The following is a 72,089-nucleotide window of genomic DNA, read 5'->3' as shown; positions in this document are numbered from 1 at the left end:
TCACTTTTTAGACCCTCACTAGTCAATGTGTACGTGCAATGCACGTTAATTTGGAAGTATATTAAGTGCATGCGGATATTAAGTAGGATATTATTTGTGTGTTATTATGTGATTAGTATTATTTTTGGCATGAAATTAACTGCACGCTAAACGTGTTGAGTGCTCGACATTGAAGCAGTCTAGGTCGTTGGATTAACATGATTTGATGGCCGAGATTAATTGGATCTGCCTCTTTGGGTCTTTTTATATTGATATAGATAAGTGTCACACGTGTAACACGAACACATGACAAATCCGAACTCTTTTTATGGCAAGCATGGCAACATTTTTTCGGATGGCAAGTTTCAGTTTTTTTGGGATTTATTTTTTCTTTTCGGATGACAAGTTTAGTTGTAAAAAACATCATAGTCGGAGGGCTTCGTGTTACACATGTGGCACTTATCATTTAGGTAGTTTTTAGTTTTCATCTGAGTCTAGGTTTGATATCTCTTTGCCTAGGTCTCTATAGTTCTTCTGAACTGAACCGCACTCGTGGGGACGGCATTTTGTGTTATTAATTTTCGTGATTAATATAGTTCTTGAATTCTGAAAAAACATGCTTGTAATAGGATTTCTGGTTGTAATATGGTAAAATATAATCTCCCAGAAGCAGCATATACTTTCTCAAGCATAGCGTTATTGAGCAACCAATTACTTACGGCGTAGAGTAGATACAAACACAATACCCCTCTTAAACCCTAACAAGCCCAACCTTAAACCACAGGAAATTACGACGAACCCGTGAGACACACATGATATTACACAAACAAGAAAGAAAAACATCTTGCACACCGATGGAGACAACACGCTCACTAGGCTACAAAATAATTAAATCACCAGCATGCAGGTCCGACACCAACGGACAGGCAACAGTGGCGCAGGCCGCATGCAGGCTGGTCCGGCCTCGGTTCCCAGCTACCGGCAGAGGGATAATCAATCGGCCTCAAGCCGCGGTGCACTGCTCGCGGGCGAAGCCGACGCGTCCGTTGGGCACGTCGAACAGGACGCGGTGGTTCTGCTGCTGCATGCTCGCGATGACGTTGAGCACCGTGTTCACGCCGTCGGGGGCCGCCGCCATCGCCAGGCAGCTGGTGGTGCCGTACGTGCTGTGGATCACCAGGTTGTCCGCGGGCAGCGTCACCTGCATGCCGGTGAACATGAACGTGACCGGCGGCCACTTCACCGTCGTGTTGTAGCACGTGTCGAACCCGCCGAGGGAGGAGAGCGGGGCGCCGCGGATGCGGTGGCGGACCTCGTCGCGCACCGCCACGTACGCCGGCGCCACCAGCCGGGTGAACATCGTCCCGGAGTCGAGCACCGTGCCTGCGCCCGTCGCCGGGTCGAACGCCAGCGCGGAGGGCGGGATCGGCACCACCTTCTTGCCGACGCGGATGCCGGTCATGCCCACGTAGTAGAGCGAGGAGCGGTGCGGGTTGACGAGCAGCGGCGTCGTCTTGATGCGCAGCGGCTGGCCCTTGCGGCCGAGCCTGAGCGTGCCGGAGAAGTTGAGGGACTTGAAGCTCGGGAGGCAGTAGGAGAAGGTGCCCTCGTACATGTCCTTGGTCTGCGACAGGAATGACAGCGGCCCGCGGCCGAGCCCGAGGAGGCCCTGCGGCGGCGCCGCCGTGCCGGTGGCCTTCTGGAGACATCCGAAGGTGTAGCTCTTCACGACGTCGTTGGCTACGGCGAGGGAGTCCTGGGACAGCGCGGCCTCCAGCGAGGAGTCGGCGTAGGTGAGGCTGAACCCGCAGGACTTGCTGTTGAGCGAGCAGGACGGGTTCGGCGCCCGCGAGCACGCCGGCGAGCCGCACGGCACGGCGCGGTACGACTTAGACGCGGCTGGGTTGAATGGGGTGGTCGTCGGGCAGCCCGCGCAGCCGGAGCAGGGGATCCACGCGGCGTCGTTGCTGGTGTCGACGGCGAGGAGGAGCTGCTGCGGCGGGGTGCCGAGGCGCGCACGCACCACATACGTCGGCGTCTGCAGCAGCTGCCGCCCGGACGCGATCGGCGCGTACGCGCGCCCGGCCACGGCGAGGGAGTCGAGGTACAGCAGCCGCGACGCGTCCCGCGAGGACTGGTCCGCGAGGAACCCCGCCCACGACGGCGCTGCGGCCGCGTTTCCCAGCGGTGAGCATGGTCCGAACGCGTGCGACACCTGCAGCGTCGCCCCCGCGTCCGGCGGCGTCGCTGGGCACGACGACTCCGCAGCTAGAAGAGTCACCAACACCGACAAAACAACCCCGCGGAGGAACCCACCCGCCATTTTCACCGTACCGATCGAGCTAGCTAGCCTTGAAGCGTGGCGGTGAGGTGCTGAACGCGCAGCGTCGACACGGTGGATATATAGCGCGAGCGGGCAGCGGGGCACGTGAGCCGTGACGCGCGGGAAGCTACACTACATACACGGCCAGCGCCCGTGCCGTGGCCAATGGCGCGCCCGTGAGGATTCGCACTGGACGCATTCGCGGGTGGCCATGCTCTCACTCGCGACCGGACCCAGCACGATACCACTACTCACTGCACTGCAGCGTGCGCCTGCGGCAGCTCGTGATCTCAGTCTGCGGCCCCGGCCAATGGACGCGGCCCACGCACGCCAGGTGCGTTGAATTCCGTGCGCGCCCACTGCCGACGAGCCCTGTGTCTTGGCCTGCTCGTCGCAGGGGAGGCTTGTCTCTGCATGGCGGTGCCCACGGGGGCGACGTACGGCCCCATGGACATGGACCGGGAGCCTCGAATATCCGATGGAGACGATGGCGCTGGCCAGTGGGTGTCGGTGCGCGTCGCCATGAGCCCATGAGCTCTTGGACCCGGTGTACGTGCCGCTTGCTTACGAAGGAGACGGTTTGCACCTTGGAGGCTGCGCACGCACACCGGCACACGTGATGCCCTCTTCCGTACGCAGGAGATGCCGATCGAATAAGAATGGGATTGCGCGGGTAAGAGCAACTCCAATGGGCGACTCAAACGAACGACGCATTTGTATTTTCTTTGTCCGTTTGAGTCGGCCGCACGTCCGGCGTCCGCTCAGTTTTGTATTTGAATCGGCAATGCGCCCAATGCGCCGACTCATTTCATGTCCGTATTCAATTTTTAAATAAAAAAAGCCCGCTGTCGATCATGCCAGCGGCCATGTCTCATACAGGCATCATGCCAGCGCCGGCATACAATGCCGGCTTCAGAAAATACCACAGTTCATGCTGGCGCACTCGCCAGCCGGCCGGCACACATGCCAGCACACAAAAAATAGTGGGACTTGAGTTCGACCACGCCATCGCGGCTCCCGTGGTCATGCCGGCACACCTACCGGCATACAAAAAGATGGCCCTCGACGCCATCGATCACTCGTCATCGAACTTGAGCATGTCGGCCTACATCTTCTCGAACCACGGCCTCTTCCTTGGTGACAAGGCGTTGAGATTCACCTTCATGATCTCCACCCCGGTCATCATGCTTGCAAGAGCCACTTCTTTCGTCTTTGTCTTGGCGTTGGCGGCCTCGATCTCTAGCATCTTGGCTTGCTTCTCGGCGTCAAGATCAAGCCTCCTCCTTTGGATCTCCATGAAAGCATCCATTTGCTCCGCCTTGAAACGCCGGCGCTCCGCCTCCCTTGAGTCCTTCTTATTCATCATGCCGTCCACGCTTGCGATCAAGGTGTTGGTGGTCGCATCTCGCTTGTCCTCCTTCTTGGAGTTGGTCTTCCCCCGCGGCCGTGCCGACTCGCCCTCCCCAACATCCTCCACGGCGCCCTTCCCCCACGTGCCTTAAGCGCGGCATATTGTGTCTTGAACTTCTCTTCGTCCTTGATGACCCGATAGCAATGGGAGAGGTTGAAGCACTTGCCATTGTGTTGAACCTTGAATGCCTCCAAAGCTTGAAATGCCTACAAAATGTTTCCATGCAAGCATATGGGCAAGTGATAGCAAATAAAGACGTAAAAGAATGATCTTGATGGCACAAAAGAGGGCGGCTTGCTTGCTATCATACCATGTCTTGCACGTCGATGCCGCTCACGGGACGGGCCTTGACGCTCTCAAGGGTGGCACAAAACTTGTTGCACTCTTGTTGGATCACCCTCCACCGCTTGGAAATGGAGACCCACCCGCGCGTGCTCACAAATTGGTAAGGTGGAAACTTCTTGCGCTCATGAAACTCGCGGTGCACACGAGTCCAAAAGGTCGAATGCTTTTGCTCGGCGCCCGTCTTTGGGTCTTGTCCAATGTCTCGCAACACTCGCAAAGAAGCTTGTCCTCGGCAGCTGTGTACGCCTTCGTGCGCTTGCTCTTGCGCTTCGGCTTAGGACAGGCGGTTTGGTTGGCGAGCTCGTCCTCGAACAAAGGCTCCACTTCGATGTCGCACTCGTCCTCTTCCTCTAGCCCATAGTCCTCCGGGAACTCGTGGTCGAAGGGGAAGCCGTCCAGGTCGATGCCGACCTGATCATGCATGAAGGCCGCCTGCTCGGGATCATAGCCAGCGGCCGGCGTGAACGCCCCGCGGCCGTCCTGGCTTTGTGTCTCGTCGGGATCGTAGCCAGCACACCATCCTCGAAGATGAGGTTTTGCATGTAGTCCTCGTCGACGGTGGACAGCATTTCCTCGAACAGGTTACGGGCGTCCGGGAGCCCGCCGGCCGGCGTCTGTCGCGCGCGTTTCCTCGTGCCGCCGGACGACGAGCCACCGACCACCGGGGTGGCGTTGAGGTCGATGGGCGCGGGCGTGGAAGGCGCGACCACGCTCACGTCGGGTGAGCACTCCCCGGAGAGGCGGGAGGCCCGCAGGTAGACGTGGAAGCCGGGGACCGGGTTGCAAGCCGACGCGCCTGGTGAGTCGGGCAGCACCATCCGAGGAAACGCCGACGAGCCGGTGCTGGCCGGGGCGATGGCGGCTTGGAGAACACTGTGCTGGCTAGGGTTTACCCCTAGCATGTAGAGCGCCACCCTCGTTGCCGCGGCGACGCGGGCGTTGGTGAATTCCTGCTGCGCGGCGGCGACGGCGGCGGCCTGCGCGGCGGCCTCATCCCTCGCGTCCGCGGCGTACCTCCGGCCCTTCCTCTTGGCCGACTCCCTTCCCCGCTGTTCGGGCGTCAGCGCCTTCTTCGGCTTGGTAGCCGCGGCGGTCTTGCGCGGGGCACGAGGCTTGCCTTTTTCGGAGGGGGCGACGGCGCCGGACGAGGCGAGGGAGGCGAGGCCGGCAGCGGCGTCGAGGTCGAGGTCGATGGCGTCCTCCATGGCTGGTTGGGGGGCGGGGGCGCGCGCGGGCGGGAGCGTTTTTAGGAAAAATGGGTGGGAATGTCGGTGGCTGCCACCGACCGGCAGGCCCGGGGAGAGGAGTAGGCGCGCGCGCGTCCGTCCGCGCCGATGCAAATCCGACTCAAAATTGGGCCTAGAATGGGTCGCCCGCGGACAACAAACGAACGCGCGTCCGTTTGGGTCGGCACGTTGGGCCGTCACTTTTGTCCGCGCTAACCCAAACGGACGCGGGCGGACGAAACCTCGGTTGGCGACAGGACTGGTGGATTCTCTTGCTGTCAGTCTGTCACGACTCACGAGAGTTCACCAAGGAACCCGCGAGTTCACCGGCGTCACCGACGAGGCACTTGACGGTTAACGCCAGCGCGTGCACGGCAAGAGCATGTGACGAGAGCGGATGTCTGAGCTGTGACTCGCGAGCTCCATCGTGTTGTTGGGCTCGGGGCTCGGGCGCGCCATGTCTGCTTCTGGTTGTTGCGGGCATCGCCAGACATGCTCTCGGCGCCCGTCGTGTCCCTAGCGTGTAAATGTATGCACGCCATGGTCCTTACTGTGCGCACCACCACGAGATCGAATCGATGGATCGATCGATCGGGTGACCACCAGTGAATGGAGAGAGCTGGCAAAGGCACGAATGGCTGCGCGCCCCACGCCATGACGTTACTTTACTGGAATTCCTGACACAAGGTAGCCTCCTAGGCGCTAAATTCCTACAATAATTCCCTTGCATCGGAAGGTAGCGTTTCTTATCAGGACCGTGTTCGAGCGGAGGCTGGTCGGCAGAGGCTGGTTGGTCTAGCTTATTACGGTCGACTAGTCGAGTACAGTGCATTCTAACCAGCGGGTTCACGCAATGCTACATTTGGAGGAAGAAGTTGGTTACGTTTACCCGTGGTCCACTCTTGCTCACGGGCCCGTGCTCTTTTCTACAACGACCGGAGAACAGATGATGAAATGAGAGAAAAAAATGATACTCCCTCCTATCTAAATTAATTGACGCAACCTCTGTACAACATTGTATAGAGGTTGCATCAATTAATTTGGATCGAATGAAATAGTAGTTATTTTTTAATTAATACATACCCCCTTCATCCTTAATAAAGTGCACTTCCTACTTTATTAAAGGGTCAAACTATGTCAAAATTTGACCGAATTTGTGTAAAAATATATCAATGTTTGTGAAACCAAATAAGTATGTGATGCAATATATTTTATCATGAATCTAATGCTACTAACTTGATGACATAAATATTGATGCATTATTGTATAAATACGGTCAAACATAAGAAAGTTTGACTTTGCAACAAAGTTGAAAGTACTCTTTCAATGACGGAAGAAGTAGCTTGGTATGGAAAGCTTTGGGGGCTAGAGCATATTGTCCTCTATCAATTGCAAAAAATTCTTCCGATCTAATAACAATGTAATAGCAGTACACGGATGCACATAAGAAAAAAAGAAGAAGAAAAGATTACAACCAGGTCTGTGACTTTGTCCTGAAGAGCTCGATCCCGCTTGTGCTCCCTTTGTGCTCGACATACATGACATCGCGGTCGGCAACTGCTTGACCGGTGGTTTTGGAGGTTTCGATGGCGTTGCAAATCATGTGGCAACGATGTTGGTGGCTAGAGGAGCCAGGTCGCAACATGTCCTTTGTTGTCAACCATTCAACATGTCCTGAGTATGAAGTCAGAGTGCAACGTTGCAGCGTGACATGGCGGCAATGATATCATATGATGGGGGTAGGCCAAGCTACACTGGTGCAAGACACACTTCTTTCTTCGATGAGTCTCGTTACCAACGTTGGAGCTGTCAGGTCCTCAACACGTTTGGTCCGTTGTTTAGCATACACCCACGGGGTTCTCATGCTTCGTTCGGTTTTTCTGGACTCCAAAATGGTCTTCAGGAATGAAGTCGGAGTCACTTGCTCGGGAGAAGTGATGACGATGACACTTTGTAGGCATCTTCAGCGGTGTTCTTCCTTTAAGCAGTGTGTGTGGGTTTTGTGGGTAGCTAGGCCGGCCAGGTGCCCTGTCTTGCGGGTGTGCTGTGACGGTTTTCATTCGGTTTTCGAAAATCAACCAGACAACTCTTTTATTTATTTTGTAATGCATTGAGATCCTAAGGGAACGACTAAAAAATAGGTCCACGGTCCACTTAGCGACGACTACATTTACTGTAGCAAGCCAAAGGGAGTGAATTGCAAGAAACCACCACATTTGGGGCTTCTCTTGCAAAAAACTACCTGGTCCCTAATCTTTTGCAAAAGCCACCGCACATTCAGTAATAGTTTTGCAGAGTGCACTGAACCTGTCATTTGGCGCGGTTGAGGGCGTTTCCGACAGGTGGGGCCCAATTTGGGTGACGTGGCCTAACGGACGCGCGGACGGCGCCGTTTGGTCCAGACAGACGCGGTCGGGTCGCGCCGGACAGACCGACCGCCCGCACCTGACCAGACCAGACCTCTCCGTCCAGCTCCAAATCCATGGCGACGACGAAACCTGGCGGCGTGGACGGCGGCGGCGGAGTTGCTGCCGGTGGGGATGCTCCGGGCGGCGGTGCCGGAGATCCACCGGAGTACTGCGGGAGCTCCCATCCCTCGAGCGCGCTGCCTCTTCCCCAACCGCCCTTGCCGCCGAAGTCGTTGGAATACGCGGCGGCTACTGCATTCGCCCAGGCGGTGAAGGCCAATCCGACGGGCAGCCACCATTTTGCCTCGTCCTTCGGCGGTGTGGAGTAAGTCATCCTCCTCCTTCTTTGTCATTTCCCCGATTGGTATTCTAGGGTTATGGTTCTAGGGTTAGGGTTCTATGGTTAGTGTTCTTGGGTACGTGTAGTACGGTTAAGGTTCTAGGGTTAGGGTTCTAGCATTAGGGTTAGTGTTATATGACATCCTCTCTGTCAACTGATTGTTGGTGTCACAGAAATTAATTTTAACATGAGTACTTAGACACAAATCCTCTGTGTCTGTTGTTTGATCAAATACTCTCTTTCACCAACTTTAGTATTGTAAATTGAATCAGAAATTTCTGTTGCCACGAATTTTAACTTTGTTAACTGAATTTTGTGAACACTGTTAACTGAATTTATTGAACACTGTACACTGTTAACTAAATTTTTTTAACACTGTTAACTGGATTTTAACACTGTTAACTGAATTTCTGTTGCCACCAATGAGACCTCTTAACAATAATTTTAACATTGTTAAATGAATTACTTAACAGCAAAATTAAATGCATTTTATCTGAATTTGTAGCTTGGATGATGAAGAATGGGAAGTGAGGTTCCATTTCCTAGACAGAGATAACTTGGAAAGAACAATCTGTTTATCAGACATAACCTTCTGGAATCTCATTGCCCTAATAGAGGTAGAAGGCTATAGTTCAAGGGATTTTATGTATTATGTTAGAGATCCAGGAGCTGGGGTGTCAGGAATGGAAGAATTAACTGATGATGACAAGGTGGAAGAAATGTTGGATCACATAGCTAGTAAAGGAAAGAATGTTGTTAACATTACAGTTATGAGAAGTGATGCACCTAGACCAGTTGATTTGAACATTGGTCATGCTTATGAAGAGCAGGTTCCTTTGTCAGAAATAGGTGTACCAGTTGTCTATGAGGTAGACAATTCAGGAGTTCTTTTCCCCAGTCCAGTGAAACCCCAACCACAGCCAGTCCAAGTAATGAACACACAGGAGAGCTCTTGTTTGTTGAAGCAAAAGGGCCCAAGTGAACCTGAGTTTGCTTTGGACAATGGTAATGAGAGGCATGAGTATTTCATGGAGACAGACCAAGAGCAAGAGCACATTGAGCAGATGATGGAGCAGAAAAGAAATGAAGAAATTCAGAGGTACAGGAGTAATAAGATACAAAGAGAGAAGTACAAGGCAGCAAAAAGAAAACTCCCACAGCTGCTTGCTGAGGAGTTCACTGATAGTGAAAGTGAGGATGAAGATCTAGAAGATGAGGACATATTGGCTAGGTTGGAGGCAATGAAGAGGCATAGGGATGATCCACTATATCACTTTGAAGGAGACACTGATGTAGAAGAGCTATATGGACCAGATGAGGAGGAGGAGGAGAATGAAGGAAGAGATGAAGAGGAAGGACAGGAGGAGCCACTAGATGAGGGCTTGAGAGGAGGAAGCAGTGTAGGAGGAAGCAGTGCAGGAGGTAGCAGCAGCACAGGAGGAAGTAAGAGGAGGGGGAAGGGGCCAACAACAAGATCCCATGCAAGTTTGGATCAAATCATAGAGCAAGACTGGGCACCTTCATCTGATGAGGAGAGCAACCCAGGTGACTTAAGTCAGGAAGAGAATGATTGGGCTCAGCTTCCAGCATTTAAGCTACCAAATGGTAGGAAGAGCAGGGCCAAAAAGAATAAAGTTAGGGTTTGGTATGATGAGAAGAGGGAAAACCCACAAGAACAATTTGTCAAGAAACTTTGTTTCCTAGATGTGCAGCAGTTCAGAAGGGCACTGCTTACATTTCACATCTCACAAAACAGGAACTACTCATTTCATAGGAACTGCTCAGATAGAGTTATTGTAGTTTGCAGTACAGATGACTGTCCTTTTTTCATTGCTGCTTCCAAAATTGCACATGAGAAGACATTTTGCATAAAGAAAATGAACTTGTACCACAATTGTCCTGCTGTTGGAGAGAGCACCAAAGTGACTGCTAGGTGGTTGGCACATGAGTGTGAGCAACAGTTAAGGTCTGACATAAACACACCAGTCCAGGCAATATTGGACAATTTGAAGAAAAAACATGGAATTGAAGTGTCCATTCACATGGCCTACAGGGCAAGGAAAGCAGCTAAGGAAGTTGTCCAAGGAGATCAGAGGGCACAATACACTAGGATAAGGGATTACCTCCAAGCTGTGCTGGATACCAATCCTGGAAGTAGATGCATTGTTACAACAAAGCATTTAAAGACTCATCCTAGCATAAACCCTAGATTTCATGGCTTGTTCATGTGCCTCAATGCTTGCAAAGAGGGCTTCCTAAATGGTTGCAGACCCTTCATAGGTACTTGCATAATTATTTTCCCAACATTTTTCCCATTGCATTTGGTTATGTTTGGTACTAATGTGTTATGTTTGGTTTTAGGTGTTGATGGTTGCTTTGTTAAGTTGACAACAGGGCAACAAATATTGGCTGCAACTGGAAGAGATGGTAATAACAACATCTTTCCCATTGCATTTGCAATTGTTGACAAGGAAGACACTGCCAGCTGGTCCTGGTTTCTAACCCAGCTCAAGTATGCTCTTGGTGGTGAGTCAGGGAAGTATGGCAACTACACTATCATATCTGATAGACAAAAGGTACCTCACACATCATCATTCTTATATTTACTGAAGTTTTACCATGCTTAGTACTGTCAAATTGTTTGTTGTTATACTATATTTTGAACACTAGTTATTTAAACAGGGCCTTCTTAAAGCCATAAACAATGTCTTCCCAAATTGCCCTCAAAGATTCTGCCTTAGACATATTTATCAGAACTTTCAAACAGCTGGCTTTAGAGGTGAAGAGTTAAAGAAGTATATGGATCAGGCTAGTTATTCATATACTGAGCATGGTTTTGATCAAGCAATGGAAGGCATGAAAAGAGAGTGTGAGGCAGCTTGGAAATGGCTTAGAAAGATACCCAAGCATACATGGGCTAGACATGCCATGGACAAAAATTGTAAAACTGATTTGGTTGTTAACAATATTAGTGAAGTTTTCAACAAAATGATACTTGATGTGAGAGGGAAACCAATTAAAACCATGGTTGATGGCATCAGAACTAAATTGCTAGTTAAGTTCAATGCAAACAGGACCAAGACTGAGACAGCCAAGTGGCAGATATGCCCAACATATGCTGAAAAGCTAGAAGAAGCAAAACACCATGCTAGATACTGTCAGTCCATCAAAGCAGGACCTGATCTATACCAGGTTAGCAGTGGAGAAAGCACATATGCAGTAAATCTACAAGTGCACACATGTGGGTGTAGCAAATGGGACATGACTGGTGTTCCTTGCAAGCATGGTGTTTCTGCAATTAACAAGGCAAAACTTCATCCAGAAGATTTTGTTAGTGATTTCTTCAAGAAACCAATGTACCAAGCAGCCTACAATCCAATTGTGTATCCTGTGCCTGGGCCTGATCTATGGCCAAATACTGGGACCCCTGACATAGAACCACCAGTTTTCAGAGACAAGCCAGGAAAGAAGCAGACTAAGAGGAGAAGGAATCAGTTTGAGAAGCCAGCTCCCAAGGATACTTCAAGGATGGCAACAATAACCTGCAGCAATTGCAACTTGACAGGTCATAGGTACACTAGCTGCCACAAAAATCTGAAGCCAGCCCTAGCAATGAGAAGGAACCAACACCAGGTTAAATCTTGTGTATATATGTTGTCACTGCAGGTTAAATCTTGTGTATATTTAATACTATGTTCTAATCTGTCTATATGTTGTCACTGCAGGAAAACAGGAGAGTTGATGCACCAGCAGCAAGGGCAAGAGCTCCTGCTGCAACCAGTGCAACACCAAGGACAGCTCCATCAGCTCCAGCTGCAACTAGGGCTGCACCTAGAGCAGCTCCTTCTGCTCCTGCTCCAACAAGGCCAACTTCATCTTCTGCTGCTGCTTATAGGCCTAGTTCATCTTCTGCTACTGCTGCTAGGTCAAGGGCAAAGAGAACATTCATACCACCAAGAGTGTCAGGTACTGGAAGAGTGAGAAAGCCATCATACAAGATGTCTGAATGGTTTAATTGTTCTCAAGGCAGCAAGAAGTGATGTCATGTTCAAACATGTTTAATTCGGCCTGTTTTGGCTAGTTTGTGATGAAGAATATTAAGAATTTTATGTTGAAACCAGTTAGTTCAAGTCCAAGTGGTGGACTATGTAATGTACCTAATGGTTGTGATGCACTATGGTACTCTGGTTATGATGATATGATGATGAACTTATTAGTTATGATGTTTTCAAGAAGTTTTCATTCTGTTGTTGTGATGATGATCATAGTTTCATAGTTGATATGATGATGATCTTAGTTTTCATGGTGTTGATATGATGATGATCTTAGTTTTCATTTTGGGTGCCTCGGCGTCGACAAAACCCAAAATGGGTCCACTTGGGCATTTTGGGTGCCTCGGCGTCGACATATTAATTTTATAAAACCAAAAAAAATTGCACAAAAATTGTTTGGCCTGGGGCTCGAACCCAGGACCAGTGGGTAGTAACCATGCGTTCAATACCAGTGGGATAGTGCTAGTGATCTTGTTTGAGTAGCATCCGCTATTTTAGTTATATTTAGTTAGGCACGCACTGTGTTGAGATTGCGTTGCGGCCCGCAGCGTGGTGAACGTGCGTTCAGTATAACTAGTCATTTCGGTTTCTCACCGTTTAATACCTGTCCACCCACCGCTCTCTCCGCCCACTCGCCGCCTGCACCGCCCACTCCACTTCCCCCTCTCTCCTGTCGAAACCACCGCTGACAGCCACCCCCACCGCCGTCGCCATGGACTGGCAGCTGGCCATTGAAGAGCTCGCCGGCAACAACCAGGAGCTGCGCGCGCAGTACAGGGAGATCGCGCGTTGGTTCCCCAGTCTGGCGATGCTGAGGAACCATGCCCGCGGCCTCGTGAAGGTGATGACACCTACCGAAAGGCAGCGTGCCTTCCCTGCCGGCCGCACCGTCCCGCCGGGGACCATTGTCCTATGGGCGATGCGCGAGGTGCAGCGCTCCCCCGACCCCAGGCAGCGCGCCGGTTGGTGGATGTACCGCTCATCCACCACGCCGCCGGCCACCGCGGATGACATCACCGACGCCGTCCTCGCTCTCCCAGCCCCCATCAACAACGCCTACTAGGAGAGGCGCAATCCATGGGTCCTCTGGCCAGACGAGGACTCTGACGCCGAGTCCTCTAACTACTACAACGCTGACGAAACTGAAGACTACTCCTCTGACGACGAGGTGGACGAGGTCGTCGTACTCTCCTCCGACTCCTCCGATGACGAGCCTGATGTGCAGCTCCTGGCGCCCGTCCTCGACGCCGTGGAGGGGCAGAAGAACAACCCAATTGATGTGGATAAGCTGCCGGAGGTCGCCGACAACCCAGAGCTTGTTGTCGTGAAGCAAGAAGAGGAGGGCGGCGGTGAAGATGTGCTGGAGCCAGTGCCGGCCAAGAAGAAGAGGGCGACGGTGAACAAAAATGACGTGCGGCGCTCCCAACGCCTGAAGATGCTGAAGGAGGAGTGACATGCTGTCTTCAGTTTCGTCAGTAGAAGAAAAAGTTCAGTTTCGTCAGTATGTTAGTTTGCCAGTTCTATCTATGTCAGTTTATCTATGTCAGACTATCTATGCAGCTACTATCTATGTTAGTATGCCAGTTCTATCTATGTTAGTATGCCAGTTCTATCTATGTCAGTTCTATCTATGTCAGACTATCTATGCAGTATGAACTTGCTATCTATGTTCACTATCTACTTGCTATAATCCAAGCTGTTAATTCATCACAAACTGAACTTAATACAAGCTGATAATTCATCACAAACAGAGTACTCTCACAAACAACATACAATCCAAGGTTCATTGCTACAGAAATAATAGAGTTCACCACAATAAAGCTTAACACATTACAAGCTTTCCTCCATAGCTACTACAAAAGACATCATTGACACACATGGTCAGACAGCAACACAACTTAGTCCTCATCACAAATAGCCTTAATCTGGTGAAGCTTCCTCTTGTTGCTATCACCTGCTGTCTTGAGCTCAACAATGCAGGAAGCAAGAGTACTCTTCTCCATGGTCAACTTCTCCTTCACTTTCATCAGCTCAGCAATGCAACAATCCAGCTTATCCTTCTCTTTCTTCAGGTCATCCTTCTCTTTCTTCAGGTCAGCATAGCAAATCTCCAAAGTCCTCTTATCAGAGGTCAACTTTTCCTTCTCTTTAAGATGGTTGAACTTCAAATTCCTAATGACAGTGGCTTGAGCTACATGAATTTGCTTTAACTGGTCAACAACAGCCTTTAATTTTTTGATCTCAGCATCCTTTGTCATGCTGCTTTCCACACTAACTGAAATGTTCTCAGCATCATTCTTCTGGTTTACCTCAGGCTGGCTATCCTTATAATCCAAGAGGTTGTTCACATCTTCAACAAGCTTCTCATATGTCTCCTGCAACTCTTTTTTCTGCTGTGTGAGATTGTGTACAGTGCTTGAATGCTCCAGGCATGCCATCTTGTTTTCATGCTGGCTATGCTCATACATAAGCCACAGCTTATGAATAGCATTCTGCAGATGCTCTGGCCAATGCTCATCTACCCACTGCACTAATCCACAATTTCCAACACCCTACAAAAGAAAAAATCAGTTCAAAATTACAGACATTACTTACAGATTCAGTTAAAATAGCTGATTCAGTTTATGTACCAGAATCAGATTCATTTAATGATGAATAATTATGAAAACTACAACTAAGAACAGTACCTATGAACCCTAGAACTAAATTCAGTAACTATGAACCCTAGAACATGAGCAGTAACTATGAACCCTAGAACATGAACAGTAACTATGAACCCTAGAAAATGAACAGTAACTACAAACCCTAGAACAAGAATTGGAATGCTGCAAACACAACTTAAAACTTACTTCAGTGGCACAGGCAATGAACCTCCTACCAGTGCTTATCCCCTCAAATGCAACATACTTCCTCCCTGGATTCCCATGCTCACAAATCACATTCAAGTCGTCAGCAAGACCCTCGAACGACGGCTCATCAATTGTAGCTGGGATCTGAGAAATCCAACAAAAACTTGTTCAAATCAAGCAAATGTTCAACCCTAGAAACCCTAGAATAGAAATGAGCAATAGAAGGTTCTGACCTTGAGAGGGGAGTCGTCGGAGGAGATGTACTGCGCGCCGGAGCCGTCAGTGCTCTCACTGTCGCTCTAGGACACCATGGCGGACGGCGGCGACCGGATAGGAGAGGAGCAAATGGGAGGGGAGCGAGCGAGCGTGGGAGCAGAGAGAGCGAGCGTGAGAGCAGAAAGAGCGAGCGAGATGTGGTCGGGCGCGGGCGGTCTGTCCGGCGCGACCCGACCGCGTCTGTCTTAACCAAACGGCGTCGTCCGCACGTCCGTTAGGCCACGTCAGAGATTTTGGGCCCCACCTGTCGGAAACGCCCTCAACCGCGCCAAATGATAGGTTCAGTGCACTCTGCAAAACTATTACTGAATGTGCGGTGGCTTTTGCAAAATATTAGGGACCAGGTAGTTTTCTGCAAGAGAAGCCCCAAATGTGGTGGTTTCTTGCAATTCACTCGAGCCAAAGGTGTGTCGTGGTCATCACCCCTCCCTCGCCGGAGCCTAACAAAGCTTGTTGTATTTTACAGTCAAGAAGTCATCATGCTAAGACCCCAAAGGGTCAGCGCATCAAAGCAGCAACCGTCGTCAACGAATAAAACATTAGATTGGAAGGACCGTACCTACAAACACACCAACAATCATGATCATCGACCAAATCCAGATGATTTTGTCGAAGACTAACACCAACCGGATCCAAAAAGATTTGTCAGAGAATGATGACTCTATTGTTTATGCATTTTTAGATGTCATTTCTTGCATGTTCTCTTCATATAGCAGTTCTCGTTGAACCAAATATATGTTCATTATGCATGATTTCTGGTTTGCACCCTTTCCGTTGTGAGCATTGCATAATTAGTGTTTGTTATTTTTCTTTGTTTTGTTGTGTCTATAGGTGTTTTGGAGCAACCTAGGATCAAGCGCGATGAAAAGGCCAAAGATGAGTTCAATATGGAGGACTTCCGGGCACAAGACTTGGAATTTGGGATGACAAAAATGTCATTTTCCAAAAATACTCCAAATCAATATCTAATACCACCGGGGTGTTGAAGGAAATATGCCCTAGAGGCAATAATAAAGTTGTTATTTATATTTCCTTATATCATGATAAATGTTTATTATTCATGCTAGAATTGTATTAACCGGAAACTTAGTACATGTGTGAATACATAGACAAACAGAGTGTCCCTAGTATGCCTCTACTTGACTAGCTCGTTAATCAAAGATGGTTAAGTTTCCTAGGCATAGACATGTGTTGTCATTTGATGAACGGGATCACATCACTAGAGAATGATGTGATGGACAAGACCTATCCGTTAGCTTAGCATAATGATTGTTTAGTTTTATTGCTTTTGCTTTCTTCATGACTTATACATGTTCCTCAGACTATGAGATTATGCAACTCCCGAATACCGTAGGAACACCTTGTGTGCTATCAAGCATCACAACGTAACTGGGTGATTATAAAGATTCTCTACAGGTGTCTCCGATGGTGTTTGTTGAGTTGGCATAGATCGAGATTAGGATTTGTCACTCCATGTATCGGACAGGTATCTCTGGGCCCTCTCGGTAATGCACATCACTATGATCCTTGCAAGCAATGTGACTAATGAGTTAGTTACGGGATGATCCATTACGGAACGAGTAAAGAGACTTGCCGGTGACGAGATTGAACTATGTATGATGATATCGACGATCGAATCTCGAGCAAGTAACATACCGATGACAAAGGGAACAACGTATGTTGTTATGCGGTTTGACCGATAAAGATCTTCGTAGAATATGTAGGAGCCAATATGAGCATCCAGGTTCCGCTATTGGTTATTGACCGGAGATGTGTCTCAGTCATGTATACATAGTTCTCGAACCCGTAGGGTCCGCACGCATAACGTTCGATGACGATTTGTATTATGAGTTATGTGATTTGATGACCGAAGTTTGTTCGGAGTCCCAGATAAGATCACGGACATGACGAGGAGTCTCGAAATGGTCGAGACATAAAGATTGATATATTGGACGATGTTATTCGGACACCGGATGAGTTCCGAGAGGTACCGGGTAAATATCGGAGTGCCGGAGGGTTGTCCGAACCCCCCGGGGGAACTAATGGGCCATGATGGGCCTTAGTAGGGAGAGAGAAGGGCCACAAGGGGCTGGCCGCGCCCCCCTAAAGGAAATATGCCCTAGAGGCAATAATAAAGTTATTATTTATTTCCTTATTTCATGATAAATGTTTATTATTCATGCTAGAATTGTATTAACCGGAAACTTAGTACATGTGTGAATACATAGACAAAACAAAGTGTCCCTAGTATGCCTCTACTTGACTAGCTCGTTTAACAAAGATGGTTATGTTTCCTAACCATAGACATGTGTTGTCATTTGATGAACAGGATCACATCATTAGGAGAATGATGTGATGGACAAGACCCATTCTTTAGCTTAGCATTATGATCGTTACAGTTTCATTGCTACTGCTTTCTTCATGACTTATACATGTTCCTCAGACTATGAGATTATGCAACTCCCGAATACCGGAGGAACACCTTGTGTGCTATCAAACGTCACAACATAACTGGATGATTATAAATATGCTCTACAGGTGTCTCCGTTGGTGTTTGTTGAGTTGGCATAGATCGAGATTAGGATTTGTCACTCCGTGTATCGGAGAGGTATCTCTGGGCCCTCTCGGTAATGCACATCACTATAAGCCTTGCAAGAATTGTGACTAATGAGTTAGTTGCGGGATGATGCATTATGGAATGAGTAAAGAGACTTGTCGGTAATGAGATTGAACTAGGTATGAGGATACCGACGATCGAATCTCGGGCAAGTAACATACCGATGACAAAGGGAACAACGTATGTTGTTATGCGGTTTGACCGATAAAGATCTTCGTAGAATATGTAGGAGCCAATATGAGCATCCAGGTTCCACTATTGGTTATTGACCGGAGATGTGTCTCGGTCATGTCTACATAGTTCTCGAACCCATAGGGTCCGCACGCTTAACGTTCGATGACGATTTGTATTATGAGTTATGTGATTTGATGACCGAAGTTTGTTCGGAGTCCTGGATGAGATCGAGGACATGACGAGGAGTCTCGAAATGGTCGAGAGGTAAATATCGATATATTGGAAGGCTATATTTGGACATCTGAAGGGTTCTGAGTGATTCGGGTATTTTTCGGAGTATCGGAGGGTTACGGGAATTCGCCGGGAGAAGTATTGGGCCTTATTGGGTCATACGGTAATAGAGGAGGCAGGCCAAAGGGAAGGAGGCGCCCCCCATGGGTCCGAATTGGACTAGGGGAAAGTGGGCGGCGCCCCCCCTTGCCCTTTCCTACTCCCTCTCTCTTTCCCTCTTTCTTCTCTCCTACTCCGGAAAGGAAAAGGGGAATCCTACTAGGACTTGGGAGTTCTAGTAGGACTCCCCACACTTGGCGCACCCCCTCTAGGGCCGGCCTCCTCCTCCTCCCTCCTTTATATACCTGGGAAGGGGAGACCCCAAAGGAGAACAAACAATCTCTTAGCCGTGTGCGGTGCCCCCTCCACAGTTACACACCTCGGTCATATCGCCGTAGTGCTTAGGCGAAGTCCTGCGCCGGTAACTTCATCATCACCATCGCCACGCCGTCATGCTGATGGAACTCTCCCTCGGCCTCAACTGGATCAAGAGTACGAGGGACGTCATCGAGCCGAACGTGTGCAGATCGCGGAGGTGCCGTACTTTCGGTACTAGGATCGGTCGGATCGTGAAGACGTACGACTACATCAACTGCGTTGTCATAACACTTCCGCTTACGGTCTACGAGGGTACGTGGATTACACTTTCCCCTCTCGTTGCTATGCATCACCATGATCTTGTGTGTGCGTAGGAATTTTTTTGAAATTACTACGTTCCTCAACAGTGGCATCCGAGCCAGGTCTATGCGTAGATGTTATATGCACGAGTAGAACACATGTGAGTTGTGGGCGATAATAGTCATACTGCTTACCAGCATGTCATAATTTGATTCGGCAGTATTGTTGGATGAAGCGGCCCGGACCGACATTGCGCGTACACTTACGCGAGACTGGTTCTACCGACGTGCTTCGCACACAGGTGGCTGGCGGGTATCAGTTTCTCCAACTTTAGTTGAATCGAGTGTGGCTAGGCCCGGTCCTTGTTGAAGGTTAAAACAGCACATACTTGACGAAAAATCGTTGTGGTTTTGATGCGTAGGTAAGAACGGTTCTTGCACAGCCCGTAGCAGCCACGTAAAACTTGCAACAACAAATTAGAGGACGTCTAACTTGTTTTTGCCGGGCTTGTTGTGATGTGATAAGGTCAAGACGTGATGAGATATAAGTTGTTGTATGATATGATCATGTTTTGTTGAAGTTATCGGCAACTGGCAGAAGCCTTATGGTTGTCTCTTTATTGCATAAGATGCAAGTGCCAAATAATTGCTTTACTTTATCGCTATGCGATAGCAATAGTTGCAAGAGCAATAGTTGGCGAGACGACACGTTGATAGAGATCAAGATGATGGAGATCATGGTGTCATGCCGGTGATGATAGAGATCATGACGGTACTTTGGAGATGGAGATCAAAGGCGCAAGATGATCATGGCCATATCATGTCACATATTTTGATTGCATCTGATGTTTATCCTTTATGCATCTTATTTTGCTTAGTTCGGCAGTAGCATTATAAGATGATCTCTCACTAAATTTCAAGGTATAAGTGTTCTCCCTGAGTATGCACCGTTGCGACAGTTCGTCGTGCCGAGACACCACGTGATAATCGGGTCTGATAAGCTCTACGTTCACATACAACGGGTGCAAGCCAGTTTTGCACACGCGGAATACTCGGGTTAAACTTGACGAGCCTAGCATATGCAGATATGGCCTCGGAACACTGGAGACCAAAAGGTCGAGCGTGAATCATATAGTAGATATGATCAACATAGTGATGTTCACCATTGAAAACTACTCCATCTCACGTGATGATCGGACATGTTTTAGTTGATTTGGATCACGTGATCATTTAGATGACTAGAGGGATGTCTATCTAAGTGAGAGTTCTTAAGTAATATAATTAATTGAACTTTAATTTATCATGAACTTAGTCCTGACACTACAACAAACACCCCCATATACCAACACATATCTAGCAACGAACTATAGCATGTGTTATCGTTGGGTTAACCCTCCCACCTTCCCACGAGCCACGAAGGCTTCTGACCTCTATCCACCACCACCACCTCCTCCACCCAATACGCATCTAAGGATGAAAGGAAGAAAAATCCTCTCCGCCAGCTCTCTCCCCGATTCCTCTCTCTCTCCGCCATCACTGATTCCAGGTAAGTCCGGCGCTCCCCTGCACTGCTGATCCCTGGTTAGGATCCCTCTTACTGTTCTCCTCTAACCCGCCGCCTCCGCGACGCCCTTCGCACCCCTGCCCACGCCCCCGCAGAAACCCTAGTCACCATGGGTCGCTGGCGCAGCTTTGGCGCCTCCAGTTTGTCGGCCCGCCACCCCGCGTCTCTGCACGAACGGCTATCAATCAAGCTCGACGGTCTGCGCTGCCTCGGTTACCTCAACTCCGACGCCGACGGTTCAGTAAGGCACTGATCCCCTCTGCTCTTACCCTCACTGGTGTTTGGTGTGGCTTGGCCATGATGCCAGGGCTGTTTCTTTTCCAGCAATCTCGACAATGATCTATGCTACCTTGATCACTCGCCTGACCTATTGCATCCATGCCGCTCCATGTTCTGAGTTCTCCACTGCAATTGTGTGCGCACTGAAATACCAGGATGTAAGTACTTCTTATGTATCCTAATGTATTCTGTAACTTCTGTTTTTTGCTAATTTATGACGGCTTTTTGCTAATAACAGCTTGATGACATGGCACACACGTTCTGATATATTCTGTAACTTCTGTATTTTTTCTGAGATTGTATTCTGTAACTTCTTCACTATGCTTGGTACATAAATTTTTATCTTTTATATTTACGCCACAAAACTCTGCAGCTCTAAGTAATACTAATAGTGCCTTAGAATTTTGATAGCTTTTATTTGGGACTGATTGCCAGTATACAATTTTTTTTGCTTCTTTGCACCGTTATCTTATTTGAGTTTCCTAACATACAGGAAAACCCGGATTTGTTATCTTCAGTTTATAGTTGAGACTTCATTTATGCTGAGTACGCTGTAGCAGCTGGACATCGTCATCGCTCAAATGTGTGGCAGGTGCCCATATGTGTGGTTTGTTATTAACTGCATTGTTATTAGCTGGTTGGTCTTAGTTCTGAAAGGCATCCTCCTTCCAGAGCCAAATTTCTTTTATTTTAGAAGAAAAAAATATTTAGTCAATATGCATGTAAATCTTGATCCCGACATCTTCATTTCACCTTAATATTGTGCTTTCACAGTTACATATGCAAGCTGGGTTTTTTTTATCTGTTCAATTGCAAAGGAGAACTCACATTGTGAATTCTTGTGACGACTCCCTGGATACTACCCTAGTATGTCCTTGCTTACAAGTGATGATATTTCCAAAGATCTAAATATTGACTTGCACTTCTCATGAATAAAACGTGACTGATTTTATCTTCTACAGTGCATGCTTTCCACGATGTACTGATGTCATTGACGTGCCTTTTGTGGTGAGAAGATTACACAAATCTGGATCTGAGGTCTATTGGATTCTGCTCGAGAGTGTTATCCTACCTAACCCATATTTTTCGTTCAAAACTAAAATACTTTTAATATATCAGATGAGAAAGGAACTAGGGATTGCAGATGATGTTAAGGTGGTCATTTTCTACTTTTGAGGACAGGTGGGATATTAACTAAGATGGGCATTCTGTTTTCTTATGTGTGGATGGTTTACTTCTTTTTTAGTGTAACTGATGGCAGCTAATTGCATGTCTCTGAACTTGCTTCATGCAATTCTCTTGATTTTAACTTCAAGAACATCTGATTTCCTGAATTCTGTGTGCTTATTTGCATTTTTTGACCAGCCGTCTACCAATCGTCGCCCGATCTGAAGCTGCACAAAAGATGCGCCACCATATAGATAAGCTTCTCTTGCCCTACATTGACATGTTTTCCCCTGGTTTAGTGAATGTGAAACAAGAATTGAACTTGACGCCACTGAAAGTTAAATTAAATATATCCATCTAGCATAATCATGAGCATCAAGTGTTCAAGAAAAAAAATATGATTATATGTAATTTCTATTTTTTGCCATCCTATACCAATGATCAATGTTGTAATAAGCTTACTGTGCAGTTTTAAATTTATAACAGACTATACACATGTTTTTGTTTTCAAATAACTATGATAGAAATCAGTGTCCAGTACGTGGTTCCACAAAGGCAAGGTTATACTGTTCTGCACTTACTATGATAGAAATGATCTAAATCTCTAAATAACAATGAGTGTGCATAGTATTTAGCGTGACAGGTACAGAACCATAAAAACAGATGAATTGCCAAAATGATAGTAGTACAAATCATCGGTGAAGTTATTCTGATTTAGCAAATCAAACTTACCTGAATATGCAATTCGCAAGACTAGATGTCAAGCCAACAACATGCTCTTCTACTTCTATGTAATGGGACCAACCTAGCTTGGTAACCTTTCTAATGCTACATTAGAAATATATGATCAGTTGATCTGGCCACTCAAAAATGTCAAAAGTAATTGTCATGCAGCTAGATTAGTTATTGCAATGCCTTCAGCCTTTGTATGTTCCCCCTCTTTTTTTAATTGTGTTGTATATTGGCCAGATTTTTTTTCTTTCTGTAATGGTACGTTACTCATGTCAGTTTTTATTTGATGTAGATTGCCAAGATAAATAGATGATGCATGGCTAAGTGGTTTCTAGCAAGGCGGAGAATGGGACTACCACCAAGATAGTTTTACGTTTATTTTTTAGAATGCCATTTTCATGGTCATTGTATAGAAATGATGTGATGTCATTTTCAGGGTCAATGTAAGGAAAATCATGTGTTTACTCTTTGGATTTTGTTCCATGTAATGCAACCAATCAGATTCAATATATGAGCTATTCCTATTTACTGATTTGTTACTCTTGTGCACCATCACTATTAATCCAATAATTGTTGTGGTAATATATAAAATATTGGTAATTGTTCATGCTATGCATTAGCGCTTGCAATAATATGTTTATGTCCATCCCAAACTAGTTCTGGTTAACCAGCAACGCATTGCAACACTTATTCACGTTGATTACCAACGCAATTATATGTGTTGTTGTAGGCCGTTGCAACGCCACCAACGACAACGCATATACATCCGTTGTTGTAGACCTCAGCAACGCTTATATGGACATTCAACAACACATCGATGCGTTGCTAAAGGTGGGTTCTTGTTGTAGTGTGATAGTATTTGCATATCTATGTTGTAGATCAATAGCTCGCGATGTAGTTTCCCGTTTATTTTTGATATGTTCCTAGAGAAAAATAAGTTGAAAAATGTTAGTAGCAATGATGCGGACTAGCTCCGTGATCTGAGGATTATCCTCATTGCTGCACAGAAGTATTATGTCCTTGATGCACCGTAGGTGACAGACCTATTGCAGAAGCAGATGCAGATGTTATGAACGTTTGACAATGCTCAGTATGATGACTTGATAGTTTAGTGCACCATGCTTTACGGCATAGAACCGGGACTTCAAAAATGTTTTGAACGACATGGAGCATATGAGATGTTCCAAGAGTTGAAATTGGTATTTCATACTCATGCCCGTGTCGAGAGGTATGAGACCTCTGACAGTACTTTGCCTACAAGATGGAGGAGACTAGCTCAACCAGTGAGCATGTGCTCAGATTGTCTGGGTACTACAATTGCTTGAATCAAGTGGGAGTTAATCTTCTAGATAAGATAGTAATTGACAAAGTTCTCTAGTCACTATCACCAAGTTAGTAGAACTTCATGATGAACTATAATATGCAAGGGATGACGAAAGTAATTCCCGAGCTCTTCGCGATGCTGAAATTGGCGAAGGTAGAAATCAAGAAAGAGCATCAAGTGTTGATGGTTACCAAGACCACTAGTTTCAAGAAAAGGGCAAAGGGATAGAAAGGGAACTTCGATAAGAATGACAAGCAAGTTGTCACTTCCATGAAGAAGCCCAAAGCTAGACCCAAGCCTGAAACTGAGTGCTTCTACTGCAAAGGAAATGGTAACTGGAAGTGGAACTGCCCTAGATACTTGGCGGATAAGAAGGATGGCAAAGTAAATAAAGGTATATTGGATATACATGTAATTGATGTGTACTTTACTAGTGTTTATAGCAACCCCTCGGTATTTGATACTGGTTCAGTTGCTAAGAGTAGTAACTCGAAACGGGAGTTGCAAAATAAACAGAGACTAGTTAAGGGCGAGGTGATGATGTGTGTTGGAAGTGATTCCAAGGTTGATAAGATCACCATCGCACACTCCCTTTACCTTCGGGATTAGTGTTGAACCTAAAATAAATGTTATTTGGTGTTTGTATTGAGCATAATATGACTGGATCATGTTTATAGCAATACGGTTATTCATTTAAGTCAAAGAATAATTGTTATTCTGTTTACGTGAATAAAACCTTCTGTGGTCATACACCCAAGGTGAATGGTTTATTGAATCTCGATCGTAGTGATACACATATTCATAATATTGAAGCCAAAAGATGCGAAGTTAATAATGATAGTGCAACTTATTTGTGGCACTGCCGTTTAGGTCATATTGATGTAAAGCGCATGAAGAAAATCCATGCTGATGGGCTTTTGGAATCACTTGATTATGAATCAGTTGATGCTTGCGAACCATGCCTCATGGGCAAGATGACTAAGACTCCGGTCTCCGGAACAATGGAGCGAGCAACAAACTTGTTGGAAATAATACATACTGATGTATGCAGTCCGATGAGTGTTGAGGCTCGCGGCGGGTATCGTTATTTTCTGACCTTCACAGATGATTTGAGCAGATATGGGTATATCTACTTGATGAAACATAAGTCTGAAACATTTGAAAAGTTCAAAGAATTTCAGAGTGAAGTGGAAAATCATTGTAATAAGAAAATAAAGTTTCTACAATCTGATCGTGGAGGAGAATATTTGAGTTACGAGTTTGGTCTTCATTTGAAACAATGCGGAATAGTTTCGCAACTCACGCCACCCGGAACACCACAGCGTAATGGTGTGTCCGAACATCATAACCATACTTTATTGGATATAGTGCAATCTATGATGTCTCTTACCGATTTACCACTATCGTTTTTGGGGTTATGCATTAGAGACAACTACATTCACGTTAAATAGGGCACCATCTAAATCCGTTGAGATGACACCGTATGAACTATGGTTTGGCAAGAAACCTAAGCTGTCATTTCTTAAAGTTTGGGGTTGCGATGCTTATGTGAAAAAAAAGTTTCAAACTGATAAGCTCGAACCCAAATCGGAGAAATGCGTCTTCATAGGATACCCAAAGGAAACTGTTGGGTACACCTTCTATCACAGATCCAAAGGCAAGATATTCGTTGCTAAGAATGGATCCTTTCTAGAGAAGGAGTTTCTCTCGAAAGAAGTGAGTGGGAGGAAAGTAGAACTTGATGAGGTAATTGTACCTTCTCCCGAATTGGAAAGTATTTCTTCACTGAAATCAGTTCAAGTGATGCTTACACCAATTAGTGAGGAAGTTAATGATGACGATCATGAAGCTTCGGATCAAGTTACTACCAAACCTCGTAGGTCAACCAGAGTACATTCCGCACCAGAGTAGTACGGTAATCCTATTCTGGAGTTCATGTTACTTGACCATGACGAACCTACAAACTATGAGGAAGCGATGATGAGCCCAGATTCCGCGAAATGGCTTGAAGCCATGAAATCTAAGATAGGATCCATGTATGAAAACAAAGTATGGACTTTGGTGGAATTGCCCGTTAATCGGCAAGCCATTGAGAATAAATGGATATTCAAGAGGAAGACGGATGCTGATGTTAGGTGTTACTATCTACAAAGCTCGACTTGTCGTGAAAGGTTTTTGACAAGTTCAAGGTGTTGACTACGATGAGTTTTTCTCACTCATAGCGATGCTTAAGTCTGTCCGAATCATGTTAGCAATTGCCGCATTTTATGAAATCTAGCAAATGGATGTGAAAACTGCATTCCTTAATGGATTTCTTAAAGAAGAGTTGTATATGATACAACCAGAAGGTTTTGTCAATCCTAAAGGCGCTAACAAAAATATGCAAGCTCCAGCGATCCATCTATGGACTGGTGCAAGCATCTCGGAGTTGAAATATAGGCTTTGATAAGTTGATCAAAGCATATAGTTTTATACGGACTTGCGGTGAAGTCTGTATTTACAAGAAAGTGAGTGGGAGCATTACAGCCTTTCCGATAAGTATATGTGAATGACATATTGTTGATCGGAAATGATGTAGAATTTTCTGGAAAGCATAAAGGAGTGTTTGAAAGGAATTTTTCAAAGAAAGACCTCGGTGAAGCTGCTTACATATTGAGCATCAAGATCTATAGAGATAGATCAAGGCGTTGCTAATTTTTTTCAATGAGTACATACCTTGACAAGTTTTTTGAAGTAGTTCAAAATAGAACAGTCAAAGAAAGAGTTCTTGACTGTGTTGCAACGTGTGAAGTTGAGTAAAGACTCAAAATCCGACGACGGAAGAAAATAGAAAGAGAATGAAAAGTCATTCCCTATGCCTCAGTCATAGGTTCTATAAAGTATGCTATGTTGTGTACCAGACATATTGTGTACCTCACCATGAGTTTGGCAAGAGGGTACAATAGTGATCCAGGAGTGGATCACTAGACAGCGGTCAAAATTATCCTTAGTGGAATAAGGACATGTTTCTCGATTATGGAGGTGAGAAAAGGTTCGTCGTAAAGGGTTACGTCGATGCAAGTTTTGACACTGATCCAGATGACTCTAAGTCTCAATCTGGATACATATTGAAAGTGGGAGAAATTAGCTAGAGTAGCTCCGTGTAGAGCATTGTTGACATAGAAATTTGCAAAATACATACGGATCTGAATATGGCAGACCCATTGACTAAACTTCTCTCACAAGCAAAACATGATCACACCTTAGTACTCTTTGGGTGTTAATCACATGGCGATGTGAACTAAGATTACTGACTCTAGTAAACCCTTTGAGTGTTAGTCACATGGCGATGTGAACTATGGGCGTTAATCATATGGTGATGTGAACTATTGGTGTTAACACATGGCGATGTGAACTAGATTATTGACTCTAGTGCAAGTGGGAGACGGAAGGAAATATGCCCTAGAGGCAATAATAAAGTTATTATTTATTTCCTTATTTCATGATAAATGTTTATTATTCATGCTAGAATTGTATTAACCGGAAACTTAGTACATGTGTGAGTACATAGACAAAACAAAGTGTCCCTAGTATGCCTCTACTTGACTAGCTCGTTTATCAAAGATGGTTATGTTTCCTAACCATAGACATGTGTTGTCATTTGATGAACAGGATCACATCATTAGGAGAATGATGTGATGGACAAGACCCATTCGTTAGCTTAGCATTATGATCGTTACAGTTTCATTGCTACTGCTTTCTTCATGACTTATACATGTTCCTCAGACTATGAGATTATGCAACTCCCGAATACCGGAGGAACACCTTGAGTGCTATCAAACATCACAACGTAACTGGGTGATTATAAAGATGCTCTACAGGTGTCTCCGATGGTGTTTGTTGAGTTGGCACAGATCGAGATTAGGATTTGTCACTCCGTGTATTGGAGAGGTTTCTCTGGGCCCTCTCGGTAATACACATCACTATAAGCCTTGCAAGCATTGTGAATAATGAGTCAGTTGCGAGATGATGCATTACGGAATGAGTAAAGAGACTTGCCGGTAACGAGATTGAACTAGGTATGAGAATACCGACGATCGAATTTCTGGCAAGTAACATACTGATGACAAAGGCAACAGCGTGTGTTGTTATGCGGTTTGACCGATAAAGATCTTCGTAGAATTTGTAGGAGCCAATATGAGCATCCAGGTTCCACTATTGGTTATTGACCGGAGATGTGTCTCGGTCATGTCTACATAGTTCTCGAATCCGTAGGGTCCGCACGCTTAACGTTCGATGACGATTTGTATTATGAGTTATGTGATTTGATGACCGAAGTTTGTTCGGAGTCCTGGATGAGATCGGGGACATGACGAGGAGTCTCGAAATGGTCGAGAGGTAAAGATCGATATATTGGAAGGCTATATTCGGACATCGGAAAGGTTCTGAATGATTCGGGTATTTTTCGGAGTATCGGAGGGTTACGGGAATTCGTCGGAGAAGTATTGGGCCTTATTGGGCCATACGGGAATAGAGGAGGCAAGCCAAAGGGAAGGAGGCGCCCCCCATGGGTCCGAATTGGACTAGGGGAAAGGGGCAGCGCCCCCCCCCCCCCTTGCCCTTTCATACTCGCTCTCTCTTTCCCTCTTTCTTCTCTGCTACCCCGGAAAGGAAAAGGGGAATCCTACTAGGACTTGGGAGTCCTAGTAGGACTCCCCACACTTGGCGCGCCCCCTCTAGGTCCGGCCTCCTCCTCCTCCCTCCTTTATATACGTGGGCAGGGGACACCCCAAAGGAGAACAGACAATCTCTTAGCCGTGTGCGGTGCCCCCCTCCACAGTTACACACCTCGGTCATATCGTTGTAGTGCTTAGGCGAAGCCCTGCGTCGGTAACTTCATCATCACCGTCGCCACACCGTCGTGCTGACGAAACTCTCCCTCGGCCTCAACTGGATCAAGATTACGAGGGACGTCATCGAGCCGAACGTGTGCAGACCGCGGAGGTGCCGTACTTTCGGTACTAGGATCGGTCGGATCGTGAAGACGTACGACTACATCAACCGCGTTGTCATAAGCTTCCGCTTACGGTCATCCCCTCTCGTTGCTATCCATCACCATGATCTTGCGTGTGCGTAGGATTTTTTTTTTTTGAAATTACTACGTTCCCCAACACCCCCTGGGTCCGAATTGGACTAGGGGAAGGGGGCGGCGCCCCCCTTTCCTTCCCTTCTCCCTCTCCCTTCCTTCTTCCCCCTTGCTGAGGTGGAATCCTACTAGGACTTGGAGTCCTAGTAGGACTCCCCTCTCCTGGCGCGCCAACAGGGCCGGCCGGCCTCCCCCTCCTCTCCTTTATATATGGGAGCAGGGGGTACCCTTGAACACACAAGATCAATTGTCTTAGCCGTGTGCGGTGCCCCCCTCCACAGTTACACACCTCGGTCATATCATTGTAGTGCTTAGGCGAAGCCCTACGCCGGTAACTTCATCATCACCGTCGCCATGCCTTCATGCTGATGGAACTCTCCCTCGCCCTCAACTGGATCAAGAGTTCGAGGGACGTCATCGAGCTGAACGTGTGCTGAACGCGGAGGTGTCGTACGTTCGGTGCTTGGATCGGTTGGATTGCGAAGATGTTCGACTACATCAACCGCATTACTAAACGCTTCCGCTTTCGGTCTACGAGGGTACGTGAACACACTCTCCCCGCTCGTTGCTATGCATCTCCTAGATATATCTTGCGTGATCGTAGGTAATTTTTTTGAAATACTGCGTTCCCCAACAGGTGTTAGTGTCTTTCACACGATTCCAACGAGTCCAAAAACGTCAAAAATCAGAGTTCATCTGAAGAAATTACGAGCAATATACCGAATGAGGCCTCAACGTTCGACGGTTGTCGGTACGACCATGTCTGGTCGTACCAGTGGTCGTACCAGGTGCAGACATGCCTGAAAGTTGTCCTTTGAAACGAGATTCTTCACCGATTTCGTCCCAATTTGTTCCCTCATGATCCTTGGTTGAAAAGGAAGGGTTTGGGAGAGGATTTGACTCATCTTGATCCCTTAGATCAAAGGAGAGAACCTACATCTATGAAGGAGGCTTGGGGAAAACACTTATGAATACATCTCCAAACCTAGCCGCCATCGTCATCATTCATTCATCCAAGATCGATCTTCATCACCTCCATTGTTGACCCAACTCCACCTCCATAGAAGAAGGGACAAGATCAAGAGAAAGAAGAGGAGGCTCCGCCGGCGCCATCTCCATCGCGTCACCTCCATCGGAGTCGCCCCCTTCTCCACCATTGCCGGCACCATTGCCGCCAACATCGCCATGCCTTCTCCCTTCACCGGCTTGTAACCTTGACCCTCTCTTTTATGTTGTTCGTTTACATGTTTGACTAGTCGCATTAGTTCTCGGGAATATGGATGAACTCTATATGATTAATTTATGTGATATGTTATCTTCTTGTTCATGTTAGAGTTAGTAGCCTTTGCGAAGGTTAAGAGGATGCCTCACTCGCATTATCTCCATGATTGTTTGTGAAGTATACTACTGTCGCTGCTCTGCATTAGGATGTTGAGGTAATTCGAGGTGATAGTAAAAGCCTCTTTCTTTGCGTGTTGCAGTTGGTAGGGGAGTAACTCGGAAACTCAATCTGACTGCGTTAATAGGGAAACCCTTAATTAACCTAGTGATGACCGGCATGGGAAAACTACAGTTGGTGGCATATGTGGTATGAAGTCTACCTAGAGTAGAACATATTCTGTACCAGGAACTGTCCACTTATGCACATGAAGAGTGGATGAGAGAAACAATAGTTCATATTAGTAGTGATGATTTCGGAACCCTCGAGAACGTTATACTGTTGAAGCACCGTCATCATTTTCCCTAGCAACCGATAGAGTAGACGATTTTCATACTCCGGTTTGGGTATGTACAGAACTGCGTAAGTGGCAACATAGTTGTGGGGTTTGTGATGCCTTCTTATTCGCTCCTTGTGAGATCGACAAACCTTACTTACTGTGGAAGTGCTACAAAGCCCTATGCACTTACAGGACATCTAGCATTTTCTCGCGCCGTTGCTAGGGAACATAGTGCTTGGTCATTGCTTACCTACTCGCATATAGTTTATTTTGTTCGTTGTTATTATCTTACCGTTTTTTCTTTAAACCCCCCAAAATAAAAATTACTAATAATGCCTTATGAGATTTCTCTCAATGAATAGACGAAATCTGCGATGGAGGACAAAAGAGACACAAGCCCACCATTGGCTATCAATGATGAGAACATAGAAGAATTGCTCCAAATATTGGACAAGTGGTCATTGCTAATACGCGAAGAATATCCAATCACTTGTGATGTTTGTAGAACCGAAGGGCATTTCACTTATAAATGTAAGTACAATTATGATTCAGTACTTGTCAAGAGGAGCCGCCACCACCTTGACGACTATTGGTGTTGTAGTAGTAGGGGCGCCTAGAATTGCCCTAGTTTTGGATGTTGTAGCCTCCGCCATAGTCATCATTGATACGTCTCCAACGTATCTATAATTTTTGATTGTTCCATGCTATTATATTATCTGTTTTGGATGTTTAATGGGCTTTAATATGCTCTTTTATATTATTTTTGGGACTAACCTATTAACCGAAGGCCCAGTGCAAATTGTTGTTTTTTGCCTATTTTCAGTGTTTTGCAGAAAAGGAATATCAAACGGAATCCAAACGGAACGAAACCTTCGCGAGGATCTTTCTTGGAACAAATGCAATCCAGGAGACTTGGAGTGGAAGTCAAGGAAGCAACGAGGCGGCCACGAGGCAGGAGGGCGCGCCCCCCACCCTCATGGGCCCCTCGTAGCTCCACCGACCTACTTCTTTCGCCTATATATACTCTTATACCCTGAAAACATCCAGGGGAGCCACGAAACCACCTTTCCACCGTCGCAACCTTCTGTACCCGTGAGATCCCATCTTGGGGCCTTTTCCGGCGATTTGCCGGAGGGGGACTCGATCACGGAGGGCTTCAACATCAATACCATAGCCTCTCCGATGATGTGTGAGTAGTTTATCACAGACCTTCGGGTCCATAGTTATTAGCTAGATGGCTTCTTCTCTCTCTTTGGTTCTCAATACAAAGTTCACCTCGATTTTCTTGGAGATCTATTCGATGTAATACTTTTTGCGGTGTGTTTGCCAAGATCCGATGAATTGTGGGTTTATGATCAAGATTATCTATGAACAATATTTGATTCTTCTTTGAATTCTTATATGCATGATTTAATATCTTTGCAAGTCTCTTCGAATTATCGGTTTAGTTTGGCCTACTAGATTGATCTTTCTTGCAATGGGAGAAGTGCTTAGTTTTGGGTTCAATCTTACGGTGCTCGATCCCAGTGACAGAAAGGGAACCGACACGTATTGTATTGTTGCCATCGAGGATAAAAATATGGGGTTTATATCATATTGCATGAGTTTATCCCTCTACATCATGTCATCTTGCCTAATGCGTTACTCTGTTCTTATGAACTTAATACTCTAGATGCATGCTGGATAGCGGTCGATATGTGGAGTAATAGTAGTAGATGCAGAATCGTTTCGGTCTACTTGACACGCACGCGATGCCTATGTTCATGATCATGCCTAGATATTCTCATAACTATGCGTTTTTCTATCAATTGCTCGGTAGTAATTTGTTCACCCACCATAATACATGCTATCTTGAGAGAAGCCACTAGTGAAACCTATGGCCCCCGAGTCTACTTTACATCATATTAGTTTCCCATCAACTAGCTATTTCTGTCGCCGTTTATTTTGCAATCTATCCAACAAAAATACCAGAAATATTTATCTTATTATCTTTATCAGATCTCACTTTTGCAAGTGGCCATGAAGGATTGCCAACCCCTTTATCGCGTTGGTTGCAAGGTTCTTGATTGTTTGTGCAGGTACTAGGCGATTTGCGTGTAGTCTCCTACTGGATTGATACCTTGGTTCTAAAAAACCGAGGGAAATACTTACGCTACTTTACTGCATCACCCTTTCCTCTTCAAGGGAAAACCAACACATGCTCAAGAGGTAGCAAGAAGGATTTCTGTCGCTGTTGCCGGGGAGATCTACGCTCAAGTCAAGACATACCAAGTACCCATCACAAACTCTTATCCCCCGCATTACAGTATTTGCCATTTGCCTCTCGTTTTCCTCTCCCCCACTTCACCTTTGCCGTTTTATTCGCCCTCTTTCGTTCGCTCCTTTTCGCTTGCTTCTTCTGTGCTTGTGTCTTGGATTGATTGTTTGTCACGATGGCTCAAGACAATACTAAATTGTGTGATTTTTCCAATACCAACAACGACGATTTTATTAGCACTCCGATTTCTCCTATTACCGATGCTGAATCTTGTGAAATTAATGCTGCTTTGTTGAATCTTGTCATGAAAGATCAATTTTCTGGCCTTCCTAGTGAAGATGCCGCTACCCATCTAAACAACTTTGTTGATTTGTGCGATATGCAAAAGAAGAAAGATGTGGACAATGACATTGTTAAATTGAAGCTATTTCCGTTGTCGCTTAGAGATCGTGCTAAAACTTGGTTCTCTTCTTTGCCTAAAAATAGTATTGATTCATCGAATAAGTGCAAAGATGCTTTTATCTCTAAGTATTTTCCTCCCGCTAAGATCATCTCTCTTAGAAATGATATTATGAATTTTAAGCAACTTGATCATGAGCATGTTGCACAAGCTTGGGAGAGGATGAAATTAATGATACATAATTGCCCTACTCATGGTTTGAATTTATGGATGATTATACAAAAAAATTATGCCGGATTGAATTTTGCTTCTAGAAATCTTTTAGATTCGGCCGCGGGAGGCACTTTTATGGAAATCACTTTAGGAGAAGCTACTAAACTCCTAGATAATATTATGGTTAATTATTCTCAATGGCACACCGAAAGATCCACTAGTAAAAAGGTTCATGCGATTGAAGAGATTAATGTTTTGAGTCGAAAGATGGATGAACTTACGAAATTGTTTGCTAATAAGAGTGTTTCTTCTGATCCTAATGATATGCCTTTGTCCACTTTGATTGAGAATAATAATGAATCTATGAATGTGAATTTTGTTGGTAGGAACAACTTTGGTAATAACGCGTATAGAGGAAACTTTAATTCTAGGCCGTTCCCTAGTAATTCCTCTAATAATTATGGTAATTCCTACAACAACTCTTATGGAAATTTTAATAAGATGCCCTCTGATTTTGAGACTAGTGTTAAATAATTTATGAATTCGCAAAAGAATTTCAATGCTTTGCTTGAAGAAAAATTGCCTAAGATTGATGAGTTGGCTAGGAACGTGGATAGAATTTCTCTTGATGTTGATTCTTTGAAACTTAGATCTATTCCACCTAAGCATGATATCAATGAGTCTCTCAAATCCATGATAATTTCCATTGATGAGTGCAAAGAAAGAACCGCTAGGATGCGTGCTAAAAAAGATTGTTTTGTGACAGCGTATTCTTCTAATTTTCATGATAATAATAATGAAGATATAAAAGTGATTGATGTGTCTCCTATTAAATCTTTGTTTTCCAATATGAATCTTGATAAAGATGGGACTGGAGATGAGTCAACTTTAGTTAAAAGGCGTCCCAATGATTCGGAGTTTTTAGATCTAGATGCAAAAATGTTGAAGAGGTCAAAACTTTCCATAGCAATGAACCCACTATTTTGGATTTCAAGGAATTTAATTATGATAATTGCTATTTGATAGATTGTATTTCCTTGTTGCAATCGTGTTAAATTCTCCTCATGCTTATGATCAAAATAAAGCTTTTACTAAACATATCGTTGATGCCTTAATGCAATCCTATGAAGAAAAGCTTGAATTAGAAGTTTCTATCCCTAGAAAACTTTATGATGAGTGGGAACCTACTATTAAAATTAAGATTAAAGATCATGAATGCTATGCTTTATGTTATTTGGGTGCTAGTGTTTCCACGATTCCAAAAACTTTGTGTGATGTGTTGGGTTTCCGTGAATTTGATGATTGTTCTTTAAATTTGCACCTTGCGGATTCCACCATTAAGGAACCTATGGGAAGGATTAATGATGTTCTTATTGTTCCAAATAGGAATTATGTGCCCTTATATTTCATTGTTCTTGATATATATTGCAATCATACATGTCCTATTATTCTTGGTAGACCTTTCCTTAGAACGATTGGTGCAATTATTGATATGAAAGAAGGAAATATTAGATTCCAGTTTCCATTAAGGAAAGGCATGGAACACTTTCCTAGAAATAAAATAAAATTACCTTATGAATTTATTATGAGAGTCGCTTATGGATTGCATACCAAAGATGACAATGCCTAGATCTATTCTTGTTTTTATGCCTAGCTAGGGGCGTTAAACGATAGCGCTTGTTGGGAGGCAACCCAATTTTATTTTTGTTCCTTGTTTTTTTGTTCCTGTTTAGTAATAAATAATTCATCTAGCCACTGTTTAGATGTGGTTTATGTTTTAATTAGTGTTTGTGCCAAGTAGAACCTTTGAGAAGACTTGGGTGAAGTCTTTGTGATCTTGCTGTAAAAAACAGAAACTTTGGCGCTCGACAGTAATTTGTTCACCCACCGTAATACATGCTATATTGAGAGAAGCCACTAGTGAAACCTATGGCCCCCGAGTCTACTTTACATCATATTAGTTTCCCGTCAACTAGATATTTCTGTCGCCGTTTATTTTGCAATCTTTACTTTTCAATCTATCCAACAAAAATACCAAAAATATTTATCTTATTATCTTTATCAGATCTCACTTTTGCAAGTGGCCGTGAAGGGATTGACAACCCCTTTATCGCGTTGGTTGTAAGGTTCTTGATTGTTTGTGCAGATACTAGGCGATTTGCGTCTAGTCTCCTACTGGATTGATACCCTGGTCCTCAAAAACTGAGAGAAATACTTACACTACTTTGCTGCATCACCCTTTCCTCTTAAAGGGAAAACCAACGCATGCTCAAGAGGTAGCAATCGTCGTGGCCGCCTCCATAGCCATTGTTGCCCTTGCCTTGATAGCCACCTCTGTGGCCTTGACCGCTGTCGTTATTGTAGCCTCCGCGATCACCACCTCCTTTGTAGCTGGACCGACTCCTTACCCCTTTGAAGGACCATCGTGAGCGTTCACCGACGAAGCAGCCATCACTCATCCTCTGAAACAGCTGTTCGTGCTAGTAGAAGCTAGTGACCATGGTGAACAGGTCATCGATGGTGAGAGGGTCGGTGCAGACTTCAAGAGTGGAGCGATGGCTGGTAGTCCATGTCCACCCCGACGATGATGAAGGAGATTAGTTCGTCACTGGAGGACATGTTTTCCGGCCGTAGCAAGCTCGTCAGCGAGTGACCTCATGGAGTGAAGTAGATGGCAGTAGACTGGGACCTCTTCTGCACATTGGCGAGGGAGATGCAGAGGTTGTTGACGGGTATGCTGGACTACAAAGAGAACATGCTTGTCACCATCGCCCATAGTGGATGTGATTTTTCATGGGAAGCAACCTGAACGAGCACTTCGTTGAAGAGGTTGCTGAGCAAGTACGCAAGCACCTGTTGATCTTGCCCAGATCACACACTCTGGGTTCTCGATGGCCGGGTCTTTGCCATTGGAATTTTTGGTGGTGATTGTTTTGCCGGCTAGGGATAGATTGATCTAGGTACCATACATGCCGGCAACTTTAATCCGCGTAGCACTTGGCAATACCTATTTAGCACTTCAGACGCCCCTTATAGGCCATTTTGCTAACGGGCGCCTAAAGCGCACACCCCTTTCAATGAGTGGGGCCGGCCCGCATATCTTTTCTCTGAGCTGGCTATCAATAATGAGAAGATACAGTAATTGCTCCAAATATTGGACAAGTGGTCATCGCTAATACACCAAGAATATCCAATCACTTGTGATGTTTGTAGAACCAAAGGGCATTTCTCTTATAAATGTAAGTACAATTATGATTTAGTACTTGCCAAGAGGAGCCCCGCCACCTTGACGACTATTGTTTTTGTAGTAGTAGGGGCTCCTAGAATTGCCCTAGTTTTGGTTGTTGTAGCCTCCACCATAGTCATCATCGTGGTCGCCTTCATAGCCACCGTCGCCCTGGCCTTGATAGCCACCTCTGTGGCCTTGACCGTTGTTGTTATTGTAGCCTCCGCGATCACCACCAACTTTGTTGCTGGACCGACTCCGTGCCCCTTTGAAGGACTATCGTGAGCGTTCGCCGACGAAACAGCCATCACCCCTCCCGTGAAAAAGTTGTTCGCGCTAGTAGAAGCTAGCGACCATGGCGAACAGGTCGTCGATGGTGAGAGGGTCGGTGCAGACGTCAAGAGTGGAGCGATGGCTGGTAGTCCATGTCCATCCCGATAATGATGAAGGAGATTAGTTCGTCAATGGGGGTGCATGTTTTCCGGCCGCAGCAAGCTCATCAGCAAGTGACCTCATGTGAGTGAAGTAGATGGCAGCGGACTGGGACCTCTTCTGCGTGTTGGCGAGGGAGATGCAGAGGTTGTTGATGGGTATGCTGGACTATGAAGAGAACATGCTCGTAACAACCGCCCATAGTGGATGTGATTTTCATGAGAAGCAACCTGAACGAGCACTTCGTTGAAGAGGTTGCTGAGCAAGTACCCAAGCACCTGCTGATCTTGCCCAGATCACACACTCTGGGTTCTCGATGACCGGGTCTTTGCCATTGGAATTTTTGGTGGTGATTGTTTTGCTGGCTAGGGATAGATTGATCTAGGTACCATACATGCCGACAACTTTAATCCGCCTAGCACTTGGCAATACCTATTTGGCACTTCAGGAACCGTGATTGTTTTGCTGGCTAGGGATAGATTGATCTAGGTACCACACATGCCGACAAATTTAATCCGCGTAGCACTTGGCAATATCGATTTGGCATTTCAGGAGCCCCTTATAGGCCATTTTGTTAACGGGCGCCTAAAGCACACACCCCTTTCAGCGAGTGGGGCCGGCCCACATATCTTTCTTTCTGAGTTTTTAAATCGCAAAAACAAAATAGTGAGTGATGGTATTCAAACCGCAAACCTCGAGTTTCAGTAGCAAAGGTTATTACCAAGTGGACTAGCGACCTGTTTGTAACTAGTTTGTTTTCTTATTTATCTTTAACGCTAAAAAACCACAACATTTTCTATTTTTTGTTTTTTTGTTTGCTTTTGGCCGGTTTTCTTCTCTTTTTTTCTTTTGCTTTTTTCTTTGTCTTTTCAGTTTCTCTTTCTTTTAAAAAAATTCACAAACTTTTCTTAGATTCATGTACTTTTCTAATTCACAGACTTCTTTTGAATCTCACGAACTTTCTTCAAATTTGTGAACCTTTTTTTCTATATTTTCATTTTTTATAATTCATGAACTTTTTCAGAAATGGATTTTTTTTTCAAAATTGATGTACTTTTTTCAACTTTAATGATTTTTTTTCAAATTCGATGAACTTTTTTCAAATTTGATGAACTTTTTTTAATTATTTTCAATTTTTATCAAATTCAATGGACTTTTTCAAATATGACAAACTTTTTTTCAAATTCAATGAACTTTTTCCAATTCTGATGATTTTGTTTTTAATCTTGATGAACTTTCTCAAATTTGATGAATTTTCTTTCAAATTTGATTAAATTTTTTGGGTTTGATGATTTTTTTTTTCAAATTCGATGAACTTTTTCCAGTTTATGAACTTATTTCGAAACTTCATGGACTTTTTTCAAATTCGTGAAGTTTTCTCAAATTCGTGAACTTCTTTCAATTTGTATGATCCTTTTATTTTATTTTTATATTTTTTCAAAATTTGTGGTTTTAAAAAAATCTTGAATTTCTTTTCAAATTGTACGCTTCTTTACATATAATAGTATATGTTAATGTTTTACTAGAAGATGGCTCAAATAGTGCTATTTCCTGATATTGGTCGTCAAGGTGAGCTTGGTATAGTGGTTATTGTGCCTGCATATTGTTGTTCTCAAGAGAAGTTCGAGTTTGATGATACGAATTTTTCTCCAGGTGTTTTCCCCTTGCTCTCTTTAGCAGGTACTGGGCCGGTCCGCAACGCGCCCCCTACGAGCGTCAGCACCTCCAATCGGCGCTTACAGCGTCAAATAGGAGCTGCCATAGCACTTGGGCACACCGTAGGATATAGTTGGTGCGCATGAGCACGCCTAAGTCATGTCGGGCCGGCCCATCGGCGGCTGATGTACCAACACACAGTGAACATGCCTAAAAAAGAAAGTGCGCTTCCGAGGATTCAAACCGCGGCCCTTCCACTAGAGTTGACGAGCGCTAGTGCCAACAAAACATTAACGAACTAACATAACAGTGCCACCCAAAAAATATCAAACACAGACATTTTTTTTGAAAAAAAAAGCAAATACTTGATACGCAAATATTTTCCAGATTTTTAATCAAAATTTTTAAAACTCAAACATATTTTGAAGAAAACAATATGTGAACAATTTATTGTAAATAGGATTTTTTTTAAAACAGAGCAATTTATTAAAATTTGAACATAGCTTGAAAACATATACAATTTTTGAATTTTTCAACCATTTTTTAGAATGGTAGCATTTTTTTGAAATTCCTGAACAATTTAGAAAATGCAACATTTTTTGAATTCATGAAAAAGAAATTAAACTGGGAACAATTTTTGAAAAATGTGAGCACTTTTGAAATTTCCAAAAAAATTCAGGAATTTGTTTTTTCCAAAATGCGAACAGTTTTTAAAAGACAACAACACTTTTTGAAAAAAAAATCAATATTTAAAGTTCTGAACAAGTCTTAAATTCTGGATTGTTTTTTGAATTCTGAAAAAAAACAGGAGAAAATAAGGAAAAAAAGAAACAAAAAAGTGAAAAAGAGAAAACAAAACAAATAAATGAGGGGATAAAAACCAGTAAAAGGGGGAAATGGTTCAGGAACCGTATAAAAGGTTCCCGAAAAGGGTAAAAACCAGCTTGAAAACCTTCTAGAAGATTCCCAAAACCGGGATTGCTGGAAGCCATAACTGGCTGGCCCAGCTAATTGCTCGATGGCCGACGTGCGTGCAAAATGCGTCATATAGGGGTTTTAATGTAAAATAGGTAACGTCCTGCAACTGAGACTTCGTTCAGCTCGGTCAATTGAGCCCTACTCGCTCTTTATGGGCTGGCGTTCAACAAAAATACTAATGGGACAATAATGGGTTTCAAAAATTAGGAAGGTACAACATGTGTTCTATTTGGGAAGAAATCAAACTATATGATACTACATACAATTATTTAGAAAAGAAATCAAATTACATGGGAGGAACATCCGAAAAAAATGCGACTCCTACACATTTTTTGCAAGCCAAAGATTAGGTCAAGTGCGTGGAGCAGCTGATAAAGTTTATATATAAAAGAAAAGAAAAAGAAGTTGGTACATTGCGCCGGCCAACTACAGCTCCAGCCGCACCATCTGCTTCAGGACGAGCTCCAACAGAGCAGAGGAGCAATCTGTTTTCATCTGCTCAAAACCATCGGTAGCCATGAGTGCTTTCAAGTTGCCGGGAAAAGATATGTACTGCATGCATGCTTCCCTCAGTTCGGGGCAACTATGCCGCTCGGCCAGCGCAAGGGTTGTCCCCACGGAGCTCATGCGGATTCGCCGGCGTAGCGCATCCGCGCATATCTGCTTCAGCTCCTCCAGCTTATACCTGTCCGCCGCAACGAGCAGCCGCTCAGCCATCGTGTCCGCCGTCTCTAGCTGGTTCATATCCGGCGTGCCGCTGTAGATGAACCAGAGCAGAGCCTTGCACACGTCGGCGTCCATGTCGTCGACGCGTAGCACAGTGGTAGCGCCCTCGCTGGCCGAGGCGAGCGAGAGATCCGCCTTGAAGACGGGGGATCGGGCCTCGAGCACCCGCCGGTGGACTGCCAACGTCTCGCCGCCGACCTCAATCAGCACGTCCGGTTTTTGGTTGTTCGAGACGAGTTCCGCGTGTAAGTCGAAATGTGGTGCCGCCGCCACGGCCTCAGGTTTTGGCGTGGCAGCCTCGGCGTGGTCGTCGGTGGGCATCCCAGCTGTGACGGTGACGTCGCACAGGACGGCGAGGCAGTCGTCCTTGACATAGAGATCCTTCTCCTCCTCCAGATTCTCATGTTTTACGAAGTCGGCCCAGCCCCAGGACCGATCGGTGGTATCCGAGAAGAGGCGCACCCCCGAGAATCTAGTCCACGATGGCTCCTCCCAGTCCACCTGGTTGAGTATACAAAACCGGAACTCCGCTATGGCGTCGCCGGTCTTGCTGTGGCTGGCATGGTTGAGGTAGAGAGAGATGGAGCCGTCATGTTCCTGCCAGTCGCCGTTCGGATAGCACTCGACACGCCAGTCGTGGCCGCCGACGCTGAACGTGCTCGAACTCATCTTCCAGCCCTTGGGCATCGTCCTCCTGGCCTGAGCGTACGTGTCAATCCGGAACACGTGTGACCCGGTCGCCTGCCTCACGCCGGCCGTCGAAGCGGAGAGCTGCCGCCGGCCGGCGCTGCGGAGGGCGGACAAAACCGCGGACATTGACATGGTGCCGGTGGCGGCGGGGGCGATGAAGGAGGAGCCGATCGTGGCTTGCAGGAGGAGGTCGGGTTTAGCCGGAGATCACGGGGGAATCACGGCGGAGTTCGTTAGTCCGTAAGATCAACCTGTAAAATCAGTGCCTGGGTTTAGCATTTTTGTAGACCACGGAGAATCACGGGTGTTTTACGGGGCCTCCTTCTAACAAATCTCTCTGCCCCTGATTTTCAGGGGATGCGGGCCCTTCGTCTCCTAATTCGCAATTCTATTGGTCCACCTCAACTCATCCGTGAAATCCGTTTTTTTTCATAGTAATACGTATCTCATTCATATCATAAAGAATAAAGTACAAGTCACGTAAAGACCGACATGACAGAACTGAAAAGATAGCAGAACATCTTTGAGCTTGACTTTTTTTTACCAATACTCGTCACCTACCTCCGGCACCATCACAGCAGCCACCGAAGAAAAGAATGACAAATCACCACCTCACCGAGCTAGATGCGGCTCCATCGCTGATACGCAGCTTTGCGGACCTTCAAGGTGGCTCACCAAAAGTGAAGCCCTTACCGTTGAACGAATCAGACCGGGGCAACACCCTGGACACGCCATCGAACTCCAGATCTGGCACCCCACCATGACTAAAACGCTGAAGGAGGAAACCATATCTGCCATCCATGAACCACGAGCCCAGCACATGCTCCGTCTTCCAGATGTCGTCGATGCAGACCACAATCTGCATCCGCTCCTGGACTACCTCCCAAGCTCTGCGCCGACGCTGGAGCAAACATCGTCGCAACGGCGGAGCCCGAGGACACAGGTCCACCACGAGGATGCCGCCGCCACGCCATCCTTGCTTAAACAGACTGGTTTCCAAATCCATCCCCAACCATAGGACCGATGGCCTCGTCAGGGAAGGATCCAAAGAATCTTTATTCAGCATTGTCATCGTCGCCGCCGAAGCAAAAACGATGAACAACCTAAAAACCTAGACTACGAGAAAGTAAAAGCGATCCACACGCGTGGATCCGGCGACCCCCCTCACCACCGACGATCGAGCTCGCCGGCGGAGGGGAGCCGCCGGAGAGCGGCGTTGGAAGATCGGCCTCCCCTAGCGGCGGCTAGGGTTCCAGCCGCCAGGGACGAGAGGAAAACACCAAGGAACAGATCCAAGTGATGGAGTGGATTCACCGTGAAATCCGTATTAAATCCCCCCGTTGATGTAAGACTCCTGCACTACTATATGCATAGTTGTTAGGAAGTTTACGTAAAGCGGTACGTAGCTCTTTGTAGATCTAGGGTTTTCGATATGCATAGGGCAGACCAGGAAAAGGATGCGCGCGTCTTAACAACTTGTTCGCGTGTGCAAAGATATGGGGATCGGGTGCTCCGGCCACATTGTTCGAGCATTTCTAACGGATCTCGCAAACCGGCCCATTCGCCGGTTTGCAGGACGAAGCCCGTAAAACTAGCCCGATAGATCCTCCGAATCCACGAGACCATTTCCTCCATATCTACGAGATTTCGACAGGTTTTGGCGGCTCCCATTTCCTTTGGCGCGGACGCATTTTCGTCGGCTTCCGTTCGCGCCTCCATTCCCCGCTGCCGCCGCACATCCCCACCCGTTCTTGCTGCCTTACGCTGCCCGAAAGCTCCGCCATGGATCTGCTCCGGACCTTGGCGCGCGGCCTTGTAGCATGCGGATCCGATTGGTTCCGGCGTCGGTGAGCCTCGGAATCGGTGGGTCTTGCCCGCGCGCGTCGGAAGAAGGGGGCGGCGTGGCTTTGCTTCGGCCGGCGGGGAGAAGAAAGGGGCAACGCGGTTTTGCTTCGAGCGAGGTATGTCCAACACCCGCCAGTTTGTGCTCAATTTGGCTCGGAGTAGGTTCGGGTGAAATTTATGGGCGTTTTGTGTACATTTTGTAGATGGATTGGAGTTCGTCCTCGTTGTCTTCGTCCGATCATAGATGAGATGATCCTCGATGAGGATGTCGACAACCTAGTGTTGTTGTTGAAGGAAATATGCCCTAGAGGTAATAATAAAGTTGTTATTTATATTCCCTTATATCATGATAAATGTTTATTATTCATGCTAGAATTGTATTAACCGGAAACATAGTACATGTGTGAATACATAGACAAACAGATGGTTACGTTGTGAATACATGTGTGTATACCTCTACTTGACTAGTTCGTTAATCAAAGATGGTTAAGTTTCCTAGCCATAGACATGAGTTATCATTTGATGAACGGGATCACATCATTAGAGAGTGATGTGATTGACAAGACCCATCCGTTAGCTTAGCACTATGATCATTTAGTTTATTGCTATTGCTTTCTTCATGACTTATACATGTTCCTATGACTATGAGATTATGCAACTCCCGAATATCGGAGGAACACTTAGTGTGCTATCAAACGTCACAACGTAACTGAGTGATTATAAAGATGCTCTACAGGTGTCTCCGATGGTGTTTGTTGAGTTGGCATAGATCGGGATTAGGATTTGTCACTCCGATTGTCGGAGAGGTATCTCTGGGCCCTCTCGGTAATTCACATCACTATAAGCCCTGCAAGCAATGTGACTAATGAGTTAGTAGGATGATGCATTACAGAACGAGTAAGGAGACTTGCCGGTAATGATATTGAACTAGGTATGATGACACCGACGATCGAATCTCGGGCAAGTAACATACCGATGACAAAGGGAACAACGAATGTTGTTATGCGGTTTGACCGATAAAGATCTTTGTAGAATATGTAGGAGCCAATATGAGCATTCGGGTTCCGCTATTGGTTATTGACCGGAGATGTGTCTCGGTCATGTCTACATAGTTCTCGAACCCGTAGGGTCCGCACGCTTAACGTTCGATGACGATTTGTATTATGAGTTATGTGATTTGATGACCGAAGTTTGTTCGGAGTCCGGGATGAGATCACGGACATGACGAGGAGTCTCGAAATGGTCGAGAGGTAAAGATCGATATATTGGAAGGCTATATTCGGACATCGGAAAGGTTCCGAGTGATTCGGGCAATTTTCGGAGTACCGGAGAGTTACGGGAATTCGTCGGGGGAAGTAGTGGGCCTTAATGGGCCATACGGGAAAGGAGAGAAGGGCCTCAAGAGATGCCCCCCCATGGCAAGTCCGAATTGGACTAGGAAGGGGGCGGCACCCCCTCTCTTTCCCTCTCCCTCTCCTACTCCTTCCCTCTCTCCCCTCTTGGAAAAGGAAGGGGACTCCAACTAGGATTGGGAATCCTAGTTGGACTCCCCCTATAGGCGCGCCCCTCCTAGGCCAGCCTCCTCCTCCTCCCTCCTTTATATACGTGGCCAAGGGGGCACCCCAAAGCACAACATACAATCTCTTAGCCGTGTGCGGTGCCCCCCTCCACAGTTACACACCTCGGTCATATCGTCGTAGTGCTTAGGCGAAGCCCTGCGCCGGTAGCTTCATCATCACCATAGCCATGCCATCGTGCTGACGGAACTCTCCCTCGGCCTCAACTGGATCAAGAGTACGAGGGACGTCATCGAGCTGAACGTGTGCTGAACACGAAGGTGTCGTACGTTTGGTGCTAGGATCAGTCGGATCATGAAGACGTACGACTACGTCAACCGCGTTGATATAACGCTTCCGCTTTCGGTCTACAAGGGTACGTGGACACACACTCCCCGCTCGTTGTTATACATCTCCTAGATAGATTTTGCGTGATCATATGAAATTTTTTGAAATTACTGCGTTCCCCAACAGTTGTATCTCGTGGAAGAAGTTGAGGCGAGGCCGAAGAAAAAGTGGCGCGGATCCACTGTCGACCGGCTATGTATTCTCCGCAACTGAGCTCTCGGCGACAAGATGCTCATGAAGGACTACTTCGCCAAGGTACCGACATATCTGGCTCACCTCTTTCGTAGGCGATATCGAATGCGTAGGTCATTTTTCGTACGCATCGTTGAGGCTTGCGAGCAAAATTACCGTTTTTCACTCGGCGTAGGAATGCTGCTGGTTTGATTGGCTTTAGTGCATATGAAAAAAATCGGCGGCGACGAGAGTGATTGCATATCGTGTTTGCGCCAACTACGCGGATGAATATCTTCGCATCAGAGAATATACCACCATCAAATGTGTTTGTCTTTGCAAAGACAATGATCCGGGTTTTTCGTCCAGAGTACCTTCGAGCTCCAAATGAAGAAGGCACAACGAAACTCATGGCAATGAACGAAGCAAGGGGATGGCCGGGCATGCTAGGTAGAATTGATTGCAGGCATCGGAGGTGGAAGAACTGCTAGGTGGCTTGGTAAGGGCAATACACCGGCCACACACGTAAGCCCACCATCGTGCTTGAAGCCGTGGCTTCACATGATCTATGGATTTGGAATTGCTTCTTTGGTTTTCCGGGGTCTCTCAATGATATCAATGTTTTCCAGCGATCTCGTCTTTTTGCTCAACTAACTAGTGCCAAAGCTCTGGCTTGCAACTATACCATCAATGACCATGACTATACCATGGGTTACTATCTTGCCGACGGTATTTATCCTTCATGATCAACATTTGTCCCCAAAATCAAGAAGCACAGTTTTTTTGGCTAAAGCACAAGAAGCTTGCCGAAAGGATATTGAGAGGGCATTTGGCGTGTTGCAAGCTCGGTTTGCTACTGTTCGAGGTCCATCTTGCTTCTGGGATAAAAAAAATCCCTCAAAAACATGATGACTGCTTGTGTAATTTTACATAACATGATCGTCGAGGATGAGAGGGATTTGGACTTAGAGTTTAAGTATGACAATGTTGGAAGCCGTATGAAGCCTGCCAGGGACACAGATGAGATCACTGCATTTCTTGAGACCTACCAGAAGATCGAGAAGCGTGATACACACAACCAACTCTAGCATGGTCTTATTGAGCATTGGTGGCAACTCTATCAAGGGGGATACATCCCCATTTTTATCATTTCTATTCGTGTGTGATTTGAACAATCTGGTGTTGTAATAATTATTCAAATTTGAACATTTGTTGCAATGAAAACTGTTGTTGTATTGTGAATTGCTTTTTGGACCATTTATATTCTATGTTGAATTTATATTGTGATTCAATTCGGTTCATATTATTGAAATCCGTAATTTGTTCGATGCTATGCAAAATTTGCGGTGTCGCGAGCGCTCCGGCGGAACAGATCCCGTAAACACATGCGGGGCGTGTTGATGGGATTTGTTTCGTGAGAGCTCTCGCAACACCATAAAAGAGTTTTACGGGTGCCCTTAAACGAGTTTGGCGGGCCGCCCGGTTGCGGGATGTGCTAGAAATGTTCTAGGAAATGACTTTGTCTTTGACAAGCCACTTTGGCCCAAAAGCTGTGAATCAGTGATGGAGCCACAATTGAGTTGGGTAAAGAGGTGTTCTGCCTCTTTCCTTTTGGTCCACTCTAGTTGTGCTGGAGGCGGATGACGGGTGTTCGCATTAAGCTCAGGTGATCTTCAGTCTTAATTGTGATTTTCTTTCTTGGCTAGAGGCTTTGGGAGTTGTTATTGTTCTGTTGTCTTTACAATTTTGTTTGCTTGACATCTACATGGCTCGTATCTTTAATAATATTTTTATGAATGAGGTACGTATTATCTTTAAGAAAGATAGATTGTAATGCCTCAGCCCTACGACGTTGGGAGATAACCATTTACGCGACATTAGGGCATCTCTAACCCGGACCCTCAAATCGTCCGCATATGTACGGACCGCACGGTCCGGACATCTTGGTAGGGGGAGGGAAGGGGCTTTGTTGGCGTTTGGACCACTGTCACGCCCACATATGACCACCCTGGCCAACTCAAATTCCCTCCCTTGCCCGTGCGCTTCCCGCCTAAAACGGTCAGCGCCACTCCGGAGTGTCAGTGCCATTTATGCCCAGCAAGAGCGGACGCCACAACTCACTCGCGGCGGCATTGAAGTGGCGCGCCGGACGAGAGCACGCGATTGCTCCGCGTTCAAACAACACCACAACTGTCTGTCCATCCATCTGCCGCCCATATTAGTGATACGCGGTTGCCGAGGAACCTACTACGGCGCCACCCGTCCGACCGTTTGCCGCCCACCATTGCCAATTGCCCCGCCATATAGACTGCAGCACTGGCCATAGCCGTAGTCATCCTCCTCCGGTCCCTTTCTCCTCTCCGCACCACTCCCACAATGGCCTCCTCGTGCTCCGAAACTCTCTGGAAAGGACTGTTGCCGGAGCAGAAGAAGGAGATGTCCGCCATTGCTGCCAGCTGGCAGGTCGGCAGGCAGCCGGAGGCCGATGACGTCCCAATGGAGGACACGTCCAAGGACGAGCCGGCACCACACTCACCGGTGCATTGCACCATAACCATCGGCGACGCCCGTGCCCATTACATGGACATGGTGCGGGAAGAGCAGTTCTGGGAGGCGCAGGCCGATGCGACCTCCAGCTCCTCGAGGAGCACCGACAGACGGGGGAGAAGCTCGCTGCCGGTAGGGTGATCACGCTGGATGCGGACATGGCAGAGCAGGCGGCACTGCTCGAGTCCTACCACTCAGTCCGCGAGATCCGTCTCGACTGCTGGAGGTACCGCTAGCCTAAGGCGGAACTGAAGGCCGACTACAAGGAGTTTGACAAGGCGGCGGACGAGGTGTGGGGCAAGAGCGACGACAAGGAGGACATCGCCGGCTCCGCCAAGGTCGCGCCTGCCGCCATGACCATGAAGTCGGCACTTCCGCGGGTGCCGCCAGCAGCAAGGAATAGTAGTGCATGGTAGGTCGCCGCCGCTCGGGTCCCAGCAAGGCTACCACTCTTCCCCTCCGCCTGAAACCAAGCTTGGCGGGTTGATAATCGTCGGCCTATTAGCCGCTGAAGCTATGGTGGCTGAAAGGATCGATATGTTCGACTTGGGGGGAGGGGGGTTTGAATAGGCGACTAACAATTTTTATCTCGCTTTCACAAGTTATGGCTTGACAAGAAAATAGGTTGTCTAGATATCCAACTAGTTGAACAACCTATATGACAAGCACAACAACAAGCATAGACAAGCAAGCACAAGATACAAACACAATAAAACTTGCACACAGATTTTCTTTTTAGAAATGGAGGAGGACCCCCGGCCTCTGCATCTGGACGATGCATGCAGCCACTTTATTAATTATTCACACAAGACCTTACAAAGTCATACAAAAGTAAGACTAAAGCCACCGTCTAGGCAACATCTGTCGCTACTCCTATCCTGTTGATGAAGGGATGCTGATAGTCTGGGCCTAATACCAAACAGACCTCGCAGTCAAACCTAACATCTAAGACCTGAGGTCCCAACCAGGACGCCTGCCGGGTATGGGGCACCCACCAGTCGGCGCACTCCTCAACCTGGACGCCTGCCGGGTATGAGGCCGCCGCAGCCACCTGCCACCAATCCATCTTTAATGCTGTACTGCTGCATGTACCTTGTCCGGTCTAGCTGCCGTCGACGCCACGATGACGCCAGACAACGCCACCATCCTGCGCTCGTCCATCATCACACGCCCACCGGCGAGACTCCGGTGCTCCATGCCGCTGAGACCCGCCGTTGTCGACGTGTCAGATACCACACCGCTCCTTCTCTTGTCCCCTCCAGCCAACACTTGCTCCAAAATGATGCCCCCAGGAGGAAGAAGTAATCGCAAGTGGAGACGATGAAGACGAGGATGTGTTATCCAAGTTCCCTCCTTTTAGGGAGGCACATCTCCGTCGGAGCAGTGTGCTACACATTTACTAATGCTTTTGTTCATGAAACTTCTTTAAAAAAATATGTACATGTTAGCTTCATGTGCTACACATTGAAATCTGAAGAGAATTGGAATGTTTGAACAAGGAAACGAAAAAGTTTATCTTTCCCTAATAATAAAGCACGATTGACTTTGTTGGGTTCACCGTCACAATACGCTTTTCTTTTCGTGAATTTACGCTTTCAGTTTGAATTCAAAATATATACGCGAGGTGATAATAAAGCGTTGATTCACCGTTGTTCTCTTTTTTTTTACGGGCGCTTCTTTCAAAACCAGCCACACAGCAAAAGTCGATATTTTGAGGATTCGAACGCAGGTTGCCAGAAAAGTGCATAGAGCAACCGACCAACTAAGCTAGCCAATCCTATATCAACTAAGAACAAGGATTGCCTTCTTAGTCTATCATGCCAGGAGGATTTTCGGGCCGCCAGGCCACATTATTCCGGCCCTCCCTGCCGAAGGAAGGACACACAACCGAACGGGGCTAAGCTGGCCCACAGCCTGTTGCAAAAAAGTATTCGATGGTGGGCTGAATCGAATTCTGAACCACGGTGTGTTATATTTAGACAGTTGATCCACCTTTTAAATAGTCCCATACCGTTCCCCTAAACTCAATCTTTGTAATTTATATACATCTAAGAGTTTTCTCGGTACCAAGGAGCTATCTCAGGAACCATTAAAGAAGGAAATAAGTCCTTCCATAATAAGGAAGGAAAGAGAGAAAAATAAAGAAGGAAAGATGAGGGATTTCATGTCTCTTGACAGAATAATAAGGAATAAAAGAGACAAAAATAAAATGGAAAAAAATGGAAAGTGGAAGTTGTCCCCCATAATAAGGTAAGGAAGGAAAATACAGAAAACTAAAAAGGCAAACGTTGGCTTCCGGCCGACCGGCCGAATGACTCGCCGGTCGCGCTTGCCTCGTGATCTACCGCCCCTGTTTGTTGCCACGATTTGTGCATGGGCCCACCCCACCGCTTTGCGTCTCCTATCTCCTCTCCCAACCACTCGTTTTTGTCATCCCCTCTCTCTCCTCTATCTTCTCCAGAGAAATCGCGTGGCGTACAACCTTTCTTCCTCGCGCTACCCCGCATGCCCAACTCTCTTTCCTCCCATGTCGTTCTTGCAGTCCTGTCGCTGATCTCTCCTACGGCGGCTGCCCGGCTTCTGCGAGTCATCTCCCTTCCCTATGTGTCCGGATCTAAACGCTTGTGGCAAGCGTTGTTGCATCCAGCCCTCGCGATTGCTGGAACCGCACGCAGAGATGCTGGAACCGGCAACCTCTGGTGCTGGAACCATCGCTCGCTCGTACTTTTACGACAATACTCCAGCGAAGTGGAGCTGGAACCGGCACATGGCGGTGTTGGAACCGGTGCTTTTTTTTGCTTCTACTGCGCTAGCGATGCGGGAGCTGCAAGCCGGTGGTGAGTGGAGCTGCGGCCGTTTGCATCTGAGCCACTGCGGCGCCATGGGATGTTGCAACCTCGCTACGATTAGTTGCAACCATCAATGGCGAAGCTGCAACCAGCGGGGGCCATCCCATGGCGGTGGTGACCACGACCCGGCGGTGCTGACCATGGCCGACGGATGTGCTGTATCCGCGACGGCCACACGCTGGAGCCAGTTTCCGTTTTTGCTGCAAACAACCTTAATTTTTGCTACTACCGTCTTCGTATTTTGCTGGAACTACCCAATTTTTTTCTACCACCATCTTGGTTTTGCTGGAACTGGCGTCTCATTTTGCTTCCACCGTGTTGTGTTTTTGCTGGAACTGGCGTCTCATTTTTTTGGCTCTCACATGTTGTGCTTTTTGCTAGAACCGATGTCCCAATTTTTTGCTTCCACCGCGTGTTTCTTTTGCTGGAACCAGCATAGGTTTTTGCTACCTCCCGTTTTAGGCTGCGAGCGACGCTGCCGTGCCATTTAATGTTGCATCCGACGATAAGGCCGGCCGGCGAGGGCAACCATCCGCGAGGGAGACGGCCGATGAGGGCGGCGACGGGAGACCTTGTGTGGCCAGCGAGACGAAAGGGGCGGCGAGATGCGGGGAATCTTTCGTGCGAGTGCGTTCTAACGAAGACAGAGTGCATCTGACGGTTAGCATCATCTAAATCGGATGGCTGCGGGCTGACCGACCCAATTTGGGCCGGTCGACCGGCGCCTATCACCCACCAACTAAAAAAGGAAAGAGAGGGTCTCCAAATGGGATATAATGGCACTAACGTCTCCGTGCATTGGAATACCAATAGTAGCAACGGGATCAGGCAAGTTGAACTACTTTTTATATCTAAATTGTTGACGTCAAATTATGTCATATTTTTTTCTCCTATTTTTCTATTTTTATTTTAAAAATAGGAAGGGCGAGATAGAATTCGAGCACTATAGGCGGGGCGATTACCATATATAACATAAGACTTCTTCCCCAATTCTGTTTAGTCGAGCTTCTCGATTTGTCATTATTCCTCGAGAAGTAGAAAGAATAGCAATTCCCATTCCACCCAAAACTTTAGGAATTCCTTGATAGTTGGTATAAATTCGTAAGCCGGGTCGGCTGATACGCTTTAAAAAGGTTCTCGTTCTATATATTCCTTTTCTAGTCTTTCTCTTTTGATGTCGCAAAGTTGAAACCAAGAAATATCTGTTACGTTCCTGATGTTTCCGAACACTTTCAATAAAACCCTCCCGTAGAAGTATTTTAACAATGTTTTCGGTAATATTTGTAGATACTACTCGAACTATACTCAAAAGCAAATTATGTTGGAATTGTTTAACACGCGCACAAAAAAATACTATGTCTAAATTACAATAAACAGGACTCATTCTATATTGGTCATGTACAATATTTTTCTAAGAACAAAACAAATCTTTGCTCTTATTTTTCTGCTCGACACGCTAGCCCCCGTCACAAACTATTCCAATGCTCCTAATAAAAACAATTTTGGTCACCAAAGCACAAGCAGTCGGACTCCCTGTTGTGTGCGACACAAACTCCGCACTTTACTTTGTTATATATATTAGCCATTGATGGAGGATCTTTGTACAATGCTTCTAATATCATTGCCCCGCAAAAAATGCTTCTAATATCATTGCCCCGCAAAAAATGCTTCTAATATCATTGGACGCAAAAAAAATACTATGTCTAAATTACAATAAACAGGACTCATTCTATATTGGTCATGTACAATATTTTTCTGAGAACAAAACAAATCTTTGCTCTTATTTTTCTGCTCGACACGCTAGCCCCCGTCACAAACTATTCCAATGCTCCTAATAAAAATAATTTTGGTCACCAAAGCACAAGCAGTCGGACTCCATGTTGTGTGCGACACAAACTCCGCACTTTACTTTGTTATATATATTAGCCACTAATGGAGGCTCTTTGTACAATGCTTCTAATATCATTGCCCCGCAAAAAATGCTTCTAATATCATTGCCCCGCAAAAAATGCTTCTAATATCATTGGACACAAATAGTGCTATGCTACCCAGTCCTAAACCTAGCCAGCACTGGTTCATGGAAATCTTTGTTGCCTCCGTAGTAAAGCTAGAATGTTGTACTAAGACTTTACTATTTTTATTATAGTGCGATATTTTGGGGGATCACTAAGCAACGTCAACAAATACGTGAAGAGATACTCGTGACCATGTAGATATTTCTGTGATTTAAATTGCACACACCTACAGTACTACGAATTCCTTTCATGGTTATGTTTTTGCACAACACATTTTTTCAGTCGTGGGAGGAGGAGGAGGAGGAAGAGTCTTGAGCTATTGGGTTCAGGAAGTATGTTTTTTTTCTTCCGTTGCAACGCACGGGCATTTCCGCTGGTGAAGGCTAAGATATGGCGACTCTGGATTTCTCGTAGTGCAGCCTTTAAACACTTCATATGCATTATGACGATTCCCGATATGATGGCTCTGCTCAAGTTGCTCCCAGACAAAGAAGCGAACCATTTTGGTGGTCGATCTGACCCTGCACGCCAAGCAAGCTACGAATCCAAAAAGCGTCTTTTTGGATCGACGCGGATCCAGTCACTGCTAGGAAGCGGCCGTACGCGTGGAACGTTCTGGATAATCGATCCCGTTCACTAACTCACCTATCCGGCAACGGTTTCCGTGACTTTGGCAGCACATCCACCGTCCACAAGCTACCAAGGAGCACTCTAGAGATGTGCTCGCGAACCCTCGTCGGCACGGCAACCACCAACGACGACGTACCGACCACCCGCCATGCACGCAGCTTCGGACGCAGATGCAACCACGCGCGCGCGCCGCCCTTCCACCTCGTACCACGTACCACTCCCTGCCTGCATCCGTCGATTGCTCGCCGCGACCGGCTTGCTCGCCGCCCTCCCAACTTGCTCGCCGGCAACTTGGCAGCGTCACCCCGAGAAATCGCGAAAACGCCGAGGACTTTGACCACCGACGCGATCGATCGCCGTGTCAACCGCCACTCACGACCCATCCATCACTCTGTACAGCGCCCGCACGTACATGTCAAACATTTATTTTCTCGAGTGGTTATGTCAGACATGCGCTGCCAACTTGTGTCCACGGCTCGCTCGCCGTGGTTATTATATAGCAGCCGCGCGCGTCAACAAGCCATAATGTAACGTGCAGATCGTCGTGCTTGCTTGCTAGCTAGCTCCATCGCTGCGATCGAACGTGCGGGCGCGCGTACCATGGGAAATGGCGTGCTGCGGTGGCTCTGCGTCGTCCCCGGACGGACGCGGCGGCGGCGGCACGCGGCGAGGCTGGTGCTGTGGGGCGGGGAGACGCGGGCGGCCGAGCCCGGGAGCGCGGCCGGGGAGGTCATGGTGGAGCACGGCGCCGGTGGGCGTGTGGTCTGCCGGGCAGACGGGTTCCGCATCGGCCGCCCCGCGCCTGTGCTCGCCGTCGAGGACCGGCTCGAGGCCGGCCGCACGTACCTCGTCGTCCCCGTGGACCGGCTCCCTGCTCAGGGCCAGGGCGCGGTCACCGCGGCGTCGCTCGCGGCGCTCTCCTACGACAGCCACAACGGCCGCGCTGGCGGCGCCCCGTCGTCGGCGCCGTCGTTGGCCGGGGGCGGGAGGAGCCCGTTCGAGTACGTCAAGGATGGCGACGGCCGGACGGTGATCAGCGTCACGGAGGAGTTCATCGTGAAGACGGTCACACGGAGGCGGCCGCCCGCTGGCGCCTCTGGTGGTCGTGGTGATGAGGAGGAGAACGGGTCGCCGATCTGCAGCACGCCGGAGCTGAGGAAGCACTACGAGCTGCTGGTGGGGGCGGCGAGGGGGAGGCCGTGGTCGCCGCGGCTGGAGACGATCGAGGAGCGGAAGGCGCGGAGGGGGATGGACGTCGTGATCAGCCCCCGGCGGCTGTCGCCGGCGAAGCTGCTGGGGTTGGTCAAAGGATCCAATGAGCTAGCGAGGTAGGACGCCGGGCCTTGCGCACGCATTATGCATGCATGCAAATTACAGACCCCTACATCCTGCAAGACCAACAATGACCGTGCACGTGAATATCATTTCTCAACAATGACCTTCGATGTATATACTGCTATGCTATGTGGCTCCATCTACTGAGTGCACTTGCCTTGGCTGACGCCTCCGATCTGTACATTTTGCTTAATTTCCTTGAGGATTTTGTACAGTTCAAAATATTTATATGACTATAAGAAACATCTACCGCTGTGCGCCTCAAACCCCCCTCATATGTCCGATCGGACGGCCAGTCAGTCACAGGTCAAAAAAATGCGACACGGACAGGCGCGTCAAACCGGCCTTCCCTCATATCCGGCTCAAATATGGGGTGGACATAGGGAGGCCCAAGGGCGACCGGGCGCGTCCGCCACGTCAGACCCGGCCCTCGCTGGCCCACCCGACCCCATATATAATCGTCCTCATCCGCTCCCCGGGCCAAACTGTTAGGTACCCACTGCTACTCTTTCATAGATCAATGGAGGAATCGAGTATGGTGGCGATTACAGGAGAGCTCGAGGAAGGAGAAGAAGTACAGAGGGGAAAGATACACGCTACAGCCGTCGCTGGTTCGTTCTGATCCAAGCCAGGATGTCTGCTCGTTCTGTTCTCCCGTGTATATGTAGTGAAGCATGGTGGGTTGGGCCTTCATCTGTCGCTGGGCCGCACAATGGAAAGGGTCGCTAACACCCCTCCTTGAAACACGGCTTGTCCCCAAGCCATTGACATGAAAAGCTTCCCAGGATCCCAAGGGCTTTGAAGCTCACTCGTAGTTCCGAAATCACCATGGTAGTCGTTGCAGTAGTAACCATGGCTGAGGTCGACTTGAATGAGATCAAAGGAGAAGACGTCTTGTATGTAGTAGTCATAGTAGTTGGGGACTTGCTCGAGGAAGATGTCAAGGTAGTACTGGTGGCCGGCATGTACTTGATCAGAGTAATAGTAGGCGTGGTCGAAGACACAGCAGCGCCCGTGAAAAAATATCATCATTTCTTGGCTATGAGCAAATTCTAGCAATCTTCCCTCCTTGAAACTCTGCTTGCCACCAAGCTGAATGTTTGAACAAGATCGAAGGGCTGACTCGCCTGGATCCCATTGATTGTGAAGTTCCTTGATCTTGTTTACATTATTGCGGTAATCTTCATGGTAGCCACAGAGGTCGATGCAGTCTTGATCATAATAGTCTTCATCAAAGTAGTAGCCGTAGCCAAGATGAACAGGGTCAGAAAAGGCAACTCGAAGCATGGCATTCCTCCCTTCTTGAAAAGAAACTTGTTCCTAGCGAGTCGAGGACTCCATGTCATCCCTGGGCCTTGCCCCAAACCCCCAATCTGAGGTGCACATACTGGGATCATTAGTGGCCACTGAAGTCCCTCAGAACAAAGCAGAGGACTATTCCACAATTTGTTAGAGCTGCACAGTTCAGACGTGTAGCCGCCAGGATCCCAAAGAATCATCCAGTATTGAGCAGCTTCATCAACAAAGACCACAGGCACCAAGATAAATATTGTAGTCACAACCTGACGTCTCGCTTTACTGATCTGGGAAGGATTCTTGTAATGAGCCAAAATGGACACTCCGAATGTTGGCTGGGATTTGCTATGAAGAGAACCGCAATCATACACCCCTCTTGTTGTAGTGTGCCACTTAGGCGGGTGCTTCTGCAGCAAGATTTGTGAACGCCGCCAAGGACCAAGGGATTGTTTCCCATATTGACAAACCAAGAGAAATTCCATTGATTTTGCACTTTCTTGTGACGTCTGAAACTTCCAAACCGATGGCTTGAATCTCTTTGGAATAGGTTGCAACCAACTCGAATTTTCATTTTTGTTCAGTGCACCATAGAGGTCTTGATCATGAAAGAGAAGAATTTTGTCACCATATAGCTGATTAACAAGAATAGCTACTATTGCAGGCTGGATGATGTTGCATACAGCCATAGCCTTGCCATGGACACACAATTCCTTCAGATATACTGCCACTTGTGGCTCAATCTCATCGAACATAATTTCTCGCAATTGATCATCGATACCTTGCAGAGTATGTAAAAATGTACCTAAACAATCAATGCCTGATATAGTTCTCACCATTATAAGAATAAGAATCAATAGAGATGCCTCCAAAAAAGACCAAGGTTGCAGCTCTGCCGGTGACAACTTCCAGTTTTGCATCTTCTCAGCCTGAAAAGTGATACACCTGGTATGCAAAGGAGCCCCTGGATCCCAGGGCAGAAGTAGGATCATGTGACGTGGGGCATACTGAAAAACTAGCCAGATCACTGCCTTTTTACGGCTGGCCACAAGTACGAACAATTGTAGCTCCCAGGACAAACTAGACTGCAATTTCACCAACACCACCAAGTGTTGCATCTTCCCAGTTAATCTTGTACATACCTCCTCGATTATTGGGTACAACAAATTTGTCGACAAGAGACCGAATGCAAAACGCGTGCCCAGTGGTTGGAAACTTAAGCAAGGCCGAATCACAGATGTCATACAAGAAGGGAGTGGCCAAGGCTGAAAATCAGTTGTTCCATCTGAGAAGAGGTCGCTGTTGGTAATCAAGAATTTTAGTTCAGGTAATAGCCGTCCATCGGCACCACATATCTGCATATACACCCCATTGATGTAGGGTCCAGTTTGGCTACTTCTGGCCAGCAAATCCATGGCAAGGATGAACTGCATGTATATCAAACACTTTCCAGGATTCCAAACCGCAGTTAGCTCACATGAAAAAGACCACGCCTCAGGCAAAGCTGGAGAGTAACGTTCAACACTAGAGCTAGTTGCATTCACGTAAGAGAAGATATGATAGCAGTAAGCAATCTCACGTGGCTTCCAATATATGGCATTCCATGCATACCTTGGAGTGGTGACCACTGCTCCACCGAATGCAGCCCCTCTAGTCTGCCCTTGCTTTTAACCAATACCATACACCATTGGAAATGCCAAGCACTAGGATAGAAACCTTCAGGATCCCATTGCTTCTCACGAAGGAAACCACTAATCGGGTCACAACAGTTCAGTTGAACGCCAAACATGAATTCTGCCCTGTTCGCACCATTAGGTGTATCATCTCCAAGGGCGAGCCCCAAAATTTTGCTCACCAAAGCTCCAGTAATGAAGAATCCAAACAAAGATTCTAATGAATGGTCATCATTGAGTTGTCGGTCTTCCTGACTGCGCACGAACGACGACCATGGTCTTGGCCTGAACATGAGTCCCTTGTGTGTGATCCACACCCGCAAAGGTGGAGGCCATGGTTGCCATTCTGATGGCCACAACATGCACACTCCAGCGAAGAACTTGCTATCAGCACACACTAGGACTGCCTTGGATGGTAGTAGGGACACCATAGTAGTCTTTATGTTGTCGGTAGTGTTGTCACCATGCTTGATGTTCACCGTCGAGCACTTGGTAAGCGTCAGTGCGTCGGGCTCGAGCACGAGAGTTGGCTCAGTCAACAGGGTTCGTGAGTCCCCTAGCGACATAGTGAGGGACGTAGGCGTACTCCAAGCGGTCTGGCACGCAACCATGGGGTCGTCTCCGCTGACGTTGTGGTTGAAGCCATCCATCGAACAGCTTGCCTGCGTCGGTGCAGCGATGCCCGTAGCATCAATTTCGAGAGGTTGGGCGCTCACCGCCAAGGCAGCGGCGAGCTCGAGAATGATGCCGGATGTATCCCCCGCCGGTGTGAGTGCATAGGCGATGTTGTCGTGGGTGGCCTCGAGCTCGCTGATGCCGGACTTGGGGTCGGAGAGCTCGTCAAGCTTCCTGGTTTGGCCCTGAATCAGCGTCTTGAGTGCGGAGCGCGTCTCTTCGTACAATTTGGCAAGGCTCTCGCTGAGCTTGTCGAGGTACTCCCGGAGCTCTGGATCCATGGGGGCTGAGAAAGACAGTCTCGTCGAAGCGATGATTTTTTTGGAAGGGTGGTGGACTGGCTCTGTATACCACGTGTTAGGTACCCACCACTACTCTTTCATAGATCAATGGAGGAATCGAGTATGGTGGCGATTACAGGAGAGCTCGAGGAAGGAGAAGAAGTGCAGAGGGGAAAGATACACGCTACAGCCGCCGCTGGTTCATTCTGATCCAAGCCAGGATGGCTGCTCGTTCTGTTCTCCCGTGTATATGTAGCTGAGGGAGTCCTCGATTAAGGGGTTCTCGGACGTCCGGCCTGTTGGACGTGGGCCGGACTGATGGGCCGTGAAGATACAAGACCGAAGACTCTCACTCGTGTCCGGATGGGACTCTCCTTGGCGTGGAAGGCAAGCTTGGCGTCCGGATATGAAGATTCATTTCTCAGTAACCGACTTTGTACAACCCTAGTCCCCACCGGTATCTATATAAACCGGAGGGTTTAGTTCATAGGGGGAATCATAATCATACAGGCTAGACTTCTAGGGTTTTAGCCATCACGATCTCGTGGTAGATCAACTCTTGTAATACTCATATTTATCAAGATCAATCAAGCAGGAAGTAGGGTATTACCTCCATAGAGAGGGCCCGAACCTGGGTAAACATCGTGTCCCTTGTCTCCTGTTACCATTGACCTTAGACGCACAGTTCGGGACCCCCTACCCGAGATCCGCCGGTTTTGACACCGACAATGATGCTTTCATTGAGAGTTCCGCTGCATCGTCTTCAAGAGGTTCGATAGCCCCGTCAATCATCTACAACAATGTTATCCAGGGGGAAGTTTTTCTCCCCGGCCAGATCTTCGTATTCGGCGGCTTTGCACTGCGGGCCAACTCACTTGGCCATCTAGAGCAGATCGACAGCTACGCCCCTGGCCATCAAGTCAGGTTTGGAAGCTTGAACTACGTTGCCGATACCCGCGGAGACTTGATCTTCGACGGATTCGAGCCCACGGCAGATGCTCCCTGCCACCGCGATGAGCATGACCTAAATCCGTCATCGGACCATACCCAGGAGATAGCACCTGTAAGTGCTCCGGCCCTAGATCCGGGGCAGATTGCGCCATCCGAGGACGGGAAGCTCAACCCCGCCACGGGAGCCATAGACTCAGCGGCGCTGGAGCTGCACACAGACCCAACCTCGAGCATGACCTATGTCACCGGAACCTCGAATTCGTCTCCGGCCACAGGTTCCGAACCACGCGCGTCCGCGTCCGTCGAGCCCGATCAAGCGCCGATCGTCGAATTCAGCGCCGCGGACATCTTCCGGCACTCACCTTTAGGCGATGTGCTGAACTCATTGAAAACCCTCTCCTTAGTAGGGGACTCACAGCCGAATTATATCCAGTTCGAACTAGGGGTTGATGACGGGGAATTTCGCTTCCCACCCACCTCCCACTTCATAGCCACTATCGAGGACTTAACCGACATGCTCGATTACGGCTCCGAAGACATCGACGGTATGGACAACGATGCCGGAAAGAGGAGGCCCAAAACCCGCCGTTTACCGGACGCTGGACGGCCACTTCCTCGTATGACGTGTACATGGTGGATACACCCAAAGAGAATAGCGGCAACGACAAGGAAGACCCAGTTGAGGATAAACCTCCTGAGATACAGCCAAAGCACCGACATCAGCGGCGCCGCTCCAAGTTATGCTGTGGAAAAGACAGCAATACCGGCACAGGAAAAAACAATACTCCGGACGATGCCGAAGACAATGAAGACCCCGTTGAGCTAACTTCCGAACAGGACGAACAGGAAGACGGGCAAGTTAGCCCTGATGAACAGGCCATAAACGAAGACTCGGAGGACAATAATTAACTTCCACTCTCCGAGGATGAGGTGAGCCTCGGCAACGAGGATTTTATCGTACCTGAGGAACCTCTCGAGCAGGAGCACTTCAAGCGCCGGCTAATAGCCACTGCAAGGAGCCTGAAAAAGAAGCAGCAGCAGCTTCAAGCTGACCAAGATCTGCTCAACGATAGATGGACTAATGTCCTGGCAGCCGAGGAACACGGCCTCGAGCGCCCAGCCAAAAGTTATCCGAAGCGCAAATTGCTACCTCAGTTCGATGACGAGGCGCTGGAGCCCGTACCCTCATCGTGCAATGCGGCTGACCGACCATCATGTGGCCAGGACAAAGCGGCAACTCAAGCCGAACACCAGCCCGTACTACCTCACTGTAAAGGCAGAGATAAAACAGCTCGGCGACATACATATGACCTGCGGCAGGACTTGGACAGTAGAGCAGGTCAGAACAGATCGAACTACGGATCGCGGGGGCGTGCCCCAACACGCGACAAGGGCTACCTAGCCGAACGCAACAATCATAATCACGCCCGGGCCGAGAACCGTAGACGGACTCCATCTGAGCTACGTTGCGACATGGCCCGATATAGAGGCGCCGCACACCCCCTTTGCTTCACTGACAAGGTAATGGAGCACGAATTCCGAGAAGGGTTTAAACCCGTAAACATCGAATCATATGATGGGACAACAGACCCCGTGGTATGGATCGAGGATTTTCTTCTCCATATTCATATGGCCCACGGTGATGATCTCCATGCCATCAAATACCTCCCACTAAAACTCAAAGGACCAGCTCGGCACTGGTTGAACAGTCTGCCCGAAAACTCCATTGGCAGCTGGGAAGACTTGGAAGAAGCCTTCCTTGACAACTTCCAAGGTACATATGTTCGACCTCTGGATGCCAATGACATAAGTCACATAATTCAACAGCCCGGAGAGTCAGCCAGGAAATTCTGGACTAGGTTCTTAACCAAAAAGAACCAGATCGTCGACTGTCCGGATGCCGAAGCCCTAGCGGCCTTTAAACATAGCATCCGGGACGAATGGCTCGCCCGACACCTTGGCCAAGAAAAGCCGAAGTCCATGGCAGCCCTCACGGCGCTTATGACCCGCTTTTGTGCAGGCGAAGATAGATGGCTAGCCCGTAGCAGTAACAATTCAAGCGAACCTGGCACTTCGGAAGCCAGAAATGGCAACGGCAAGCCCCGACGCAACGGACACAAGCGTCGAAGCAACAGTGATAATACCGACGACACGGCAGTCAACGCCGGATATAGTGGCTCCAAGTCTGGCCAGCGGAAGAAGCCGTTCAAAAGGAGCAATACGGGCTCATCCAGCTTGGACCGCATACTCGATCGTCCATGCCAGATACACGGCACCCCCGATAAACCAGCCAATCACACCAACAGAAGTTGCTGGGTTTTTAAACAGGTCGGCAAGATAAATGCTGAGAACAAGGAGAAGGGGTCGCAAAGCGAGGACGATGACGAGGAGCCCTGTCCATCGAACACAGGGGGACATAAGAAGTTTCCCCCTCAGGTCAAAACGGTGAACATGATATACGCTACGCATATCCCCAAGAGGGAGCGCAAGCGCACGCTCAGGGGCGTCTATGCGATAGAGCCAATCGCCCCAAAATTCAACCCATTCTCGTCCTGCCCGATCACTTTCAATCGCAAGGACCATCCGACTAGCATCCTCCACGGCGGTTCAGCCGCACTAGTCCTCGGCCCAATAATCGATGGATTTCACCTCACACGAGTCCTCATGGATGGGGGCAGCAGCCTTAACCTGCTCTATCAGGATATGATGCGCAAAATGGGCATCGGTCCATCAAGGATCAAGCCCACCAAAACTACCTTTAATGGAGTTATACCAGGTGTAGAGGCTCGTTGTACGGGCTCAATCACACTGGAAGTTGTCTTCGGGTCCCCGAACAACTTCAGAAGCGAAGAGTTGATCTTCGATATCGTCCCCTTCCGCAGTGGCAATCACGCACTGCTCTGACAAACCGCATTCACTCGATTTAATGTGGTGCCACACTACGCTTATCTCAAGCTCAAGATGCCCGGACCACGCGGAGTCATAATAGTCAATGGAAACACGGAACGCTCCCTCCGTACTGAAGAACACACCGCGGCCCTGGCAGCAGAAGTACAGAGCGGCCTTTTAAGGCAGAATTTCAATTGAGCGGCCAAGCTCCTGGACACTGTCAAACGAGTTCGGACTACTCCGCAGCTTGACAGTCCGGCTCGTCAGGAGTCCGACTAGCAATTCGGCCTCCATCTCAGTCCTGACCAAATGGCTGCATACGTACCGTGCGCACATAACTACGCACTCAAAATACCATGGGCAGAGACGGAGGCATAACCAGACTGTGGTCCACAATACGGCTTCGACCTTCCCCGGACACACATACTTTCACTTTTCCTTCTATATCTTTTTCAGACCCCTAGAGGTGGCCTGATCGTTGGTCCTTTCGAGGGACGGATACACCAAGGCGGCAAGTAGCACAGACGCGTGGGGGGATTTCTGGATGTCGTCCTCGACGGTCATTCTACCTGTTTTCAGGACCCACACGCAAGCTCCCCCTTGATCTTGGCATGTCAAATAGCCCAGGTGCTTCTCGCACTATTTGTACAAATACGCTTTGACGTACTAACCTGATTATAATGAAAACTGTTTGCGGCCCAACTTATGTGGCACTAGCTTACAATTTCATTTTATTTCGTTATTTTTATCGATCGCACACGTACACTCTGGTACGCTTTAATTCGCCAGGGGCTTCACTACACTCCATACTATGGCAACAAAGTCCGAACACTTTTACAATACAGTTCAGCGCCCCGAATTTTAGCATTATATGCATTGGCTCCGAATCATGTCTTTGGTCAATAGTTGGGTTGCCCGGCTCCTCTGCTTACTGCCTTACGTTCCGCTCTATCGGCTAGGGTAGTAAAGGGAGAACTACTGTGATTGTGTCCTGGTTTATCCAGATGAGCACCTCAGTAGAGAAAGCCGAAAGCTGACTGTCATGATGCGGCGTAAGCCAGTCAGCTGTTCGGAGGTTACAAATCTTTTGCGATTTTTCCGCATTATGCGATGAATCGGTCTTCATCCGATCAGGTGTTTACAGCCCCCTAGTACGGATTAAATGCTAACTAGGGGATGCGCCTACATTTTTATTGTCAAACTCCTATGGCTAAGTGAGGGCGGTAAAGCCACATAGTCCGATTGCCTGGTTCGTTGCGCTAAACACCTCCTTCAAGGACCAAATTTTTGGATCAAGAGTGTTTAGATTCCATCCCGAACACCCCCGTACTACCTACGTGGGGGCTGAAGCCGACGACTGGCCAACTCTCAGATTTAATAAAGACAGCCGCACAGGAGGTAAAATTTTAAAATTAACAAGCATTATATTACATATCAGCTTTGTTTCACCATACAGGACAAGATGACATGAATGTATTCATTCAAAGATAATGTCCTTCGCACATTGCTCCGCCAGAGTGCGGGATCCCTCCAGGACATCATCAAAATAACGTTCTGGCGTGCGATGCTCCTTGCCAGCGGGTGGCCCCTCGGCCGCGAGCTTGACGGCGTTCATGTTCGCTCACTGCACCTTGACGCGGGCGAAGGCCATCCGCGCACCCTCGATGCAGACCGACCGCTTGATGACGTCAAGCCGAGGGCAGGCATTGACCAGCCGCTTCATGAGCCCGAAGTAGCTGCTGGGTATAGCTTCGGCAGGACACAGCCGGATTATTAAATCCTTCATTGCTAGTTCGGCCACCCTATGTAGTTTGACCAGCTATTTTAGCTGGTCGCTAAAGGGCACCGGATGTTCCGGCGCAAGGTATTGCGACCAGAACAGCTTATCCGTCGAGCTCCCCTCTTCGGCTCGGAAGAACTCTGCAGCATCGGCTACACTGCGCGGCAAATCCGCAAACGCTCCTGGAGAACTCCAAATCCAGGTTAGTAAGAGATACCTCTTCTTCACATATTTACTCTACATAATGAAGGCCTTACCCGCCAATCTTCTTGGCCTCTTGAATCTCCTGGAGAGTGCCCTGGGCTTCAACCCGGGCATCTTGTGCGCTTTGGCGAGCCTTGGCGAGTTCGGTCTCTTGATCCGCAATATTGCGCTCCAAGGACTCGCATTTCTTCACGGTGTCCTGGAGCTCTTGCTGGACCTCACCGACCCTCGCCTCGTGCTTTTCGCGGGCGGCTTGTTCCTTGGCTGCTCTCTCCTCGGCCTCGGTCAGCGCCTTCTTGAGGGTCTCTACCTCGGTCGCCGCTCCTACAAATACCATGGCACTATAGTCAACATAAATCATCAATCCTTTCTGATATACGTCAGGTCATTACATACCTTGCTTATCCTCCAGTTGTTTCCTTGCTTGGCCGAGCTCCTCCTCAGCCCGCTCTAGCCTCTGCTTCAGTCCGGAGACTTCGGCAGCATGAGAAGTCGCGGCTAGTAGCGACGCTTGCTTATTCACATAGACATATATGGTTAGTCTCCTGCGAAAAACTATTTGATCCTCTGTTCGGCTCTTCTTTCTGAACACCGGACAGAGTCTCAGGGGCTACTGTCTATACTGTGATTTTCTATATAATCACGTCGCTTACCTCAAAGCCTGTCAGAAGGCTGGTGCAGGCTTCGGTCAGTCCGCTCTTAACGGACTGAACCCTCTCAATCACCGTACCCATAAGGGTGCGGTGTTCTTCCATGATAGGAGCGCCTTGCAGCGCTTCCATTAAAGTACCCGGTGCCTCTGGATGGACAGAGGTCACCGAGGGGATAGGTGCACCTCCTTCTTTCGAAGGAGGCTGCCTGCCTGATTCTGGAGCCTTATGGGTCTCTGGAATAGTATTTGGCTGGGGGCCGAGTTGGATATGGCCCCCATCGCCAGTCTCCAGGGGATCTGCTCCCCCAGGTTTCCGGCAGCCGAGGTTTCAACCTCCGGCACCGCTTTGATGGCCTCTCGCGCCTCTCCCTGGCCTGTGAAAGTCCTTCGGGACACCGCTTCGGTCATCCGTGGCCTTGGGGGAGGTGGCCGTCGGCAGTGAATCACTATCCATGGCCTTCGGATCCAGCGAACCGCCCGATGAGGATCGCTGGGAGCTGTCGTGGGCCAGACTGCAGCACGTGATTCAACGCATCAGAATTACGAAATAAGGGAGTCGGGCATATAAGTGCGTTAGATCCTTCAAATACTTACGATCCGGCCAGGGGATTCTCCCTGGGGCGCCACTCCGAGCTGCTGTCGGTGTCCGGCGCGGTGTCGTCCGCGAGGGAGGCTCTCCCCCTCTTGGACGCTTCGGCCTCTAGACACGTGGACGCCGCCCTTTTCTTCCTTCCCCTCGCAGGGGGGAGTTGCTTTCTTCCTCGTCCTCCTCGTCGTCGGTGGCGGGTGAGGACTGGGTCTCGGCATCTTCAGATGTCACGGCCGAAGTGCCCTTGTGACGGAGGCCACCTCTGGCCCCCTTGGCCTTCTTCTTGACCTTCTTCTCCGGTGCCTGGTAGGGCGCCGGAACCAGCATCTTCGTCAGAAGAGGAATTGCTGGGTCTTCGGGCAGCGGAGCCGGACTCTTGATCAGCTTTGTCTTCTTCGTCCAGCCCTGAAAAAGTGAAGATGGGGAATCTTAGACATGCCCCTTGAGTATGTAAGTAAAGGATACACCTTGAAAACATGGGAAAACTTACCGGACTGGCGGGGTGGGTCAGGTTGTACCCACGGTCTTCAGTCTCCTTCGGCCATGTCTTGTCGGCCTTGAAGAGCACCTTCCAAATACCTTCGTGCGTAACGCCAAAGAAGTGTTGCAGGGTCTGGTGCTTGGCCGGATCGAATACCCACAAATTGCAGGTCCGGCTTTGGCATGGAAGGATCCGGCGAAAGAGCATCACCTGGATCACATGCTCTTTATGTGCGTCTGCAGCGCTGTCAGCTCGTCCAACGAGGCCCAGTCTAGGCCCTTCTCTAGCCAGGAGGTGAGCCGCATTGGGGCCCCTGACCTGAACTCGGGAGCCTCGGCCCAGGTGGTGTCGCGGGGCTCTGTGAAATAGAACCACTGTTTTTGCCACAGTTTGACGGTCTCCACGAAAGTGCCTTTGGGCCATACGACGTTGGGCATCTTGCTCACCATGGCGCCTCTGCACTGTGCGTGTTGGCCGTCCACCACCTTCGGCTTCACATTGAAGATCTTCAGCCACAATCCGAAGTGGGGTGAGATGCGGAGGAAGGCCTCGCACACGACAATAAATGCCGAGATGTTGAGGAAGGAGTTGGGGGCCAGATCGTGGAAATCCACCCCATAGTAGAACATAAGTCCGCGGACGAATGAGTAGAGTGAAAATCCCAGCCCGCGGACGAAGTGGGGGATGAACACTACCCTCTCATGGGGCTCCGGCGTAGGGACGATCTGTCCCTCAGTCGAAAGCCGGTGGGCGACCTCCTTGGCCAAATATCCGGCCTCCTGGAGCTGGGTGATGTCCTTCTCCTTGACGGAGGAGACCATCCACTTGCCCTGCGCTCCGGATCCGGACATGATCGGAGTGCTTTCTTGAGGCGGAAGAGATGAGGGCTTGGGCGCTGGAGCTCGAGAATGGGTGGGCAGAGAGAGAAGGCGTGGGTGAAAGGGGGTGAATCCTTATCTCCTTATAAAGGCAGCGAATATCAAGCGCCTCCCCACTCGCCTTAAAGCTCGCCTGTTTCCCAAGGGCCGCGCAGACGGCGCGGTTGGATTACCCACGCCCGTATTGATGAGAATCCCGTAATAAGGGGACACAATCTCTGCTTTGACAAGACATGCCAATGAAACCGCATCTCAAAACATGGAGCGGCAGGCCGAAAAATGGTTCAAAATAATTACCGGGTGGTGGCGTGGTGTCACGCTACAAAAAGTTGTTAGTAGATTGGACTCGTGAAATATTATACTCTCTGCGGTTGTGTGTGGTACTTGTTTTGCAGAGCCGGACACGTTCTTTGTGTTCGAAGGTTGTTTTGGAGTATTCGAAGAAGGAACCCGCCTTGCAATGCCGAAGACAATCTGCGCACCGGACACCTCGTCATTGAAGCCTGGTTCAGGGGCTACTGAGGGAGTCCTGGATTAATCGGTCCTCGGACGTCCGGCCTGTTGGACGTGGGCCAGACTGATGGGCCGTGAAGATACAAGACCGAAGACTCTCACCCGTGTACGGATGGGACTCTCCTTGGCGTGGAAGGCAAGCTTGGCGTCCGGATATGAAGATTCATTTCTCTGTAACCGACTTTGTACAACCCTAGTCCCCACCGGTATCTATATAAACCGGAGGGTTTAGTCCATAGGGGGAATCATAATCATACAGGCTAGACTTCTAGGGTTTTAGCCATCACGATCTCGTGGTAGATCAACTCTTGTAATACTCATATTCATTAAGATCAAGCAAGCAGGAAGTAGGGTATTACCTCCATAGAGAGGGCCCGAACCTGGGTAAACATCGTGTCCCCTGTCTCCTGTTACCATCGACCTTAGACGCACAGTTCGGGACCCCCTACCCGAGATCCGCCGGTTTTGACACCTACGGTAGTGAAGCATGGTGGGCTGGGCCTTCATCTGTCGCTGGGCCGCACAATGGAAAGGGTCGCTAACACAAACCCTAGCCACTTCACTCTGATACGTCTCCAACGTATCTATAATTTATGAAGTATTCATGCTGTTATTTTATCATTCTTGGATGTTTTAAAATCATTTTATAGCAACTTTATATCATTTTTTGGGACTAACTTATTGACCCAGTGCCTAGTGCCAGTTGCTGTTTTTTGCTTGTTTTTTACATCGTAGGAAATCAATATCAAATGGAGTCCAAACACCGCGAAACTCCACGGATATTTTTTATGGGCCAGAAGACTCCCGATGGGCCAAAGCAGCACCTGGGGGGTGCCCCGAGGGGGCACAACCCACCAGGGCGCACCAGGACCCCCTAGCGTGCCCAGGTGGGTTGTGCTCACCTCGGTGGCCTCCCGTACCCCTTCTTTGCACTATAAATTCCCAAATATTCTGAAACCCTTCGGGGTTACCCTAGATCAGAAGTTCCGCCGCTGCAAGGTCTCTGTATCCACGAAAACCAATCTAGACCCCGTTTTGGCATCCTGCCGGAGGGGGGAATCATCTCCGGTGGCCATCTTCATCATCCCGACGGCGACCACGATGAGGAGGGAGTAGTCCACCCTCGAGGTTGAGGGTTTGTACCAGTAGCTATGTGTTTAATCTCTCTCTCTCTCATGATCTATATCATGGGCTTTGTTAATATAGTCGGATCACATGATGTTTCTCCCCTCTATACTCTTGTTGTGATGAATTGAGTCTTTACCCTTTGAAGTTTTGTCTTGTCAGATTGAATATTCAGAGATGAGAACACATGATATATGTCATGCAGTATGAATACTTGAGGTGACAATTGGGGCATCATATTGATTCACTTGATATGTGTTATGGCATTCAACTCGCGGATTCCCGCGGTGATATTGGGGTAATCTATGCATAGGAGTTGATGCATGTTTTTATTATCTTTCTTCGATAGAAACTTTGGGGTCTCCTTGTACTTCTTTGTGTGGTTGAGTATTATGAATATGAATATCCTTTGGTGTTATTCTAGTACGAACTCTAGGATAGATCGAACGGAAAAAATAGCTTTGCGTTATTTTAGTACGAACTCTTGAATAGATCGAGCGGAAAGAATAGCTTTGAGGTGGTCTCGTACCCTACAAACAATTTCTATCTTTTGTTCTCCACTAATAGGAACTCGGGAGTGATTCTTTGTTGCACTTTGAGGGATAATCATATGATCCAACTATGTTAGTATTGTTGAGAGGTTGCACTCGTGAAAGTACGGACCCTAGGCCTCATTTCCAAGCATTGCAATACCGCTTTTGTGCCCATTTAGTATTTACTACCTTGCTGTTTTTATTTATTCAGATTATAAAAATATATTTCTACCATCAATATTACACTTTTATCATTGTCTCTTCGCCGAACTAGTGCACCTATACAATTTGCCATTGTATTGGGTGTGTTGGGGACACAAGAGATTTCTTGTATTTGGTTGCAGGGTCGTTTGAGAGAGACCATCTTCGTCCTACACCTCTCACGGATTGATAAACCTTAGGTCATCCACTTGAGGGAAAATTGCTACTGTCCTACAAAACTCTGCGCTTGGAGGCCCGACACGTGTCTACAAGAAGAAAGTTGCGTAGTAGACATGAAGCTCTTTTCTGGCGCCGTTGCCGGGGAGGTGAGTGCTTGAAGATTCTTTCATGATCAAATAGTGTCTAAAAATTGTGATAACTTGATTACCCTTGAGCATCATAAAGAGCTTTGTCTTCTTTTGGGGTATGAAGAAATGAAACGTATAACTAAGGATATTCCAAAATTTAATCTCAAGAGATTTCTTGATTTTGATCTAGAGAAAATTTATATGTTTTGTGCAGTAAATTGCATTGAGAATCCTTATATTGCCAACTATCTAAAGACAAGAAAACAAATATAATATGAAGAGAGCACTAATGAAAGGGAAAATATTTCCCAATACCCTCCTAGTGTTTATTATGATGAAACAGATAACGAGGAGGAGCTTCCTATCCAATCAATCTCTTCAACAAGGAGCTCGAAGAAATTAATTTAATCCACACATGATGTGGTGAAGAAGAAGAAAAGAAGAAAGAATAGAGGTAAAAAGGTCTCCCAAATAATGTTGCTCCTATTATTGTTGTGCCCCATGAAAATGAATCAAAAACTATTGTGGAAGATGATGAGCTTGATGATGATATTGCTTCTATGTCTTATGGCACAATGTCCGAGAGTACTATTAATGATGATTTTGTTATGCCTATTGCTTGTTGTGATGATTATGATTGGGAAGATAATAATACTTCTTATAATCTTGGAGATCTTTTTGGCACTTGCTTGGAAGAATATGATAATAATGTTTGATATACTATTGGTGCCATTCATGCTATTGATAAGAATGATTGTGATGATATGCAAAACCACAAGCTTGGGGATGCTATGTTTGATGAGTATGAAATGTTTGAAGATTTATTTGCTGGAAATAATGCTTGTCCTAAGCTTGGGGATGCTTTGCTTAATGATTATGATCCTTTGATTCCTTCTACTTTCGATAAGAAAATTTATTATGATGATAGCATGCCTCCTATTTATGATGATTACATTGATAAAAGTGGGTTTGGAAGAGTGTCAACTCTAGGTAGTAGTGATCCCACTATTTTGGAGGGTGTTGAATCTTATTACAATATTGATGAAAGTGGATTTGGAGAGGTCATGATTTTATTTAGCGATACATCCACTATATTGGAAGAGGTTTCAATTGACTATGACAATGAAGTTGCTATCTATGATGATTATTATGATGACATCTTTGCCATAAAGAGTGATAAATCTTCTATGCTTGTGCATCATGAAAATAGTGTTGCATGTGATGGTTATATTGTTGAATCCTTTCATGATGTCTCTGAAAATTATTATGAGGAAGGAACTTATGCTCTTACATGTCTCAATAATATCAAGTTTCTTCTCTATGTGTTGATTGTTTTGAAGTTGCACTTGTTTTGCCTTCATATGCTAGTTGATTCTTGCTCCCATAAGTTGTTTTCTCAAAAAATCCCTATGCTTAGGAAGTGGGTTAGACCTAAATGTGCTAGTCATATGCTTCATGATGCTCTCTTTATGTTGCAATTCTTATCTTGTATGCGAGCATCATTGAAATCATCATGCCTAGCTTAAAATGCATTAAAGAAAAGCACTTGTTGGGAGACAACCCAACAATTTTACTTAATGTTTTTATGTGTTAACATGATTAAGCTACTGTAGTAATCATGTTTTATTGCTTTTGTTTCAATAAAGTTCCAAGTAAAGCATTTGGGATCATGTTGGGTGATAGTTGATTTGACCCTGCTGAAAAATAGAAACTTTTGCACTCACGAAAATAAGTATAATTTTTAACAGAAGAGAGATTTTGAGTTGATTCTTTTTGCAGAAGTTTAATATACAAATTTCTCACGTGGTCCTAATTTTTTCATAATTTTTGGAGTAGCAGAAGTATGGTATTTATCCAGATCATTACAGACTGTTCTGTTTTTGACAAATTCTGTTTTCAATGCATAGTTTGCTTGCTTTCTAGTTTCTATGGCTTATATTGCTCAATATAAATTGTGGAAATGATATGCTAAAGTAGGCATTGTGTGAGAACAATTATGAATCTTGTCTTTTACAGTACCAAAAGTGAAATGGTTTGCTCTTTATCATACTAACCTATCTCACGAAGTTCCGTTAAGTTTTGTGTGATTGAAGTTTTCAAGTTTTGGGTGAGATATCGACATGAAGAGGATAAGGAGTGACAAGACCCTAATCTTGGAGATGACAAGGCACCCCAAGTTAATATCCAAGGAAGATCCAAGCAACTAAGCTTGGGGATGCCCCGGAAGGCATCCCCTCTTTCGTCTCCAACATTATCGGTAACCTCATTTGGAGCAATGTTTTCATTCGTCACATGATATGTGTTTTGCTTGGAGCATCAATTTATTGTGCTAG

The 72,089-nt window shown here is 47.2% G+C and overlaps 3 protein-coding genes and 1 long non-coding RNA gene across 4 annotated transcripts; 2 read left to right on the top strand and 2 right to left on the bottom strand.

The window, feature by feature from the left end:
* Positions 1 to 675: 675 nt before the first annotated feature.
* On the bottom strand, positions 676 to 2,363 carry LOC123051741 (aspartyl protease AED3-like). The gene has a single exon (XM_044474708.1). The coding sequence runs from the start codon at positions 2,300 to 2,302 to the stop codon at positions 983 to 985; it is 1,320 nt and encodes a 439-aa protein (XP_044330643.1). The 5' UTR covers positions 2,303 to 2,363; the 3' UTR covers positions 676 to 982.
* An 18,000-nt stretch (positions 2,364 to 20,363) lies between these two features.
* Positions 20,364 to 23,218, top strand: LOC123048834 (uncharacterized). Its single transcript, XR_006423385.1, has 8 exons — positions 20,364 to 20,493; positions 20,607 to 20,752; positions 20,836 to 20,948; positions 21,284 to 21,382; positions 21,565 to 21,657; positions 21,753 to 21,828; positions 21,910 to 21,972; positions 22,156 to 23,218. It is a non-coding gene; the product is annotated as an uncharacterized lncRNA (long non-coding RNA).
* Positions 23,219 to 40,357: 17,139 nt separating this feature from the next.
* Positions 40,358 to 41,638, bottom strand: LOC123048832 (BTB/POZ and MATH domain-containing protein 2). The gene has a single exon (XM_044471859.1). It carries the CDS (start codon positions 41,564 to 41,566, stop codon positions 40,445 to 40,447), a length of 1,122 nt encoding a protein of 373 aa, XP_044327794.1. The 5' UTR covers positions 41,567 to 41,638; the 3' UTR covers positions 40,358 to 40,444.
* Positions 41,639 to 53,934: 12,296 nt separating this feature from the next.
* Positions 53,935 to 54,947, top strand: LOC123048831 (uncharacterized). The gene has a single exon (XM_044471858.1). It carries the CDS (start codon positions 53,996 to 53,998, stop codon positions 54,725 to 54,727), a length of 732 nt encoding a protein of 243 aa, XP_044327793.1. The 5' UTR covers positions 53,935 to 53,995; the 3' UTR covers positions 54,728 to 54,947.
* Positions 54,948 to 72,089: the final 17,142 nt, after the last annotated feature.

The sequence above is a fragment of the Triticum aestivum genome, chromosome 2D (genome assembly GCF_018294505.1).
Source record: "Triticum aestivum cultivar Chinese Spring chromosome 2D, IWGSC CS RefSeq v2.1, whole genome shotgun sequence".
NCBI lineage: Eukaryota > Viridiplantae > Streptophyta > Magnoliopsida > Poales > Poaceae > Triticum > Triticum aestivum.
Note: the sequence above shows the minus strand (reverse complement) of the source record. Positions and strands in the feature narration are given on the sequence as shown.

Coding starts and splice junctions, on each gene's coding strand:
- LOC123051741 (XM_044474708.1), bottom strand. CDS start 2,302: ATGGCGGGTGGGTTCCTCCGCGGGGTTGTTTTGTCGGTGTTGGTGACT.
- LOC123048832 (XM_044471859.1), bottom strand. CDS start 41,566: ATGTCAATGTCCGCGGTTTTGTCCGCCCTCCGCAGCGCCGGCCGGCGG.
- LOC123048831 (XM_044471858.1), top strand. CDS start 53,996: ATGGGAAATGGCGTGCTGCGGTGGCTCTGCGTCGTCCCCGGACGGACG.